Below are 72089 nucleotides of genomic sequence, written 5' to 3' on the forward strand. Positions count from 1 at the left end.
AAACACTTCCCACATCTCAGGAATAAGATAGAGAAGAATAATCACAATAGAGACAAAAATCTCTTAAGTGCCAGGTGCCCAAGAAGAACATTTTCATACCTCCAAATATATGTGTATATAATTATGTAATTACACAAGAAAATTCATCAGACAAGGTTACATGGCACTTGCTGTAGAAATCCAATAAAGGCCATCTTCATATTGCTGAAGCAGAGGGTAGGATTTGCTTGGGTCAACAAGCTAGGAAACTCAGCGCCAAAGAGACACAAGATGAGGCCCTTGTCTAAAACAGCATCCCTGTGAAGCTATTGGAAGAAAATCATATTGGAAGGCTGAGGTAGCTGGAATCTACTGAAGTGGATGAAGAGATACAGCTGCGCTTCCTGAGAAAAACACAGTTTCCATGTACAGTCTGCTTCCATATTCCCTTCCAAGTCTTAAGCTACTTGATGATCTCAACATTTTGGGCAAATATTCTCCCTCTGTAATTCCAACTGTCTCTACACATCTTCACAGGCACACTTAGAAGAGTCCATTAGAAATCTAAGTATGTCTCAATCCAATCAAGTGAACAGTAAAATTAAAATAATAATTAAAATGAATTATCACATATCCAAAGGTTGAAAGTAGAGTTGTTGTAAGGTCTTCTATCAGGACACTGAACACATTTGTTCTCTCATTAGGAGTCTACCCATGTCAAATGAGCTGCACCTACCATAACCACGTTAACAAACTTGTGAGGGTGAAAGCTAACGGCTTAACTACTCTTTAAAGACTCAAGTTTAGAATAGTTTTCTAAGGATAAAGTCACCAGTGTGGGACAAGTGCAAACCATGGTAGGAGTACAAACCTACTAAGACCTTGGTTTCCAAGTTCCAGTTTCCTACGGTACAAAATACATTTTGCTTCTTTAAACTGTTAAGTTGTAGATAGTCTGTTGTCCTGGGAAGTTGACACAGAGACATGCCAGGATAACACTTAATGGAAAATTCCAGAGTTTTTCTGCTTCCTCATGCACTCATCTCTTAGAGGGAGGAAATTCTAAATTGAGGAACAGTATAACAGCATGGCTGGCCTCACCTCTTCCTTTTCCTCTTGAATTTGCGAGCCACAGCAGTCCAGCCTTTTGATGTCTCCACCAATGATATGTGTTATAAAATAGAACCATGTATGTGTATTGTTTTCTAATAGAGCCTATGACTGACCATGGGACTCTGCTAATTTACTAAATATAATATTAACTGGCCTATCACTGTCTTGTACACTACCTCCTATTTTAGATTTCCCAGTGATAAATTACTGCTTTCTTGTGTTTCTGGCTCACCCTGTTCACTGCAGACCTAAATTTTCTTTTAGTTAATTATAATTACAAACAGTCTAACTGATTTTTCTAACAGGCTCCTCACTAGTATAGACCTGTGTGATATGATTGAGTAGAAAGAAGAATATAAATTTATATACACAGAATCACATTTCAGTCTCATAGTATTCTAAAGAAGAAAAACTGTTTTAAGAATAAAAGTGGAAACTTAGAGCCAAAACACCTTGCGCTTTAAAAAACTTGGACAGAAAAATTATTTTTAACCTAGAATTGAAAAAACAGCCAAGGCATCCATTAACTGAATCTTTAAGAACATCTCATTTTTAGCAGAATGTTGAAGTTCAGTTTATTTTTGGCTAAGAGAATGTCTGGTTTCTGGGTCTGGCACTGTGGCGCATCGCTTACAATCTTCTCCAGTTATAGGGGCAGTGAGGAGGTGGAGAGGTGTTACAAAGTTATTGGTACAGAGGGAGGAGAAAGGTAAAAACTGTAAATTACAAGGCATAATCAGAAGAGTTTTAAACAGGAAAGTTGATGTAGGGCCAAAGTTGAAATGCTTGAAACATTAAATGTAGACCTTAATAATTGCAATCAAATCATGTGTCTATGTGAGTATGATGGTGCAAGGGAAAGAAAGAGAAAGGGGGAAGAGGAGAGAGAGAGAGAGAGAGAGAGAGAGAGAGAGAGAGAGAGAGAGAGATCAGAATTTAAAATGTAAATATGACTTCAGAAGAAATAAAGAAGGAAAGAAACTATGCTTGTTAAGAACTTTTGTATATTTGTTAATTTTTTAAAAAATTATATAAAAATCTGCAATGGGTTAAAATAGATGAAATGTGATTTAAAAGTAAAAAATGAACTTCTATAAAAATAACCCATTTATATATATATATATATTAATTAAACAAACCATAGACTATCTATTAGATATATGTATTCATTAAATAAACTTATAGACGTTCTATTAGTTTATATCTATTCATAGACTAAATAGATAAGTAGACTACTAGATATCAGGTTTCATTTTTCACAATCTACTGAGGAGCCTTCAACAGGCATGAAATCTAGATGGGAGGCTTAGGCTTCAATCACATGTATGTATAAAAGAAAAAAAGGAAAACCAAAGGTGAACCAAAGCACGAGGCAACAGTACCGAAGGATGAAGGATTAGAAGAAGAGTCTGTGCGGCCAGAGTTGCTGGTAAGAATGATCTCCTACTGATGAATTTTCACTTCTTCAAATGATGTGCCCAGAAGCATAATGCCTAGCAGATTTATTGTCTGTACACAAATATCATTTCATGGACACGGTCATCCATGTAAATATCTTCAAAGCTTACTTGCCAATTTTATTCATCATTAATGTCTGATTCTTACTCTACCAGAAAGTCCCAAAAACAGATGCACGAACTGGGCATGGTGGCCCATGCTTTTAATCCTAGTACTTGCAAGGCAGAAGCAGACGGATCTCTGAGCTTGAGGCCAGCCTGGTCTATAGAGTGAGTTCTAGTATAACGAGAACTACACAGAGAAACCCTATGTAGAAAAACCAGCCAACCAACCAAACAGAATTATGCACAAAAATAGGTAGGTAACATGGTCAAAGTTTTATTTAAATAAAGATTAACTTAAGAGACAGAAAAAGAAGTGGATGTGAGCAGAGGCATCTGATACTAAGGATGTTTGGAAAACCCGTATGGGTACCTGCTATTTTATATGAATCTAATTATATATGTATATATTTTTTCATATAAAAGAATGTAAATGGAGTAATCCTACACAGCAATATTAATGTTCCTCACAGAAACTATAAGCTTCCAAACAAAAATCTGAGCACCACTTGTGGGACAGATTTCTTTTGCCACTGATCAGTCTCCTGGAGACTCACTGACCCAAACTATACAGGCAGGCTACTGCCACGATCTTGGTTCCCCACCAAAACTTTACTACTGTGTTGCTGATGGTACTGAAGACCCAGTCTCAGGGTTTGGAGACATAAATCTTATACGGACCAGAAGGACTCCTCCTTCCTCTATTGCATTCGTTGAGCTCACAAGTCACCAACAGTCTTACTCGACCTTAAATCCAATAAGCAGGGATATGCCTGTGGGTACAATGGCGTGTGACCGTACTGGAGGAACCAACCACTTCTTGGTTGAATAGAAGGCCCACTTCACAGGAGAAAGCAAATTTATTAAATATACAATATAGGAATGACTTATTTTTGATGATTGAGGATTATAAATCCCTATGACTACAATGATTTACTCAGAATGATAGAAACGTGTTAAAGGTGTATGACTAATCACTGAAGTATTTATTAACTTTGTTAAGCTTTGGTTATTTGGAAAAACTAAATAATATAAAAATATGATAATCTTTAAAATGTAAATTATAAAAGAAATTGAGGCTCCTAGACTCTCTTTGGGCTGTATTTACGGCTTGAAGTTTAACTTTGATGCTACAGAATTTTTAATTCAAAAAAACCTTAAGTCTCAAATTTAACATGGATAAAATTATGGCTATAATTATGAATCTTAATAAAATTTGATAACTTATAAACTGATAAGATAATTAAGATTTATAAGCTAATAGTAAATCACCTTGTAAATGACGAAATTCTTTAAGGTGCTCAGACGTGCTGAGTAAAAATTCATTCCTAAGGACAAGCTTAGAGAAAAGGGCCAATTTATGTCACCCCAAGTGACACAAAACTTGAGATAAACTTGAAGTAAAGTAAATAAATTTGAAATTTGTTTAATGCAAAATAATATTCAAATCAAGTATATTTAGAGAACTAGTTATGAAATTTCAAATACTTGAGTAAAATGGGTTTAATTAGCAATACACTTCCAAGGCAGGGTGTCCTAAGGCCAAGTATTTTTCTTGGGTGGAGCATAATCCCACAGAAGTAAGTGTGTCTCTTAGTCATATTTATTATCATGTTCTGGATCTTTGCTGACTTATCAGTCATGGTCCCTCTTTTGATACCCTGACTGCTGCCCCATCTGCACAGACAATTTGTTATCTGTGTATGGTTAAAGATCAAGTTAAAACTCTCAAGGTGCTAAGTGACCAGAACAGACCTAGAGCTCCTACCTCCAAAACCCACCAGCAGAAAACATCTTTGAAAGAAACTATATCCTCCCCCATCTTCTACAGCCTCTGAAAGTTTGGAATGGTAGGTTCCTGCTAAAAGTCCATACTCCCTAGACCCCTGGCTACACAGGATGAGTTTGAATATAAGATATGTGATGCTGTAACGTCCACCCATATAAAGGGTAGTGGGCATCTATTCCAACAGGCATTCACAATTCATGTACAAAAAATAAAGTGAAGTCTCTCCTGTCTAAGAAACTCAGTTTTTCTGCCTTCTGCCGCTTTTAAACCACATCATAAACTTAACAATAACTATAAGAGAATGTTTATATTTCATATATATATACACTATAGAGGAAAATGAAAATTATCAAGATTTAGAAAAATAAAATATGAAATTTTAAAAAAATGAAGAAATAAATCATAATTATAAAAGTAGAATTTGCAAGGTTTGTAGGATTACATCCCTAAAGCTTTGGACACTTTCTCTTCCTGAGGTTCAGCAACATATTGAAGTCCAGGAATCAAAAACCTCACTTTGGTTTGCCTAATTAATATGAGTAATTAAAATTAAACACCTCATACTAACATGGGTTTTCCCCTTGTATCTTTAAAAATCACCATCTGTTCTTTCTATCCAGAGGCAGTATTTGTTCCCCTCTTGAACAAATACCCCTCCTCCCTCTCTCTTGTACCTATCCCCTTTTCCCTAGTCCTCAATCTCCTGTCTTTGTCTCTTATTCTCTGCCTGCTGTCCCTCTGTGGCAAATCTTGTCTGTGCTGAGAACCTGGTCTTGGGGATCCTCAGCCAACACTTTTCTATCCATCTGTGGGTGTCTGTGCATGGGTATGTGCATCCCCGTGAGTGCAATATGTGTGTGTGTGTGTGTGTGTGTGTGTGTGTGTGTGTGTGTGTGTGTGTGTGTAATATATCATCGGGTAATGCAAAATTGCAAAATTTTGTCTTTGAGACTCGGGTTACCATTCTTTTATTTATTTTTCTGTGTATGAATCACTCATATTACCGAAGTGTTTATTATATTCAACTGAAAAATACATCTTTCTTTTTACTTATTTATTTTATTAGATATTTTATGTATTTACATATCAAATGTTATCCTCTTTTTCCCTCTCCCATGCCCCTTCCTCAAATTCTATGAAGATGCTCCCATCCCACCCACTCCCCTTCACAGGACCAAAGGCCTCTCCTCCCTACAAGGCCATCCTCTGCTATATATGCAGCTGGAACCATGGGTCCCTCCATGGGTACTCTTTGGTTGGTGGTTTATTCCCTGGGAGTTCTCTGGGAGTGGTCTGGTTGAAAAAAACTGTCAAGTGGTTGCTGAGGACTAAATCTGAATCCCATGAAAGAACTGCAAGTGCTCTTAATCCCTGTGTCACCTCTCCAGCCCCAAATTTAAAACATTTATGGTTCAAACATTTACATTAAGTATCTAAGTAGAACTTTTTTCTTTTCCTTTATTGGGTATTTTCTTTATTTTCATTTCAAATGTTATCCCCTTTCCTGGTTTTCCCTTTGCAAACTCCCTATCCAACCCCACCTCCCAGTGCTTCTATGAGGGTGCTCCCCCACTCATCCACTCATTCCCTCCTGCCTACCCTCCCTGGCATTCTCCTACACTGGGGCCTCCAGCTTTCACAGGACCAAGGACTTCTGCTCTTGATATCTGACAAGGACATCCTCTGCTACAGATGCAGCTGGAGCAATGGGTTGCTCCATGTGTGTCCTTTGGTTGGTGGTTTAGTGCCTGGGAGCTCTGGGAGCTCTGGTGGGTGGATAATGTTGTTCTTCCTATGGGGTTTCAAACCCCTTCCGTTCCTCAGTCATTTCTCTAACTCCTCTATTGGGAACTCCATTCTCAGTCCAATGGTTGGCCATGAGCATCCTCTTCTGTATTTGTTTGCTTTTAGATCCTCTCAGGAGACAGTTATATCAGGTTCCTGCCAGCATGCACTTTGTGGCATCCGCAATAGTATCTGGGTTTGGTGACTGTATATGGGATGGATTTCCAGATGGGGAAGTCTCTGGATGACCTTTTCTTCAGCCTCTGCTCTAGACTTTGTCTCTGTATTTCCTCCTTTGAGTATTTTGTTCCTCCTTCTAAGAAGGACTGAAGCATCCACATTTTGGTCTTCTTTCTTCTTGAGCTTGATGTGGACTGTCAATTGAATCTTGGGTATTCAGAGCTTTTGGGCTAATATCCATTTCTCAGTGAGTGTATACCATGTGTGTTCTTTTGTGACTGGGTTACCTCACTCAGGGTAATATTTTCTAGTTCCATCCATTTGCTTAAGAATTTTATGAAGTCATTGTTCTTAATAGCTGAGTAATATTTCATTGTGTAGATGTACCACATTTTCTGTATCCATCCTTCTGTTGAGGGACATCAGTGTTCTTTCCAGCTTCTGGCTATTATAAATAAGGCTGCTACAAACATAGTGGAGCATGTGTTACTGTTATATGTTGGAGCATATTTTGGGTATATGACCAGAAGTGGTGTAGCTGGGTCCTCAGGTAGTACTATGTTCAATTTTCTGAGGAACCTCCAGACTGATTTCTAGAGTGGTTATACCAGCTTGCAATCCCACCAACAATGGAGGAGTGTTCCTCTTTCTCTGCATCCTCTCAAGAATCTGCAGTCACCTGAGTTTTTTATCTTAGCCATTCTGACTGCTGTGAGGTGAAATCTCAGAATTGTTTTGATTTGCATTTCCCTGATGAATAAGGATGGTCAACATTTCTTTAAATGCTTCTCGACCATTCAATATTCCTCAGTTGAGAAGTCTTTATTTATCTCTGTACCCCATTTTTTAATAGGGATATTTGATTCTCTGGAGTCTAACTTCTTGTGTTCTTTATATATATATATTTAATATTTTAAGTTTTTTTGAATAATATTCCACTCCATTTATATGCCAAGTTTTTTTAACTAATTCCTTCATTTGTTAATGGAATTAACAAATTCATTTGAGTCCATTTCCTTACTTCTGTAAATGATAAAGTAAAAAGAGGCTGCACAAAGTTAGTTCTGTGGTCACATACGAAGTACTGTGGGAAATAAAGAACAACAGCAAACCCAAAGAAATGAAAAACTACAATTTATTTCAGGATCAAAGTTTCACTATGTCAAGATTCACATCAGATCAGCTCCATTTAAAAGATCATTTTTTGTTTTTTTGTTTTTTTGTGGACCAGTCCTCTTTTTTTTTTTTTTATTGTTAAATGGACCAGTCCTCTTTTGACACCAATTCACACTCAGAAAAAAAGAAAATGTTACTAAGATTCTTAGAACCTACATGACATATAATTTCTCTTTTGCAATTTCAGAAATATGCTTATGTTTAGAACAGAAGATCACCCTCATGAAACACCAGCAATCCTCATTAAGGCTGTCTGTGAATCAATAAAGGGATGTTTGTAAGCTGTATGAACCTGGGTCACAAGGACAAAGACCAGGTTTTCTATCATTTACTACACATACACACACACACACACACACACACACACACACACACACACACACACACATACAAATATGTGGTGGTGGTGGTGGTGGTGGTTAAGAGTATAGGCTATGAACTGAAAAACAGACTATGAGTCAGGAAAGATGGTGATGGGGAAAGGGGAGATGAAGAAAAGATCACATGACAGGAAGCAGAAAGGAGACCAATGGGTGTGGGCAGACAAAGGTAGGAGCATAAGAGAAAAACAACATGAAACACTATAAGTTAGCCTGACAGTTAGCATGCTACTTTAACACTTGTAACCTAGCAAATGTCTCAGAGATTTTTGTACAGGTCCAGGCTTTCCCATGATCCTTTGCCAGAAGCAAGAGGTTCTTTCTTGGCCCCGAATTCTATGATAATTCAGTCACTTTGGTTCTAATTAATTAGAGGCAGAACTCTTCCTTTCCTGATTAAGTTCCCTTTAAACACAAAGGATATCTTAACCATATCCAGCACTGTTGAGTCTGATCAAGTATTATGTAGACATGTATGGAAACAGGAACAAGTGGATAAAAGAGTCTTTTTTTCATCACAAAATGTTTTTGAAAACTGTTGTCTCTTTGGAATCACAGCCAATTTAGAAGTGACAGTTTTCAAGTTTGTTGTTCATACTTTTCCTGAAGCTGCCTAGGTTAATCAGACACTCATGTGAAGCAGTTTTCAACTAGTCAGTCAAGACACCTTTAGGGACATTGAAGGACCCTTTCACAGGGTCTGCCAAAGATCATTAGAAAACAGATATTAACATTACAATATACAACAATAGCAAAATTGCAATTATGAAGTAGCAACAAAAATAATTTTACAGTCGGGGGGGGGGTCACCACAACATGAACAACTCTTATCAAAGAGTCACAGCATTAGGAAGGTTGAGAACCACTGCTCAGGTGAAATTAGTAAGAGCACAGATGGAATTAAGTATCCCTTGGGGCAGTTACCTTTTAAATGTTGACCCTGGCAAGGGAAGGGGAAAATAGATGATGCTGGGAAGGTCAGACGTGCATTGTTTGCACTTTACAGGCCTCTGTCTTCCTGTCCTTCTTCAGAAAGAATGTCATAATTAGGTCCCATGAAAGAAACAGGAGAGTAAAACGGGAGTTCGGAAATTGTAACCACATCTGCCCGTGACTCTGGATTATTTGGTGTTTGTTCCTCTGGGCAGGAGTTCTTCCGTTTTATCTCATAATTCTGTCTAAGACATCAGATTCTGCTGCACTGAACTCTGGAAATGGTCCAGGATGAGCTCTGGAGATGGTCCAGGATGAGCTCTGGAGATGGTCCAGGATGATTAGGGGTCAATCTATTGTTCTTGCCACTTGAGACCAGTAACATATTTACTGGATTAAGATCTAGTATACTGGAGCAAAAACATCAATTTTATAAACTAACTCGTGGTAGAATAATCCAAACTGGAGTCAAGTCCACACAAGTAGTCCTCCCATGTGTTGCAGGATATTTGCTAACACTGTGAATCCCAAGGTCATGTTGTTTATGGAAAAACCCCATTTCAAGTTGTGGTGTGGCTTAGCCTCAGTACACACTTTTAACCCAAGGATTAAATAAAGTTGACCATAGGTCAAGAATCGGAGCAAGCAACCAGTTGACAGGGAATGAACATGTGAATAAAACTATATAGAGTAAGAGGCAGTTAAGAGGGTGGATTCAGAGATGTACAGGAAGTACTTGAGTTTGAGCAGTTTTTGAGATGGCAGAGAGAAGAGCTTCCTTTTCAGATGTCAGCAAAGAAAGAAGGTCTGCTGGCTTCTTTCTCTGCTTCTCTGGGCTAGCAGGCGCTCGCCCCATGATCTAGCTCCTGAGTCTGTGTTGGTAAAGTCATGCTTGGTGTTCTAAGGCATAGGAAAGCGCCTGTCTCGTCTACTGGCTTGTCAGCTTCCTTGGGTGAAAGAGCAGACTTGTTTCCACATGTAAGTGCACATTTGAGACTTTTGCTTATTAGGTGCATAAAAGATTTATTATGTTCTAATTACAAATACAGAATTTGTATGGAAATGATTGGATGAAAGCACACATCTCTCGGAATAGTTGGCCCTTTGGTTGGTACTATGCTCAAAAATGAAAAGATTCCTCTTCTTGGAGGCATTTAGAGCAAGGTAAGCCCAAATTTGAATTCTGTACTTTTCTCCCTGGGTCTTCCGTGTATCCCTAATAAAGGCTTTTCTCTTTGTATATTAAACAAGACAGAAAACATGGAATAAGATGGAGTGAGGAACTCATTTTCCAGAAATCCTCAATAGAATTTTACAAGGGAAGGAATTACTATACTGACAGCAAGGGACTCAGAGCAGCACACAAAAACAGAAACAGATGGCATCACGCTATACTCACATGCTGCTTCCAAAATGTAAGTTGGATATTTGCTGTGTTCAAGGTTACTCCAAACATGTTTACTATTGAGTGGCTGCTTTCAGAAAGTGGTTACTAATCCCCTACACACACACACACACACACACACACACACACACACACGCACACACGCACACACACACACGCACACACACACACACACAGACACACACACAGAGACAGACACACAGGCAGATAGACAGACAGACACACACATACATACATACATACATACATACATACATACACACACAGATACACACACAGACACACACACAGACAGACAGACACACACACATATATACATACATACATACATACACACACAGATACACACACAGACACACACACAGAGACAGACACACAGACAGATAGACAGACAGACACACACATACATACATACATACATACATACACACACAGATACACACACAGACACACACACAGAGACAGACACACAGACAGATAGACAGACACACACATACATACATACATACATACACACAGATACACACACAGACACACACAGAGACAGACACACAGACAGATAGACAGACACACACACATACATACATACATACATACATACATACATACACACACAGATACACACACAGACAGACACACAGACAGACACACAGACAGACAGACACACACACATATATACATACATACATACATACACACACAGATACACACACAGACACACACACAGAGACAGACACACAGACAGATAGACAGACAGACACACACATATATACATACATACATACATACACACACAGATACACACACAGACACACACAGACACACACACATACATATATGCATACATACATACATACACACAGAGATACACACACAGACACACACACAGACAGACAGACAGAAACACATATATACATACATACATACATACATACACACACAGATACACACACAGACACACACACAGAGACAGACAGACACACACACATACATACATACACACACAGACAGACACACACACAGACACACAGACAGACAGACACACACACAGACACACACACACACACACACACAAACAAGCACATGATTCTAGGCCAGCAGCATGTATATAATTTAATATTAAAGATATATATTTTACTTAGGTTGTAACAACTGATTCCAGGGAAAATCCGAGGCAGCATAAGGTCATTTACACTATTTTAATAGAGGCAGGTCAAGTCTAATGGACAGAGTTCTTTGTAGGGAAACAGGTTGGGTGGATAGTTTAAATTGTCTCAAGGAATAGTATTAACTTTGTCAAAAGGTCTGACAAAAGTTCAGTTTCTTACAACAAGGGGCATTTTCAGAAAATGTTATTGTCACAAGCCCCTCCATCTGTGTCCAACCCAGTGATGTCTGGAGGAGTCCTACACTAAGGGATGGTTATGTTCAGTTGCAACCAATCAGCTCTTCTTACATGAGATTTGACTGTCACACTGTAAGCCTTCTATCTTTTAGCTTTGAACCCTTTTCCTGATGGTGTGTAACCACTGTTACTGGCTGTGTTTGGAGCATGGGGTTCCCAGCGGCTAGGCTGTTCTGGTGTGTTTTGGAATTGTTTGTACATGGGTTTTAGGTCACAGAAGCAGAACTGTGGATCTGGAAAGGTTTGCTTGCAAACTATGGTGTGACCCCAGTATTAGCCAGGCCTTCTGATATTGCTTGTTTGCTTGTTTTTGTTTTTATCTTCTAGACATGAACAAGCTGCCTCCTACTAATGCTGCCATAGGCAGGAGCTACTCTGATTGTCTGCAAGGCTGCCATGACTCCTACCTAGAAACTATGAGCAAACATGTATTCTTCTTTAACTTGTATCCTTAGGTATTTTTGTCCCAGATGTGAGACAAGGAAGTAAGATAACCAGCTACAATGAATTTAGCCCTTTTAAATAACAGCCAGGGGGATGACAAGATGGCACAGTACGTGAAAGTGCTTGGAATGCACATAGCAGAAGGAGAGAGCTGATTCCCAAAAGCTGGTCTCTCAGTCCCACATGCATGTTGTGTACACGTGAGCCTGCACACATGTGAGCTTACACACAAATCATACATGCATACAATACTAACAAGTAAAACAGTACAAAATTATTGTCTCAGTTCCTTGGGATTATAAGTTGATTTTGACACCACTCACTTCTCTGTTCAGATCCCAAGTGGCTAAAATCAACACAGAACATGTGGGCTGCTTTTCACATCAGACTCAGTGCTCTCTCGTCTCACACCAGTCTCTTGACACCAAGGAGGACTCTGCTCTGTACTTGCCTTCTGATTAATGGCTATTATATTTAAAAAGGACACATGAAATGTATTAAAATATTATAATATAATAAAATATTAAGTATACTTATAATTAAGAAATATATATTATATTATAACATAATATATTTATTCTATTCTATTTATATAATTAATACATAAATATACTTTGGTATACTTAATAATTATACTTAATAAGTATAATAAGTGGGTCACTATAGCAATGTCTGCACAACATCAGAAAAAAAGAGTTCTAAACTAAAGATAGAAGATGGCAGCTGTGACCATAAAACTTCACATTAGAAGATGTGGCATAGTACATTTAGTTTCTAGAGGCTGCCTGACTTTCCTCAACATATCAGTTATTCATCATTCAAGCTCAGCAGAAGAATGCCTCATCTCTTTAGCTCTGAATTTGAATTTGGTACTTCTGATCCTTGGCTCAAATGTAAAGCTTTTCTGTTTATTAGGGGACTCCCACCCAGCCAGTGCATCTTTCTTAGTTGAGGTTCCTATCGTTGTGATATAACACCATTACCAAAAGCAACTTGGAAAGAAAAGGGTTTATTTCACCTCATAGATTATACTCTGCCACTGAGCAGACCACGGCAGGAATTCAAGGCATTGAGACTGGAGGCAGACACTGAAGCAGAGGCCGGGGAGGAGTGCTGCTTACTCTCTTGCTCCCTCTGGCTTGCTCAGGTGGTCTTCTTATATAGCTCCAGATGTCTTGATCAGAGATGGTGCCTCTCACAGTGAGCTGGCCCCTGCTAAATCAGTCATCAATGAGGGAATTGCCTGACAAGCTTGCTTGCAGGCTAGTCTTATGTAGGTGTTTTCTCAATCTCCCAGATAAATATAGATTTGTGTCAAGCTGACAAAAACCAGTCAGCATACCATCTTTCAGTTGCCTAACTGATTGGGAAACGTGATTACATTTAAAGTCCCTTTGGTGAAATAAAAGGAGAGGATAGAGGCCATAACACTTGAGCACTTCTTGGTTTCTGCCTATTTGTCTTTTCAAAAAGGTTATCGAAGTCTGGGTAGCATTGGAGGACATCTTAACAAACTACCTACTACAGATGTATAACCCAAATCTTTGACTTATGACCTAGTATCACATCTATGCAAACAAATATGATACATGTAGACATATGTAATGAATATAGTTCTAGATAGAGCCTTCTGAATTGATCAAAATACACCCCAAAATGAAAGAAATGCAATAGGAACAAGAGAACACTGTAAAATTATCACCGTGACCCTTCATGGGCAAGTCTGGGTCTCAGTATAACAAGTGAGCCCTCTGGCTGTACTCTCTTCTCCCTAGCCTCACATGTGCTAGGCACTAAAAATATGACACATACTGACTGTCTTCCTGTATCTCTGAAGAAGCAAAATGGCTCCCCAAAAGAGAGAACAAGCTTTGCTCTTTCTCCGGTCTGTACAAGTCTGACTGAATGTGTCCCTCAGTTGTCTTGTGATCATAAATTCTGATTGTAGGTCCCTATATTATATCACAGTGAAATCCAACATTATTTGCAGTGTAACTGAGTTTGTTTGTTTTCAGATTACTTACTCTTTATTTGTATTATATGTTTGTTGAGACAGGGTTGCATATAGTCCAGGCTAGTACAGAACTCCTTATGCAGCATAAGTGGTACTGGAACTGCTGATTCTCTCTCTGCCTTAGATTCCAAGATATTCGGCTTGCAGGAGTACACTGGAAGACAGGGTTTGTTCAACCTTTCAGCATTTATGAAACACTTTCTAAATTGTCTCCAGGCACAGAGTTGCTTTTATTCATAAAACTGTCAATGCAGCCCCCACGACATTATATTTGCAAACAAGAATGAAGGCACCACCTTGCCCTGAGAAACTTAAGCATCAATGTGGTAAATTAAAATACCAGTGGCAACAGGTATGCTTCAGCTGGGTGCTGTTACAGCTTTAAGGAAGGGATATGGAAGTCCCCATGCTTAGCTACATAGGCTCTTCTGAGTGCAGTGGGCTGTTTCCAGCAAACCATTTCAATAATGCAAAAGTACAAACCACTTTGAAATCACACTGTAAACAGCGTCTTCAATCTCGTATTGCAATTATACATTGAATGCAGAATCAACTCAAAATAAGGAAATCCTAAAGATGGTTGGCAAGAAAAAAAGAAAAGGCTGGATTTTCTACATGAGGGTACAATTCCCCAACAGCTGCTTATCCTGCCCTGTGGCTCCTTAGCGAAGTTCTTGCTGCACAGACAAATTCTCCAGACATCCACTGTGACAGAACCTCACCAGTGCTTAAGTTCAATGTGTGCATGTGTGGTGTGTGTACGTGTCTGTGTGTCTGTGTGTCTGTGTATGTTTGTGCCTGTATATCTGTGTGTATTTGTGTGTGTGTCTTTGTGTTCATTTGTGTGTCTGTATGTGCATATCTATGTTTGTGTCTATGTGTGTTTGTATATGTGTGTGCTTTATGTATGTGTGTTCCTATATTTCTGTGTGTGTTTGTGTGTGTGTTTGTATGTGTATTTGGGTACCCTTGTATGTTGTCTCTGTGTGTATATGCGTATGTATATGTATATGTCTGTGTTTGAAAGGTTATGTAAAGGTATGATACGCATTTGGGTGTTTTATCATTCTTAGAATCCGGTATGATACAGGGTGTGTTCTGGAACCTATCAGAGAGGCACAATGTGATACAATTCCAGGATTGGAATATGTAAGTCTTGTTTCAAGTTAAAGAAGCCAATGAGCAAAGGAATTACTAGCATCCTAGGCCTTTGCCTTCTTGTCTCTACAATCAGACAATATGACTACCTACTTCTTAAGATTTTTATAAATATGAAAATATTTGTAATGTAGGAAATAATATATTGAAATAATGTAGGAAAGTCCCTACATTGGGCCTTGGAAGGATAATCACCAGATAAATATTCTTTGCTCTACATCAGCTTCCTAGACTGAAAGCATGATGAACTCAGCTCATTTCCCCAGGGAAACAGCAATTAGTAAGGGATATTTTTAAAAGCTAAAATATTTTTAAGCCGTCCTAAAGATGTGCCAAAAATGAAGAAATATTTCTTAAAGAAACTCAACTATTTCCAGAAATAGGATGGAGATAGGATAGATTTCCATCATTTGAACCACAGCAAGCTCCCTCCTTTACCTCCTCTACAATTTAACCCACGTTGCACTACCAGAGCAGAGTGGCTAAAGAGCAAAGGGACCTTTGTCACTTCAGATCAGCGACAAGGCTATGGTGCCTCCAGGAAAAGTCAAACCAACAGTCTGTCTCAAGTTCTGTCTTAGTTGTATACTTCAGACTCTAAATAAATGGTGAGAAAATACCAGATGGTCAGAGATTCCCTTCTGCCATGCAGCCCCCACTTACATAAGGAGTCTTTTCTTGAGCTGGAGACTGCTGGTGAGAACACTGGGCCTGACTGGCTTTTTAAGGTGCCTTTACAGACTGTAGTTCTATACCATAGACCATCAGCCAAGAGGCCTCTAGACCACTTCCCTAACCAACTGCTTAAGTGAAAGACAGAGCCCAGGAGTCTCTTAAAGAGGAAACAGAGAAAGGTAAAGAGATCTGTTGTGCTGTCCCTCCTTGGGGAACTAAATCAATTTTGTGCACACAGCTAGAGGATAAAATGAAAACCTTACCGAGTGAGGGTCTCAAGTGACTGGACAGATAAAATTAGAGTGTAAAAGGACCTTGGTCAAGTTTATGTTCAAGATACTTTCCAAGGTTGATATTTTATAATATTGGAGAAAAAATTAAGCTGAAAGGTCCTGGAAAAATACACATAGAAGAGATAATGAAGACTTAAAAGCTTGATATCAGAAAATATACTAAAGGATACAGAAGCCTCTCAGCAACGAGCCACACTAACATTGAGGGCTGCACTAGGAGGCAGGGACACACTAGTACAGAACTGAAATGAAATGAATCCCTCCCTCGATCTCTGTCTGGAAGGAGGGCTAAACTTCTGCTGAAGGAAAAGTGCAATTAGCACTCTCAAGATTTACATACAATAGTTAAAATTCACTAAACATAAGAAAGAAAAATAGTTGTTTTCAAATAGCATGGGAGACACAGGGGCTTAAATCAAATGTCTTGGGGTGTGGGTGATATTCCATAGACATGGGAATAACAGAGTAGACAGAAGCTTCATTAAAGAGCCAGTTGTGAATTATAAGAGACTCCAAGCCAGGACATTGGAAACTTTTCAACCTAAAGAGGACAAATTCATCTAAGGACCAGTCCTTTCAGGAGAGACAGCCAATAACATTACACCATCTTCCTCTTCTGCAAAGCTCATTCTCTTCTGAAAATCTTCAGTCCAAATGTGTTTTCAGAGCTATCTCTCCTGTCTCTTGGGTTTTCCACCATGGAAAAATTCCTATTTTCCATGGTGGTGGATCCATAGACAAGCTACATTCCCAGCATACCTTACAGTCACAGGAAAACCAATCCTGTACCCACCTTAATGGGTCTTACTAATATGGCCCTGACAATCATGGTGTCATTTTACCATAGCATAGTCAGTCTTACATTATTTTCTCGAGCAGATCTACACTGACAAATTTCTCCCAGAGACCTCTTTTTTTGACAGTTGTGAATATTTTAATAAGTAGAGATGGGACAAAAGAGTTTTGCCTGAATCACTTGATTCATGGATGCCCAGACTGAGATGGCCTATGTAGCAGTAGACGTACTGTATAACAGCTGAATCTGATTCCCCAAACCAGTGTTAAAAGCACATTCAGGTAAAGATGCCACATGCTTATCATCTGGACAGTGGGAGACCCTGTCTCAGAAAAAGAGTGTGGACTGCACCTGAGGAGACAGTAGGTAAGGTTGAGCTCTGGATTCACTCCTGTGTGAGCACACACAGACACACAGACACACAGACACACACACACACACACACACAGAGAGAGAGAGAGAGAGAGAGAGAGAGAGAGAGAGAGAGAGAGAGGCAGAGACAGAGACAGAGACAGAGCATGCTTGCACACCTTCACGCACAAACACCTTTCAGACGTACACACACAGCACAGAACAAGTCTCCCTTATCACATAGAACCATAGTGACTTCAGGTTCAGATTGTTGATTTTGAAATATTTGTTCATCTAATTAGACATCTTGAAGATGAGACTAGATTAAACATGAAACATTTCTGTTTTATACACACATCACACACATTGGTTACAACCATCTTATATGATATTTTTAGAGCAAGTGACATGATGTCAGGTGTGAAAGTCTCCACATGGTACTCAAAACTATTTGGATTCTGTAACATACTGGACAAGGGACTTTTCTGAACAAAGTTGTATCTATTTTGTTCAGGAAACATTTGCTGTATTTATACCCACAGAAGCATAAGCAGATTCTATGACCTTCTAGAGCACTACATACTATTTTTCATTAGTGGAAGAAGAAAATCAACAGAATATATTAAAAGATAAAATGTTCACTAAAATACTTAGGGTTTTATGGTACATTATTTGCACTATTAAACTGCTGACGGTTTTATAAAAATGCTGGGTAAAGGTCCACTCACCCAGAAAGGACTGACTCCTATTCTCTAAGACTCTTGGTACCCAGGGTCCTTATTCTGCACACCCTTGGGCAAGTCATGTGAGCTTAGTGCCTTGGTCTCTGATGTGCAAACACTAGAACTGTCCGTATATTTAGTTTCTTTGAGCTTCTTATGTAAATTCTGGTTAGTAAAGGTGGATAAAATACTGCTTCTTAAGATTATTACAAGAACCAAATGAGAATATATTTATGAAAATACTTGGAGATTTTTCAAATTTAATATTTATAAAGCTCTGACTATGAGCCAGAAACTGTCATAGGATTTCTCCTGTGTTCACTTTCTTAATCCTCACAATCCTGAAAACAATCTGAGCAGCCTTGATCTGTGTTACCAGTGAGATACACAGAGCCTTGATTCAAATGCCCGAGGTCTTCATGTAACATTCCAGAATAGAATAGACTGAGCCTTCTTTTTTTTTTTTTTTTGTATTGGATATTTTTTATTTACCTTTCAAATGTTATTCCCTTTCCCCGCTTCCCGTCCATAAGCCCCCTATTCCATTCCCCTTCCCCTTCTTCTATAAGGTTATTTCCCCTCTCCAACCACTCCCTTTCCCACCTCCCTGCCCTGAAACATTCCACTACACGGGGGCGGGGGTCTAGCTTTGGCAGGACCAAGGGCTTCTCCTCCCATTGGTGCCCAAGAAGGCCATCCTCTGCTACATATGCAGTGGGAGCTATGTGTCTGTCCACGTGTAGTCTTTGGATAGTGGTTTAGTCCCTAGGAGCTCTGGTTGATTGGTATTATTGTTCTTATGGGGTTGTAAGCCCCTTCAGCTCCTTCAATCTTTTCTCTAATTCCTCCAACGGGGACCTCATTCTCAGTTCAATGGTTTGCTCTGTATTTGTCATGCTCTGATTGAGTCTTTCAGGAGGCCACTCTATCAGGCTCCTGTCAGCATGCACTTCTTGGCTTCATCAATATTTTCTAGTTTTGGTACTTCTTAAAGAGCTGGTTATGAAGAATAAAAGACACCAACCCTCCTTTATGGGAGGCCCCAGATAGAGCTTTTCAGATCCGCACTCTGAGCTGTGATTTGGACTACCATCTGCTTACTCTCTCTGTCTCAGTAGTCCCTGTAAATAACTGTCTGGTTTCATTTGGTTTCATTACCTGAAACTGGCTGGCTGCACACCAGGTCCAGTTCTTAGAGGAAGGACACCACCACAAGTAAGGAATCGTGCTTTGTAAGTGCATGCTAAATGGATCCATTAATCTAAACCAAAGATATAAGAATTTGACAAGCTCAAAGATGTGTGTGAGGATGGGAGAAAGGCACAGTCACAGCCTCTTTTATTGTTTTCTCCATTCGATGATGTTTTGCCGACTCTGGCTGTCAGGAGGCATCCCTCCATATGTGCCACCTGTAAATCAAGATGCAGCGGCCAGGGTAGCCCCATACTTATACTTCTTTCTACCCCTAAATCTACACCTCACCCTTTCCTAGGATTACATACCAAAAGAAAACATTGCCCCTCAAGTCTTCCACTTCTCTTTTTGTGGAGATCCAAGGCTAAAAGAATATTTTTCCAGCTTTGATGCAACAGAAGATAGGAATGACATCGCTCACCCTCCCCTTTATACAGTACTGAGCTCTTGCATAACTCACAATATTTTTTCCCTCAGTATCATTCTGGTCCAGTGAACAAAAACCATTTTAACAAAGTATTGTCAACTCTAACTTAATGTAATTTTCTCTTCAAGAAACGTCCTCTGTACTGAAATGAATTCTTAGTCTTCAGTATTCTTTTTGATGAGTTAACAAATGAAATTTCTTGGGCTGTTATCATCTAAATCAAGACTCAGAATGTATAAAACTTTGGAATATCCCCCTGACCCTGGCAAATCAATGTTTCCTCCTCTTAGGGGCTATCACCCTTCTGATTTCTGTCATCATAGATAACTTTTTCCAGATCATTGATTTTATATAAATAGAATAATTGTGGTTTGTATCTAGCCTCTTATCTCAGAATAATTGGAGTTTTAGGAGTAAATTCCTTGGTAATGGTGGTACTATTGTTTGCACAGATTATAATGTTTTGTTTATCCGAGAAACATTCTGTGTTCATAAGCATTTTATTAACTGAGAATATGAGCAGATTGAACATGAAGCCTGTTAATGGAATTAACAATGACAGCTAATAATAACAATAACAATAGTAATAATTATTATAATAATGATAAAATAATGAAATATAGTTTACAGATAAGTTTCTTACTATTAAGTATGTGTTTGCAAAAAGCAGAGTCTTAACTATTGATTTTTCCAAGGTTGTTTCCTCAATGATTGGAGACTGCAATGAACCACCCTCTCTGAGGCAGTTTGGCTAAAGAGCTACAGCTGTCTTTCTAAACCCAGAGCTGCACATCCTAAAAATTTAACCACACTCTCTTTTTTAGTAATTTATTTTGGAGATGATGATCTTCATTTAAATGTCTGTACAGACCAATAAAAAATTCTGTAGAGCAGATAGGATATGTGCACACACACTGTCTAACAGGAATTCACGCATCCAAGAGGCCTATATAGAGAATTATCAGTCTAATTTAAATAACAATTTCCTCATGATATAGATGAGATGGATGATATCATGAACTCGAGAGATGAAAATAAAATCTGAAATGAAATCAGTTAGTAAACCTGATTTTTATCATAGGCACACAGAAAATGGCAAAGGTTCAATCCACATAAGGCTAAATGATAGAATGATAGAATGTTGCCTCTGTGCATTCCGTGTGTGTGTGTGTGTGTGTGTGTGTGTGTGTGTGTGTGATATTGAAAACAAAGAGAAACGTGAGCATGGGTGATCATATTGAGAGGCATAGGCAACCCAGCCTGTGAGAAGCTGTACCTTGCTACCGGAATTTCCAGACACTAGCTTGCTCTCATTGGAAGAAAATGTTTTAAATCCAGGATCTTAGTCTAGATAAGCCTTCAGAATCCGATAACAGTGTGATGACATCATGTATTAGATGGATGCAGCATAAATATCTTGGGTTAGAGAATGACCTAGATGATCATCTATCTACTGAGTCCAGGTCCGGACATGAGGAAAGCCTTGATCAGGTAAATACACGATATGATTAAGGTGTATCGATGAGCTGGCAGAGGGAGGGAGAGGAAGAATGGCTACATACATTGGAAGAGTGGGTATGATGTAAGATAGTCCAGTTGAACTGTGGAGTAGAGGGAGGAGGAAGGTGCCCTGGAGATGACAAAAATTAGGGATCATCAAGTTCAAAGAGAATGGAGTAACTTAGAGAAGTAAAAGAAATCAGGGAGCTGATGTCGGAAAGTCAGCCACAGACTTTTGAAGGCCTCAAGGAGATATACATGTTTGAGGAAGAAAAAAATGCAAGTTAGGGTCTGGCAAGAATTATCTAGGGAGAGAGTTTCAATAGAGGATCATGCTGCTTTGCGAGGATTGTCATAATTACTGATTGATCTGAGAAGCAGCAAGGTGGTAAATAAATTAATTTTCCATATTTCAGATCTTGGGTACCTCTATCCAAGAGTCAAATCAGCCTTTTATTGTTGTGGTATGTTATATAGGATGTGGTTTCTGTGCAATAACCTACATTCTCATTGCTGTGTGCTAACGTTATTAGCAAATATTGTTGTTCTGTTTAATAAGGATTGTATCTAAAGGTGTTCTTTGTATTTCAACACAGATAAAATAAGCTTGTTCATGTTAATACCTATTTTCCTGACAGTAAATTCTTTCTAATGCATTAATTATGGCTCCAGATAGACCGATGATTATTTCATGTATGCTAATTAGGGGTCACCTTATTCAGTCAGCTATACACATAAGCAAACGAGTAGCATGAATTCCCTGTGGAGAGGATAAAAAGACAATGATTTCCTCTCCACTACAGCTTGGATAGTTTGCCCAACAATCAGGGAGTAATTAGGGAAGGAAATGAAGAGCCAACAGAGCTGCAGGGGCAGCCTCCTGGCACGCAAGCCTCCTCGCTAAGATTCAATTGAAATGGACATCTTCATCCCTGACCGTAAGTAGAGAAATATGTTAGCTATGATGATCTGCTTTCCGAGGTATGCGAGTCATACAGTCAAAGGTGTCACACTCACATGGTAATGAATTGAACACCATTTTCCGACTTGAGGTCCAGATTCCCAGGAGTGCTAAGGATGAAACTAAGTTGTTTCTAATCACTGATTTTTAATTACAGACTTATCCTCACAACACCAGACTGATGGGTATTGATTTGGGAAATTACCATTTACAGTAGGAGACTTACTTCAAATTTTGGTTCATGGTTCAGTGCTTTAAATAAAGGATGGACGTGCCGGAAGGCTCAGCAGTTAGAACACTAGCTGTTCCCACAGTTCTTGCAGTAAACCTAGGTTTACTCAATAAACCTCGACTACTCAATGGCTCACAACCATCTGTAACTCCAGTTTCAGGGGATCTGTTCCCCTCTGGGAGCACTGCACACACATGGTGGACAGGCATACAGGCAAGAAATGAGAGAAATGTTAAAATAGCAGGCAGAAATGATGTTCAGAAACAGTCACCTGAGTGCATGATATATCAAAACTCTGGATTGATATTCTCCTGTACCAATGTATGTTTATATTCCAAAAACATTCCCAAGAGTTGGCATGGGGAAGAAACAGAGGGAGCTTTTAAAAGATGTTCATTTGTTTCTGATAACATTGAAAAACCAAGCTATATGTTTCTCTCTGACAGGAATCAGACTATGCTCTGAGTTCCTCCAGCCCAGCTTTTAGGCTTGCTTTCTTGGTTCATTTTCTTACATGGCAGCAGTGGTTACTCTGGAACAGAACACATACATATGAGTTAGATTCCATAACTAACAAGGATGCATGGTAGTTACTTCAACACTCTTAGAGGTCCTCTAGGTCACATTAGGCATTTAGGAAAAGAGCATTTTTAATTAACTGAGAAGCCTTCAAACACCAATCAAACGTTAAAAGACCCCAGCTTCTATCTAAGATCAGTTTAGCTTCTGGGCTTTCATAACAACTGACCACAAGAGCCTTTGGGCAAAACCAGAAAGCAATTCTATTAGTCTTAATGAAGTAATAATGATTTGAACTCATAAAACAACTGCCTGAAATAAGGGCAAAGGTCACATCTCTTTGGAATTAGCATCAGTCAGCTTAGATGGGTAATCAATAACTGTCCACTTATATTGTTCATTTAGTTGAAAGACCAGAAATAAATCTTTGGTCTGTTTAACACATTCCAAGGAATTAGAGGGGTGTGTGTGTGTGTGTGTGTGTGTGTGTGTGTGTGTGTGTATGTGTGAGTGTGTGTATGTGTGTATGTGTGAGTGTGTGTATGTGTGTGTATAGGTGTGTATCTGTGAATGTTCGTGTGTCTTTATTGTCATACTTTGAGTCAAGGTTCTTCAGTCAAGGTTCTTCTTTAATCTATCCTGAAAAAGTGATGAAAGAGATTTATGAAAAAAAATCATAAGAATGTTCAAAGAGGAGATGGAGGGATGGCTCAGTGGTCAAAAGCAGTGTCTGCTCTTCCATAGAGTCCAAGCTCAATTCATTTGTAACTTCATTTCTGGGGACCTGACAGCCTCTTCTGGTCTCTGTAGGATTCACACACACACATAGTCCATAGACATACATGCGGACCAAAAGGCCTATAGAGTGCTAAGTTTCTAAAAACATAATATTCAAAGATAAACCCTGGCAATCTCTTTTGAAGGCTTGAAGAATACTATTTTTATTTACATATATTTGTAGTTTAAGGGTCATAATTTCATAGTAAAATATATTTTAAAAACAGATTATGTCAAAGGCATCCATCTATTTCTGAATATTCAGACACAGGTCAAACATGCAACATTTAATTAAATGATGTTTAAGTATAAAGACTATCATGTCCCCTGAGTGGGGTGTTCAGTTTTTATGACTATGAGGGTGACCAGATAGAAGGACACAGCTGCTGTAAGTTCACTTCACAGCACTAAGTCCTGGTCTTCATATGTGTGTTCCTCAGAAAAATATCTGTAAACTGAAATTCTTGTGTACCCATAGAAGACCCACAAATGTATGAGTTGTTTTTAAGTAGATAAAAGAAAAAAACCAATTGATTCCTTTTGTGTACCAGGTATCAGTGAAACAACTTGCTAGAACCAATGTCTGGAAGGCCAGAAGATGACCCAGCTGTAGCATCTTGCTTTACACGGAGAAGATGAACCTCCCCATGAGAACCAGCTACTCACAGGCAAAGCAGGCTTTAAGGGGCATTTGAAACTGTCCACTTCTGTGTTTGTTCCATCACATATAGAAATATCCATTTATGACACCCCAAGAGACGAGTGAAGCAGTTAAACCTGCAATTACTTATCACAACACTTTTGCCAGTTTTGAAACAGTTGCCATCTTGTGTCCACATTTCTACTTTAAGATTATCAAAAGGAACGTATTATCCAGGAAAAATATTACCTATTGCAATAGAAGTAGCTGCTGTAAAAGATTTATCTCTGATCATCCACCAGTACTCGTATTTGATTGGGCAAGACACAGTCAGGCCATGAGGTGTTTCCTCAGAATTCATAATAAAAATAAAAATTATTATTACAAAATAATATACTTATAAAATAAATAATTTTCAATACATTATTAAGATAAATGTAGAAAAGGTGCCAAATACTGAAGGAGGCTCCACTTTCACCTAGAAACAGGGAGGAGGCTTTTCATGCATCAAAGAGCAAGTGGCAAGCATTGACCTTACAGTCAGACAGTGAATGTGTGGCCACTGGGCTCTCACTCCAGGTGTGAATCTTGGCTTCCGACTTGCTCTCTGGATGACTGCAAAGCAGAGATAATTGCTCTGTTCTGAGGTTTCCAGCTCGAGTATCAGGACTATTAGAGAATTGGTGAGAGCGCCATGGGCTATGAATGGATACACAAACATCCCACAATAAGCACTCAATAAACAGATCCTGCTATGGCAAATACCATTAACTTCCTCACTTCTGCACTTTTCCAGCTTATAGAAATCTCGTCCTAGCAACAGAAAACCAGGATGGGCATCTCCTGGTTGCCTGGATCGCATCTCCAAATGGCAATCATGGATTAGCTCACAGAAATACATCATTTGGTTCAAGTTGTCAAAACTGAAGTGTTTTTCATTTTCGAGTAAGATTTACATCTTTAAATTACATGTTCCCAGACACTTCGCTCTAAGTCAACAAACTTAAGGTATCATGGTAAGATATAATTTAGGTTACAAATATAGAAATCCTTGGCTAAAATGCCAATGCAGGGGCTAAAACCATAGGTTTGCTTTGGCCTGAAATACAACTTCAAATGAAGTGAGACATTTTGCCTTAAATGAAATTGAGTTCAAATTGGTCAGCAATTTAATTGTAGTGTTGCATTGACTCACAGACTTAAAAAAAATCATTTGTAAATCTGCACTATGCTTTTCACTTCATTTTACAGAGACACCAAAAGATAGGCGGACAGCTGACCAATTGTTTCCTGACTAGACATGGAGTCTTGGAAAATGTTCTAGAAATGGAGGTATAGATGTGCTTTGCACATTTACCAGCATGATATAAAAATTGCTAGTTGAAGTAGAGACTGAGTGTTTCCTACAAATCCATTTTTTAATTGATTGAGCATACCTAGCACTCCATAACAAGACCACAACAAGGTGGGATATGACGCCCTTCCTTAAAAAGAGAACATTTTCTGTAAGAATGACCTTAAAAGGGAATGTTTTCTGGGTATTTATCAAGCATCAAGAATTATGATAAGTCCTTCAACTGTGTCATCTCAGTTTAATTTCACAAACACCCTGTAGCTAGGCATAAAGTCAAACCAATAAAGCTTTGAAGGGTTAGAACCTTCCCCGAGGTGACATGACAGATGGGGAAGGTTACTCACAGCTGTGCTCTCTACAGTCGGGTCCCTGGTTCTTCTTGGGCATGTGCTGTGAGCATCCCCACCATCTCTGACTGGATATAAAACCCTTAATTTTAGCATAGAGGGCTGGGTTTCAATTCTGACAGTTGCTAAGCCTGCTATTCCCTGGTTCCCGCTCTTGGATCAGGGCCTGTTTTCCTAGAAGCAGTTCAGGGCACTGCATGCCCCACCTCTATTTATGATTCTTGTCAACTGCGTTCACTATGCAGACCCAAAGGAGTTTCCCAGTCCTTAACTGGAATAGCCACTGCGCCTCACCTTTTACCCTCTGGGGTTCCTCAAAACCTCACTTTTCTCCTGATGCAGCGTCTCTTTGAACAGCACTCCCTTGCTTTCCTTCCCTTGTTCCAGTTGTCTGGCAAAACCTAACTGACTAGTGTAACTAATCGTCAATAACATCATGGCAGAATCCAGGCATTTGCACCTGCTGAAAAGAAAACACCGAAGCCCTGATAGGCCCGGATAGGCCCTGATAGGCCCTGATAGGCTTCTGCTTCATGCACTCTCACCCAGGTGAGCCCTCCCTGCTACACAGGAGCCAGACCTGAGTCTCAGACCCACCAATTTCAAGCATTCTAGTCTCAGGACATTTATGTGTTCATAAAATTATTGAAATTAGATTTTTTTGTTTATATGGGCTAGATATGGCAGGATCTCTAATATTGGAAATTAAAGCTGAGAAAAATATTTACTAATCCATTTACAAACAAGGGAAACAATCTGAGTGTAGGCTAAAAGGAGTGTTTTAGGAATTGCATGAGTACTGTTCAAAACAGAAGTCACCAGCCTGCTGATCATCATGATCTGAAATCCACAGGCCTTCGAGGTCTGTCTGTATAAAGCTGGGGTCTCACATCAGTTTCTGTTCTAATGCTTCTGAAATAGGATATTCAAGTCATCTATAAACAAATCTGACAAACTGTGTTCTAAAATATCTGGGCTACTCACAACTTTGGTCAGAAAGGCTCTTTCTTTTTTTAAAGTGGGTGACAGTCAATAGAGGAATGAGATGAGAGAGTGGCCATCTCTTAGTGGAACATCTGTATCAATCTGGTCATCGCATAGGCTCTATAGCACTGCAGAAGAATAGACTGGGAGAATGTAAGAGTTAGGAGTCTGGTGCTGTGAAACGCTGTCTTCTGAACTTCTTCTGGACTTGACATTGTTGGGTAATAACCTTAGGTCATGAGCAATTTTATCAGGCTGCATGAGACCAGAAACACTAGCCATAAAGAATTGTTTGCCCCCAGGCTGACTGTTCTGCTCCACCTGCTAAAACAATATGCCTATGTATCTAAAACCACCCATCTTTCTTCCAGACGAACCATGAAAGGTGGCTGTAACTTCCGGGTAGTGTGTGTGTGTGTGTGTGTGTGTGTGTGTGTGTGTGTGTGTGTGTGTGTATTTGTACCTACCTCCAGCTCCTCTACGTGTGCTCAACCTTCATCCTACAGAAAAGTTGGGGTTCCTCCCTGTTTTAGCCTGTTAAGATTGAATTTGTCTACATTTCTGGGTCATTTTATTACAGGGCTGGCTATTGCATTCACAAGCTCCTATCAGCTATGAGTATGCGCACAGGGTCAAACCAATAACAATCATAGCATAGATTGGTGTGGTGCTTATGAACTGTTTGGGGAGGACTAGGAGTAGACTTGTTGGAGTATGTATATCCTGTTGGAGGAAGTGCACTGCAAGGGGTGAACTTTGAGGTTTGAAAAGCCCAAGCCAGGCCCAGAGTATCTTCCTCTGCCTGCTACTTGTGGATCAGGATATAAAGCACTCCATTACTCCTCCAGCACCATGCCTGCTTACTTCTTGCCATGATTATAATGAACTAACCTTCTCAAACTGTAAGCAAGCCTGAGTTAAATGCTTTCTTTTGTAAAAGTCACCTTGGTCAGCATGTCTCTTCAAATTAATAGAACAATAACTAAGATAATAGGATAGGTGATTTTTCTGGTTCCACTCTTTACTGAGACTAATTATTCATGGATCGTAGCTGAGGGAGGAAAAACCTTTTGGGGGGAAGTGAGGGAGGAAATAGGCAGTGTTTGGCTTCCTCTGATGATGTATGTGCCCTGTTCCTATGCAGATACAGGTCTGGGTAGCAATAACTAGTTTAATGAGTTATCTAAAAAGAGAGAGAGATGAAGTTGGGAGAAAGGATGTGGAAAAAGATTGAGGGTAATCAGTGGATAGAATAGGAGGTATTATGATCATATTCCTTTCTATAAATGTATGAATTTCTAAAAAGAAAAAAGAAAACTTAAAAGCAGAAGCAATTTATAAACATTTCTCTGTGTTTAACTATGGAGACCCACTGGAATTTGGAGAGGCCTTGGAACCTCTGAGTTACAATGTTAGACCTTCTACCTGCTCCAGTCGTTCTCTGCCTCAATGTGGTAATACTCTGTAGCATTCAGGTTTCTCTAAAAGTCTGGTTGGGGATTTAGCTCAGCGGTAGAGCGCTTGCCTAGCAAGCACAAGGCCCTGGGTTCGGTCCCCAGCTCCGAAAAAAAAAAAAGAAAAGAAAAAAAAGGTCTGGTACCAACTTTCTTCTCTGCTAAAGTAAAACCTTCCATAAACCCAAATGCTTTTATTATTTTGTTGCTTATTGTCAGGACTGTGACATTTCTTTGGAAAGTAAAACCACTAGAAATAAGTTTCTATGTGTTCTCAGTACTTAGCCACCAGCCTTTCTGGTTGGACCCAACCAACTTCCCATTTTCTTCTGCACATTGCCCTGCCTACATGATAAGGCCAATATCTGAGGAACTTTTTTCCCAGGTTCCTTCTCAAAGGTATTGTCTCAGTGTATACACCAAATCTTTCCTCTCTGCTACATCATTTCCAACAGTACTCTAAAGGGCCCCACAGTAGAGAGCCTCAACATCTCTCCCTCTCTAGCTATAGACCACTTTCTCTGTTCCATATTCACCAAAGCTTCCCAAATTGCTGCCCTCATTCTTTCTTAACTGTGAACACAGAGGGCAGGTAGAATACAGGGTTCTTAGGAAGACAAGAGACAGGGTGAGAGCAAAGTCTCAAGAAGAATCCAATCCTTCCGGGAAATGAACTTCATGAATATGAAATGCATATGATGTTTTCTGTTGGTCCTTCTGAATTTAGGGACTTCACTCCTGCCAGATTCCAAAGGGTCTGTGAAATCAACTGCACAGTGATTTCCCAAGGTAATGCTAGGAGCTTACATGTATTTTCAACACCTGGCTTGATTTTGTTCCCTAGTGTAGAAGAGTCTTATTTTGTTTTGTTGAAAATATGCAGATGTTGAATTTCAATAGTCATTTTTCCTCCTTAAGTGTTACAGTATTCATTATATTACTTGGTTTAGGAATCAGGCAAGACTCGGAAGTTGTACTCTTCCTGAAAAGTACAGAATTGATTTTGAAGCATAAATCACATATATCTGTTTATCTTTTGATTTGTAGGCAGCACCACGAGTGAAAAGGAATGAGAAGGAAAATGCACTCCTAATCTCAGTCCTTTCTTCGCACTAGCAAGAATATTTACTTTCTGATTCTTTCTCCCTAGCCGGAAAGTAAGGCAACACCCCTGTTCAGAATTATTCTGAGGATAACGCGATCCTTCGATTCTGCCACCATCCATCAGCTTGTTATTGAGTGCCAAGCCTGTGTGTGTAGTCAATCTTTAGGCTGGGATTCAGCCTCTATTATGTTTCTAAGATATCAATTGTGAGTTCAAGTATGATAAAAACAGATTATCTGGATGCTGGCTTGTTTATGCCCCAATACCATCATTCTGCCCTTAATTTCTTCCATGTATAAACTTATTTCCAAATATCCCCACAAACATAAAATCTCAGACTCTTAGGTTTTCAGTAGCATACTGGAAATTGGTTTTAGAAAGTAATTTCATTTATTGTTCATATACATTCATTCAATTATGCCACCACACATGGCATATATATATATACACATATATATATATGCATACACATTCTATTATAGTATTTTATGCTGCCACATTTGGTGAAAAGAAAACTGAAGAGAAATATTTCATCTCAGAGACATTTATAAAATTGTCTTGTCTTTTTGTTTCGAACTAATGAAAGCAAAGCGGATATATATATATATATATACATATATGTGTGTGCATGTATATATATATATATATTTCTATATATGTATATATAGATAGAAGAGAGATAATTTATATACATATATGTGTGTGTATATATATATATATATATATACATTTATTTTTTTGTTTTAGATAGTATGGCCATTTTTTATTAGATATATTTCTTTACTTACATTTCAAATGTTATTCCATTTCCCTGTTTCCTGCCCATAAGTTCCCCATCCCTTCCCTCGCCACCATATGGGTATTCCCCCATCCATACCCCTTAGTGCTCCCTCTAAAGTCCCCTGCACTGGGGGTCCAACCTTGGCAGGACCAAGGGCTTCCCCTTCCACTGGTGCCCCAGGAAGGCTATATATATATATATATATAGATATAGATATAGATATAGATATAGATATAGATATAGATATAGATATAGATATAGATAGATAGATAGATAGAAGAGAGATATAATTTAACTATGAATAAAGATAATACCAGCTGTGCTCCCTTTGACAGCACATATACTAAGAAAATACCAGTTATAAAATTCTACTTAATATATGACAGTTTTAATTGCTTAATGACACCATTCCAAGGCTTTTTCTCAGATACACAATGCTTTGCTTTATAGAGGTAGCAGACCCTTGCCAAACTAAAGATAACTGACTTTTTAGTGTATTCTTTTATCACCTAGAAATAGTCCACTTAATGTATTTAACTCAGAATTGCTTGAAACTATGATTGCTATCCTTATTTTTATCCTAAATGCATTTTTTACGTGGAGCCATTTTTCTGACAGTGGTAATGAAGTTGATTATTATTATTATTATTTTTTGGTTCTTTTTTTCAGAGCTGGGGACCGAACCCAGGGCCTTGCGCTTCCTAGGCAAGTGCTCTACCACTGAGCTAAATCCCCAACCGAAGTTGATTATTTTAATGCTTCTCTTAATATCTGAATATGTACTGATCTTAAAACATTAACTGAAAGGAGGTAACTGACGCTGTAAGGAGCTCATGAAAAGGGGTTAAGCAGGTGCGCTGAAGATACAGTGGGAAAAAACCGAAGTGGGTGTGACCTCAGAACCGCACCCATCCCCACTGCACGGAAGGCATCTCAGATCTGAGCAGGAGAACATCCTGGTAGACAGAGATAGTGAGGTTGTCTCGCATTCTGTGAGCATAGCATAGTGACGTTTTATACGGAGTGTTAAGGAGGTCCTCGGGCAAAGCTAATTAAAAGCGAATGGGTTGTGCTTCCGCTTTACTAGATCAGAGAGGTCAGGCAAACAGGAGACAATTAGAGATCTTGTAGTTTCTGGAAAGTCAGACATCAATAAAATAATTTACAAATTAAAAAATATGTTTTACTGTTTGCTTCTTGTTATCAATAAAGAAATCCCAGGTGCAAGGGCAGGAATGCAGTCCAATTACACAGTATGTGGTGAGTATGAAAGAACCTGGGGTCAGTTTCCAGTAGGTTCAAACTGAGAGACCTGGATTTTAATAATACTGGGAGCTTCCAAGCCATAAAAACAAAAGAACGAAAAAAAAAAACAAGCAAACAGAAAACAAAGAAGAATGGTCAATATCATTTGGGAAATAATTTCAAAGTTAACTTTTCAAACAGTAATTATGTATGTGAATAACACAATATCACAAAAACACAAAGAAATTTAGTTCTAAATATCATATAGTCCTTCTCCAAGAAAGTTTCCAAGAGAGATAGGGAAAGACAGAGACTAAGAGATAAAACGTAGGGTTTCATTTCTTTTGCCATTTTTTTCCTCTTTAGGGAGACATGTATGGGTAAAGGACTTCCTATCAAAAATGATTTGACAGATGAAATCCAGACATGTGGTTACTTCTTACTTTAAGAGAAAGTCAGCTGCTGCTGCAGCCTGTACTGAAGGCCGTGATTGCACTAATTGTACTAGACTCGGGGGAAGAGCATTCAGTTTGGAATATTGTAGAGATGACAGTGAGGCCTTTTCACTGTGGTTCTTACAGGGGTTGCAGAGAGGGATGTGATTTGAATGAAACAACTAAGAGAGACAAGAGAACAGTGTGGCCCAAACATAAGCAGAAGTTATCGTCTACGGTACTCAGAGGCAGGGGAGTAGTCATGATACAGAAGACATCTTCATCAGCAGTGCTGGACAGATACCTAATCAAATGCTCTGTGACCAGGGCCTGGGCAGGAAACAGGAAAAGGTATTTTCCTTTTGCAACACACAGTAGGATAATTGCTGAAGTCAGGCTTCCAAGCTCTGCAGAAATGTATGTTGCACAATGACTTGTATGGCCTTGAAAGTATCGAGTCTGCAAACCCCATTTGTCTTGATAGATGTGGGATTGGTTAGAAATGGGGACTAGGAGACACTCAGTTCGTAGACTGCCTCTTTTCAGTCAGGTAACAATTTCAGAAACGATTGGTATATTCTGGTATTTGTAATATAAACCATTACTTTGGATAAGGATATGTGGATATGTACATAGTGACACAGACATGTGTATATGTCTGTGTGTGTATATATGTATATATATATATATAAATTAATTAATACTTCTACCATACAAGTCATAAAGTCAATGAGGAAAAAAGACAAAGAAGAAACAAAAGGTAGAGAGATATCTTCTGTTCACAGACTATAAGAGTCAGTATTGCCAAATATATACACTATCTCAAACAATCTTCACTGAAATCAAAAACAAAATCCTGAAATTCCTCTGAAACCGCTAGAGTCCCTAGAGCCAAAAACAATCCTGAGGCGAAGCGGAGGGGTGGAGGTCGGACCAGAGCCGTGATCATATTTGACGTGGCTCAGTCACAGAATGCTTTGTGTGTACAAGGCCGAGGGCTTAACCTCCAGCATTTTGAGCAAATAATATTACAAAGCTCTAATAACCCCAAAAGTTGCATAAAATCTGACCAGCAAATAAATGTATCAGACCAGGAAGGTTGGAAGGAAAGTCATGTGCCCACAGACAAGCTATTTTCAACAAAGCCCACATTGGAAAAGAAACAGTTTCTTTGGTAAGAATCGTGTGAAAAATGGAACAGTTGTGTACACAGAGAAGGGACTAAGTGCAACTTTTATCTATGAAAACCAGTGTGACACGGACTTAAAAGCTAAGTTTAAAAATTCGAAAACCTTAAGAACAGTTCAGAAAATGGGTAAAATATTTCTATACACTGCTATAGGGAAAGGTATAAGAACTCAAAAATCACAGGTGAAGTTAACCAAAATAGGCAAACTATGCTACTGTAAAAATATTTGTAACAATGGGATGCTACTCTTAACGATAATATTGTAAGAAGATATGTAATAGTAAAATGATACTCTGCAAAAAAAAACTATAGAAAAGGAGAAAATATTTGAAAATATTAAGTTGACAAGGAAATAAGTTCTCATATCCATAAGCAAGTAAAAATGGATAGAAGTCTGATTAAGATATGGGTGCTGTATGTAAGTCCATTTATTTCCTCAGAGATACAAATGATTAATTGTGGGACCATGCAAGGCACCCTGGTTCATGTCTGAGCTAAGGCTTGAAAGCCTGGTGACCCTAAGGGACAGTAAGCATTTCACCTGACTCATGGGGAATCAGGCCCCTGCCACTGGCCACAGCCCTCCATAGATTTGTGGCCAGCAGTCAAGTAAGGGCAATGCCCCAAGCCCTTCCACAGGTAGAGGATGAAACCACAGGTCACATAGGCTCAATACAGATCTCCATTACAATGAGGTACCTGACCTTTCCTTCCCAGACACTCCTCCCTGCAAAAAGTGTTTAATCTCAGGCCCACCCGAGAAGTGGGGTACGGTTTTACTCATCCACCTTCCACCGTGATAATAAACGTCTTAAAACAATGGACTGCCTCTTTTCATCAGGATCCACCTTGGGGAGACACAGAGAAGGCCTTCCCCTAATCTCTTGCAGAAGGCCTCCCTGAGTTCCCAGCTGAGACCTCAACCAAGCCAAACCAAGCTGGCCACTGTCAATCCTAAGACTCCAGCTGAAGCTCCCTCTTTCCCCCAAGGTCCTGGACTAGATCCAGCATGTGGGGGATGGGCAGTTCACACTCCATTCTCAACTCTTCCAAGGCTTCCCAGCAGTGCCTGGATGGGCAAGAGCCTGAGAACCCGGCTGCAGTGTAAGCTCAGTCAGCTTCCTGGGTACTGACTCCCTAGAGGCTGGGCAGGACCCCACTAACTCTACAGTTAATAACATACAAGCTACTCCAAATCCTTATTTACAGAGCAACACAAAATCAAGACAAAAATGAGATATCATCGCATCCAATGAGAATCATTATTAAAAACAGCAGCAGCAGCAACAACATTCAGTTTGTCAACCATGTAATGTGGAGGAACACATATATCAGTAGTGAAAATGTGAACCAGTGCTGCTATTGTGAAGGATAGTATTGAGCTACCTCAAAGCGCTGTCAGTGAAACCATTCCACAATCCATTTTTCTCACTCCAGGCATGCACCAAGAGCAAGGGAAAGCAGTCTGTTAAAGAGCTTCCTGTATGCAGGAATTCGATCAGCACTCCTAACAGCAGCCTGGGACATGGAACTTCATGGGTGCACACAGATAGAAAAGATGGATAAAGAGAACAAGATCGTGGTGCAGATAGACACACTGGAAACGAATGAAGTCCATTGGAGCAACACAGGTAAGGAAGAGGTCATCTGACGTGAAGTAACACAGCTACAGAACAATAACATCGCACGCTCTCTGGCTTCTGCAGACGGTGAAAGAACAATTCCTACCACAGAAGCCGGAAGTGGAACAATGTTCAAAAGAAGCCTGAAGGGTAGAAAGGAGGGAGGAGGGCGTTCCAGCCAAGAATATCAATAACGAGCGAACTAGGAGGCTTCAGTTCAACTGCACACTGTGGAACACTGTGTTGCGGTAGTTACAAGAACTCATTGCATGCTTTAGAGAGGGAAAAACTGACATTAAAACAAATGATGCCCACAGAGGCAAAGATGACGATTTTCCTCACTTTAAAGACCCAGGTTGAACTGTTTTTATTTTTTAAATTATCACACTGTATTAAGAAATATGTACAGTATTTATGTGGCAGTTACTTTTATGAAGAGACATTTCAGCAGAAAAATAAATCAGGAACCAATACCTAGGAGTAAAAATAAATATAAGACTTCCAGAAATCTCAACACAGAAAAGAAGTGACCACAGTGATGTGCCTTCTTAAACACGTTTAAATGACACAGACATTCTGATCCCCTCTCCTCATACCGAAGTCACAGTGATGGTTTTGTCAGTACGAATCCTGGGGCACTGAAACTAGGTTGAACTGCGGGCTTGCCCAGCTCTGAAGCAAGCGCTGCCTCTCCTCTGGCTCCGCAACAGAAGCCTCGATGGATGGCTCGCTGGAGCCCAGGTGTTCACACAGCGCTCTCCTACCGCCATTTCTCTCAGCTTTCCACTCAACATTTAAAGTGTAGGTCTGAGTGTTTAAACATATGAAACCGATTTAAATCCTGAAGGGAAGTTGAGAAGTAAAGTTTCTTAGTGAATATTTTGCATTGCATGGTCTCTTAAAAACTAAGATTTCGCATGTAAAATTAATAGAAAAAAATGAACTAGTTCTACTTCTGGAGAAGCCAGGCATAATGAGGACATAAGCCCGAAGCATGGAAAGCAAACAATTTAATCAAAACTCAAGGATTTCCCAAGGGTGAGTGACTTAAAGCAGAGAACAGAAGATGTATTCCTATTTCTCTTAACATTTGAGCAAAGAATCTTTCTTTTATTTCCCCCCTAATTCTCTATTCACTCTAATCAGCAGAATCTTACTGCCTCTTGTTTTTAATGATTTTTCCATTTCTTGGAAGGTCTTCCAAGGCACTGTCCCTTTTCTCTCTCCCTAGAACACACCCTCCACCACCAGAGGTGAAAGCAGAGCAGGTGTGTCAGTGAGTCCCAGACACCACTTCCAAGGCGATTTTTAAACCAATAAATAATGTCCTTCATTGCAGCAAAATACGCCTGCATGTCAGTCCATCCGAACACACAGTTTACTTGTCTGTGCAAATGCTTCCCATAAGATAATAAGATTGCTTGTGTGAGCAAACAGCTTGTTTGTAAGACAGTTTGCTTCTAAGACTTCTGCCAAGATAGTCACCATGCTGACTCCAATCCTAAGCAACCATAGTCAGGTTATTTCTACTATCCCACATCATCACCTACCTCGAAAGACGTGGCTCAAACCGCTGAATGTTCAATTCCAAGATTTACACATGTACTTGCTTGGTTTTCCTTTTGAGAGAGCACCCACACTTTGACAAAGAACTATATACACGCAAAAGGTTCTATGAAGTTGCTTATTTATTTGAGGAAATTATGGGGCTATTTCTTTATTTTACACTCAACACTATTCTAATATAGCGAGTTCTGTCATAAGCAAGAAATAGGAGTGGAAGATATATACCCCGCTGGAAAGTGAAAGACCAGTGTGTGCTTGAAGCCCTGGGTTTGATCCCCAGCATAAAACGATTAAACAAGAGAGCAAGCGAACTGACCCAAACAGTATAAGACCCTCTGAAAAATTATTTAAAATTGTAAAGAATAATTTTGCTTGTAAAACTGAATGTCCAAAGTCAGATATGGAATCAAAACCTAGTGAAGTACTTCTTACTTAAGAGTGTGTCCTCTTCAACTGTGTGTGTGTTTACATGTGATTGTGTGAGCACAGGTGCCCACAGAGGTCGGATGCCCTAGGTCCCCATGGAGCCAGAGTTGGAAGTGGCCATGAGCCACCAAATGTGAGGGCTGTCAACTGACCTCTAGTCCTCTGTCACCAGCCTGTTCTCTCTATCACTGAGCTATTCCTCTTGACTCATGAAAACCTTTGAAGTGTTTCCAGCAATAGCTTTATTTTTGATGCTTTCACACATGTACATCAGTTTTCATATTTACCCCCATTCCTTCCCCTTTTCCCCTTCACTCTCCAGAGAGCCTCCCTCTCCTTTATGTCATATTTTGATTTGAGATCTGGATGCTATGGAATCATATTCTTTCTGTTCTATGTCAGTCTTATTATACATCCTACAGTGAACAGCAATTTTATTCATTGTATAGACCACATAATGTCCATCCATTCTTCTGTTGATGGGTATGTAAGCTGATTCCATGACTGGGTTGTCGTGACGTGTGAACGAGTGAAAACAAGGGATCGCTCTGTTATGCTGATGTGCATTCCTCTGGGTCTATACACAGGAGCAGTACAGCTAGGTTATAACCCAGAGATGTTTTCCCAAACTGTATCCCCAGATGACTTCAGCCCAGGCTACTTTCCCAGAGTGCACTGTGGTGATTACACATTGTTTTCATCCTCATTGTGTCTGAGTTCTCCAGAAGTAGATCTTGGGGGGAAAGGGCTCAGCTCTGAGTATAGGAAATGTCACTAGAAAGTAAAGAGGCAAGGAGGGGGAGATGAAGAAAACAGTAAGGGCACTATTACGGTAACCTGCTGAGTTCCTTTTCTGCGGCCCTGATAAAACACCATGCCATACATAGAAAGCAGAGTTCGTTTGGGTTTGCAATTTCAGAGGGAAGATTCCATCACAATGGGGAACATGGTTGCCAAAGGCAGGTGGCAGGATCAGAAAGCTGAGAGCTCACACCTTCAAACACAAGCACGATGTGGAAAGAGTGAATGGAAGTAGGTCAAGGCTTTTCATCTCGAATGCCTTTTGCTAGTGGCATTCATCCTCCATCAGTGATGTCCCTCCTAAAGCTCTTCAGGCAGCACCATCAACTTGTACTCAAGTGTTCAGATGCCAAGCCTTTGGGAGACATTACTAATTCAATCTGCCACAGCAGCCAACCGGGATAAACTGGTTCCCTTATTGATAGGGACTCTGGGCAACAGTGTGACTCATAGAACTGAAACTCTCATCACTGAACAAGGAAACTGGATCCCCTCATTAGCAATGGCCCCTTTACCTTTTGCCATTCACTCAGTTCTGTATGCTAATAAGACATTTCCCCTTATACAGTTGTTGTGTTTTTACATTTTTACATTTTTACTGCAGAGTACTTAAGGATAATAAAGATGCATTTTAAAAAATTACTTTGCATGACTCAGTTTAATTTCTAGTAACATTTTACATCTTTGGTATTGAGGTGAGGGATTCCACTCAGAGACACTTAGCTAAGAAATAGTGTTTCCCTGAAACATAGAGAACCCAAAATCTGGCCTTTTAGGCATGGAAACCCCTGAGAATTTAAACATGGTTCCTTCAGGGAATGTGTATGTGTTGGGTTCTCTGCTACACTTTGTTTGTGTTCTGCTTTCTTTTATTTTGCTAAGAAATCTTGATTTTTTTTCAAGTGATCATAAACCATACAAAATTTTAACTGAGAGTTTCTTCCTTCAAGCTTCTAAAATGATTTAAGCTTTGCATTGAGGATCAACTAAAAAATTTAGAGGCAAGTCATTTATAAAAACGCGATAACATCAGAATGAATCTGTGAGTAAATGTGGTTTTACCACTCATGAGTCCCAGGTGGTAAAAAGTATATTTATTCATTTCAGAACCTGCGAAGGGTCAGTCCAAAGGCTGATATTAATGCTTGTCAAAATCACTGCTAAAACTTATAATGTAAAGCCCTCAAGATGAACCATTGTTGAACAAAAGTAAAGTCAGATGCTTTTAGACTACCAATTAATTCTGTTTTGAGAGTAATCTAAATTCTAATCCTGAATAAGACTCTAAATATGCTTATGATTGTGGGCAAGCTACTCACCTCACTGTCCCTCCGTTTACTTCACATGACACTTCGTTATTGTATGTTATGAAAATTGATGATGAAGGGGAAAGAAAGGCTGACCACAAAATTTGAAATATTTAAGGCAAACCACCCTTTGGTCTTTTATTTCATAAAAATATGAACAAAGAAGAATTATAGATCTATGTACAGAAGAATGAAAATTGACTTTCATAACTTACTGCATGCAAAATCAACTTTTAAAAGATGAGGATTTGAATGTAAGACTTGAAACCATATAATTATAGAAGACAATGGGAACAAATACTTTAGAATGTTAGCCTGGGTGATTAGTTTCTGGATCTGACCCCAAATGTACAGGCAAGAACAATAAAAATGTGATGCATGGAACAATGTAAAACTAATCCTTCTGCACAGCAAAGGAAACAACCAACATAGCATAGACAAGCACCCAGAGGGGTTGCAGTGATGGTGCGCTGATTAAGGACCTGTTGCTCTTTCAGATGACCTGATTTAGTTCCAACATCCAAGGCAGGGGCTCACAAATGCCTATAACTCCAGACTCTGAGACTCTGACACCCATATCAGATCTCTGTAAGGACCTACACCCATATTCGTCAGCACATACCCACACAGAGACACACATATACTTGTAATTAAAATAAAACCAAATAAGAGGAAATTAATAGTAAGTGTATTAAAAACACATTCATTGTCATTAACCATTAGGGAAATGTAAATCCAAGCACAGTGTGATGGCAACTTATCCTAATGATTATTATCAAAATATAGAAAAATGACAAGAGCTTATGAGGATTATAGAATGGAAAGCCATTGCACAGTATTGGTAAAAATGAAAATGATTCTTAGAGAAACTAAACTATGTCCTCCTTCCAGCATATTTTGTACACATAATGTAGGGTTAACCAGGCCCCCAAAATTCAAGAATCTTGTCAGTGACAGCAGTATAACTGACCAGGAGGATGCTGTGTTAAGTGAAATAAAGGATGCCTGATGAGGCAGACCATGTCTGAGAGAAGTCATGAGTAGGATTCACAGTGTGAAATATTCAACAAATATTGAGAGTAGATTTTTAACTATTAGGCACCAAGATTAAGAAGAACGGAAGAAAAGCAAAGAGGTAGATCATTGGGCATACTAGTATTTAATATGAGGAAGAAGTTCTGTTCTTCTAAAAGAATAGAGTAAATGTGTAATATATAGATATCCATATAAAGATGTGATATTATAATATAATCAATAAGGATTATATAGGTACCTACATCCACACATATACACATACATATGAAGATGTATTATGAATGTAGTTAGCAATGATGCATTGTATATTCTATATATTATCTCCTGAATGTGTACTATATAATATATAAATATATATTAGAAATAGGAATTGGAATATTCTAATCACAAGCAACAAATGTTAAGGTGATAGATGTTGTTTTTCCTCAGTTAATTGCCACACAATGTATGGGTTAAAGCGAGACATTATACTTCCTAAAAATGTGCGCGCACACACACACACACACACACACACACACACACACAGACACAAAGTGGGAAGGCTTAGGGTTTGTGCTGTCCCTCTCTAATGTCTCCTGTTGATGACTTTAATTCATCCACAAATCTGTTTTCAGGCTTCTTATTGGTGAAACAGTTAAGAATTCTGAAACCTTGCAGATGGCATGACCTGGGTCTGAGTCAGGGGCAGAAAACACAGGCTCTCTTGCTTTCTGTACAGATCACCCATGTGCCTCTGCTTCTTACTCAACTTCTCTGTGTCTAAGGAGCCGTACTGTAAACACAGGAGACAACACTCAATCAAACAGTTTAAGTACTCAGGGAAGATGCTGTGAGTGAAGATATTAATGTTTATAGATTTTCAGTAGACACAAATATGCAAATTGAAATGAATTGAAATAAAATTCTTTGTATATTTTGGATATAAGCCCTCTATCTGTTGTAGGATTGGTAAAGATATTTTCCCAATCTGTTGGTTGCTGTTTTGTCCTAACCACAGTGTCCTTTGCCTTACAGAAGCTTTGCAGTTTTATGAGATCCCATTTGTCAATTCTTGATCTTAGAGCATAGGCCATTGGTGTTTTGTTCAGGAAATTTTCTCCAGTGCCCATGTGTTCGAGATGCTTCCCCACCTTTTCTTCTATTAGTTTGAGTGTATCTGGTTTGATGTGGAGGTCCTTGATCCACTTGGACTTAAGCTTTATACAGGGTGATAAGCACGGATCGATCTGCATTTTTCTACATGTTGACCTCCAGTTGAACCAGCACCATTTGCTGAAAATGCTATCTTTTTTCCATTGGATGGTTTTGGCTCCTTTGTCAAAAATCAAGTGACCATAGGTGTGTGGGTTCATTTCTTGGTCTTCAATTCTATTCCACTGGTCTATCTGTCTGTCTTTGTACCAATACCATGAAGTTTTTATCACTATTGCTCTGCAATACTGCTTGAGTTCAGGGATAGTGATTACCCCTGAAGTCCTTTTATTGTTGAGAAGAGTTTTAGCTATCCTGGGTTTTTTGTTATTCCAGATGAATTTTCAAATTGTTCTGTCTAACTCTCTGAAGAATTGGATTGGTATTTTGATGGGGATTGCATTGAATCTGTATATTGCTTTTGGTAAAATGGCCATTTTTACTATATTAATCCTGCCAATCCATGAGCATGGGAGATCTTTCCATCTTCTGAAGTCTTCTTCAATTTCTTTCTTCAGAGGCTTGAAGTTCTTATCATACAGATCTTTTGCTTGCTTGGTTAAAGTCACACCAAGGTATTTTATATTATTTGGGACTATTATGAAGGGTGTCGTTTCCCTAGTTTCTTTCTTGGCTTGTTTCTCTTTTGTGTAGAGGAAAAGAGATTTATTTGAGTTAATTTTATACCGAGCCACTTTGCTGAAGTTGTTTATCAGCTTTAGTAGTTCTCTGGTGGAACTTTTGGGATCACTTAAATACACTATCATATCATCTGCAAATAGTGATATTTTGACTACAAGCCAGGGTAAGGCTTACCTCTGAAACAACTATAGCATGAACATTTCTATGATAATCAGAGGGAACCCAACCAGAAATAATCTCCCTGAAACATCTTTTGTGAAGTTTATGCATGCTCAGTGCATGAAAGGACAGCAATAGAAAATGGCAAGAAATGGGTCATGTCAGCACCCTTATTTTGTAATATGTACAATGTGTTTCCATAAGTACCACTTTCTTTAGATAAAAATTGTCTTCTATCATTCTACAACCTTCATGAACATCAGATATAGCCATTTACAAAGAACCATCTATGACTGAGAACACACTAAGACCTCCATAACATTAATGAAACATTCCATTTAAAAATCACAGAATGCCAAAGCTTTGGTGTTGATATGCCTTTCACTACATCAGGAAATATATTCAGAGCATTGTCCTAAGCTAAAAGCTAGAAGCTTTAGGTAGATGGCATTCAGAGCTATGTCCACAGCTTTCTGGAAGTTGTCACTTCATCGTGTAATATCAAAACTCTTCACTTTCCTTTACATCATTTGTGAATGTAGCTCTTACTATCCTGTACTAACTGTCACCTCATAAGCTCACTGCCTCAGTCTGCTAACCTAGGCCCAGTCCTTGACTCTTCTAGCCTCTGTACAATCTAATCTAGACCTAGAATGTTTTGAGCCTCTGAGACTTACTGCGAATAAGCTTACCCTTTCTTGATCTTCATGATCTCTGACTGGATGATTCAAGTCAACTGTTCCTGCTCAAAGCGCCTCTCCAAGCTGACCGATTCACTGTGGCTTCTCTCATCTTCTCCTGAATTCCTTTGTGTCCCCTCCTACTACCTTAGGCAATACATTCTAATCTTCTGGCTCCTTATCATTCTCGGGCTCAGTCTGTCTTCACCTGTGTCCAGCTTGTCCTATCTCTGCAGCCAGTCTCTGTACGACTGTCCTGGTCAATAGTGCCATCTCCCTTTTACAGTTTCTTCTCATTTTGTTCTGTCCTCTTAAGGAGCTGCCCTTTCCTCTCTCTGCTTGTGAGAACTGTGCATATCTTATTCTGTCAGATCTTTCTCTTATTCATCACTTTGCCTGCCAATCAATTAGACATCACTTTTGAACAGGGGTGCTCCTTTCTACAAACTAACTTTGTCTGTTGTTAGGGATTACAGGTGTGTACTAAGGGCTGAGCCACACCACAACAAGAAACCTATTTTTCAGGAAATAACGCAATCTCAGGTTTTATAATATGATCAAATATCCTGCAACAATTGATAGGTTATTTCTCCTCCACCACCAATGAGCCAATTCCAGCCAGGTTAGATTATATTAAAGGCAGGTTTATTGGGAAGCTACTCTCTGGCAAGCAAGTTCACTGGCCCCAAGGAGGTGAGGGCAGAGAAGGAGACAGAGAGAGAGAGAGAGAGAGAGAGAGAGAGAGAGAGAGAGAGAGAGAGAGAGAAGGCATGCATACAGAGAGAGAAGAGGAAAAGAGAGGGAGGAAGACCAAAATATATGGATTCCATAGAGAAGAGAGCCTCTTGTGAAAAAGCAATCCAGCCTCTGAGCTGGAAAGTTCAGGGTTGGGAGCAGGATATGCTAGGTAGGGACTGAGGGATGCTGGGAGAACCTGGAGGCCAGGCCTGTTTTGGTATGTAAAATGTGCACCTCAGTCCCCTATCCTGAATGTCTGAAGCCCAAAAAGAAAATTGTTTAACTAAATTCCACAATGATTTTTAAGATAAATACAGAAAAATTGATTTCTTTTCAATATTGAAAACGACTTTGCTTCTTCCAGCAATTCGTGATTTAGACACACAACTGAATGATCCTGTTGCTGTTGTTCTTAGACATTTTCCTTCTACATTATATTGGAGTGACAGAGCTTGAATATTCCTAAAAATATGTTGGAATGCAGTGTCAAATTTCTACTGTTTCTGCCTTTGAAGAAAAGGAAATTCAGATACTATCTAATAGAGATGTATTTCTTGGACTCTCACCCACTCTACCACACTGCAGTGCTATAGAATGTGTGTATCTTTAAGAACGTAAAAAAGCCATGTATGGTACTCTGGCCATGTAGGATTGATGTGGAACTGGGTGTGTGCTTATGGTTGGGTTTTTTTCATATAAGAAGAGGAAAAGGCTAAGGCAGTAGTGAAGTAGCAAATGGTTTTAAAAAAGTAAGAGATACCTCAGTTGCTAGAACTCTGTGGTCCAAAATACTAATGCACTGAGATGTCTAGGAATCTGCCAAAAATACTCAAGATGAGGAATTACAACTTACAACATTATCAAAGGTCCGAATCATCTCTGATCTGAAATTCCACAGACCAAAATACTGTGAAGTGTGATATTATGGAAGTTCTTAGAAAATGCAGCAAGTGGAAAAACTAATGCTTGCCATGTGATAGCCCTGTGAAATATGTTAAACACACATGCAGTAAAGTACTCTGTGAAATTTCTTTCATACAAGTGTGCAAGATGTAAAAACATATGAGGGAATTTCATGTCCATGTTTGGGTACTCCCATGGCATACAAGTTACATGCAAATCCCTAAACTCCCAAATCTGTAACACCTTTGTTCCCACACATTTAACAAAGAAGCCCTCAAGTTGTATCACATGTTCAGGTCCATCTATAAAGAAAACATACATTACCACATTCAGAAATGTCAATAATACTTAACCATAATCTAATCCCTCACAATTTTCTTGATTGTAAAATATCCCCTAAAAAGAACCTTTTGAATAGCATTTTCAGCAAATGGTGCTGGTTCAACTGGAGGTCAACATGTAGAAGAATGCAGATCGATCCATGCTTATCACCCTGTACAAAGCTTAAGTCCAAGTGGATCAAGGACCTCCACGTCAAACCAGACACACTCAAACTAATAGAAGAAAAACTAGGGAAGCATCTGGAACACATGGGCACTGGAAAAAATTTCCTGAACAAAACACCAATGGCTTATGCTCTAAGATCAAGAATCGACAAATGGGATCTCATAAAACTGCAAAGCTTCTGTAAGGCAAAGGACACTGTGGTTAGGACAAAACGGCAACCAACAGATTGGGAAAAGATCTTTACCAATCCTACAACAGATAGAGGCCTTATATCCAAAATATACAAAGAACTCAAGAAGTTAGACCGCAGGGAAACAAATAACCCTATTAAAAAATGGGGTTCAGAGCTAAACAAAGAATTCACAGCTGAGGAATGCCGAATGGCTGAGAAACACCTAAAGAAATGTTCAACATCTTTAGTCATAAGGGAAATGCAAATCAAAACAACCCTGAGATTTCACCTCACACCAGTGAGAATGGCTAAGATCAAAAACTCAGGTGACAGCAGATGCTGGCAAGGATGTGGAGAAAGAGGAACACTCCTCCATTGTTGGTGGGATTGCAGACTGGTAAAACCATTCTGGAAATCAGTCTGGAGGTTCCTCAGAAAATTGGACATTGAACTGCCTGAGGATCCAGCTATATCTCTCTTGGGCATATACCCAAAAGATGCCTCAACATATAAAAGAGACACGTGCTCCACTATGTTCATCGCAGCCTTATTTATAATAGCCAGAAAATGGAAAGAACCCAGATGCCCTTCAACAGAGGAATGGATACAGAAAATGTGGTACATCTACACAATGGAATATTACTCAGCTATCAAAAACAACGAGTTTATGAAATTCGTAGGCAAATGGTTGGAACTGGAAAATATCATCCTGAGTGAGCTAACCCAATCACAGAAAGACATACATGGTATGCACTCATTGATAAGTGGCTATTAGCCCAAATGCTTGAATTACCCTAGATCCCTAGAACAAACGAAACTCAAGACGGATGATTAAAATGTGAATGCTTCACTCCTTCTTTAAATGAGGAAAAAGAATACCCTTGGCTGGGAAGGGAGAGGCAAAGATTAAAACAGAGACTGAAGGAACACCCATTCAGAGCCTGCCCCACAGGTGGCCCATACATATACAGCCACCCAATTGGACAAGATGGATGAAGCAAATCAGTGCAGACCGTCAGGAGCCGGATGTAGATCGCTCCTGAAAGACACAGCCAGAATACAGCAAATACAGAGGCGAATGCCGGCAGCAAACCACTGAACTGAGAATAGGTCCCCCGTTGAAGAAATCAGAGAAAGAACTGGAAGAGCTTGAAGGGGCTCGAGACCCCAAAAGTACAACAATGTCAAGCAACCAGAGCTTCCAGGGACTAAGCCACTACCTAAATACTATACATGGACTGACCCTGGACTCTGACCCCATAGGTAGCAATGAATATCCTAGTAAGAGCACCAGTGGAAGGGGAAGCCCTGGGTCCTGCTAAGACTGAACCCCCAGTGAACTAGACTATGGGGGGAGGGCGGCAATGGGGGGAAGGTTGGGAGGGGGACACCCATAAGGAAGGGGAGGGGGGAGGGGGATGTTTGCCCGGAAACCGGGAAAGGGAATAACACTTGAAATGTATATAAGAAATACTCAAGTTAATAAAAAAATAATAAAAAAAATAAAAAAATAAAAAAAAAGAACCTTTTGAGCCTTGGATCAAAGCCAGTTTTGGAGGTTTGCACAGGTCACCCATTGTTATCAATGTATCACGCAGGCAGGTGGCTAAACCACAGTCTGGCTTTTCCATTTATCTGACAGTACTCCATCACAGCAGAAGTCTGAGGTGGCTTAGAAGTGCCTGTATCCAAGCAGCAAGTGAAAGCTACAGGTGTCTACCAAACTTGTATTCTCTGGTATAGTGAAAAAAGGCTGATCGAAGGTGCATGTCAGGGGAGATAATAAAATTGATGAGGCTAGGGTCGACTCTGCATGCTGCATAGTGGGTGAGCATGGTATCCATTTGACCTCCTGTCAGCATTAAGAGAGCCTTTCCAGGGCCAGAGGGATGGCTCAATGGTTAAGAGTGCTTGCTGTTCTTGCAGAGGACCTGGGGATCCCTAACAAAGTAGTTTCACGACAATCTGTAACTCCAGTTTCAGTGGTCTGACATCCTCTTCTGAACTTCTTGGCACTGCCAGGCAAGCATGCAGTGCACGTATAGAGACTGAGAGACCTTGGACCATTCAACCCCAAACAAGATGTCCCTATCAAATCCCTACCTTCAGGACCCAGGGAACCTGTAGAAGAGGAAACAGAAAGAGTGTAAGTGCCCTATGGTGTGATGGACACCAAATAAACAAGGTCCACGTGATCAACATGATAAAATCTGATAGGAACTCACAGAAGCTGACACATGGACAAGACCTGCATGTGTCTGCACTAGGTCCTCTGTGTATATATCGTGGCCTCCAGCATAGTGTTTTCATGGAACTCCTGCATGTGCAAACAAGTGTGTCTCTGATTCTTGTGTCTTCTCTTGGGTTTGTTCTGTTCTGTCTGTTTGTTTTTTTCCAATTCTGGTGTGTTAGTTTTTGTTTTGCCTTGTTACATTTTATTTTACTCTATCTTACTTTATCCCTGTCTCTTAGAAGCCATTCTGTTTTTTAATGAGAGACAAAAAAGGAGTATATTCAGATGGGAGAGAGCTTGGGAAGGAACCAGGAGGAGTCGAAAGAGGGAAAATCATTATCAGGGTATTTCATGTGAGGAAAAAAATTTTAAATAAAAGGGAAAAATGGGAAAGAATCGGGCATAATAAGTATACCTGGGACGGCCACTTTTCAGTGGCTTGTGACCAAAAATGTTAGAGGAAATTTTACCAAGTTAATTAGATTTCAAACAACCATTCCAGAAGATAATTGATCAGAACATACCAAAAGCTTCAATTTCAAGATGCTTCTTCTTGGCACTTTCAATTTGAAGAACATCTCAGGAAGTAGTTAAAGAACGCTTGTTCATGACAGCATGAAGAATAAGTAAGAGGGGAAAATTCATTTCATTCTTGTAAAAGGAATTGGTTGCATAAATTGCCATATGTCAATGAAGGAAACGCTATTGTGAGTGTTAGACATCTTACGCGCATATGATGAGCACTCTCCTCTTCTACATTAACTCAGATGAATTTATGCCCAGAGTTTGGCTATAAAAAGGAAGGAGCTGGAGAGTTCGTTTGGTGAATAAAAGTGCCTGCAGCAGCAGGTATGGAAGATCTGAAACTGAGTTCAACACCCAACACCCACGTAAAAAGCCAGATATGATTGCATGTTCTTGTGACCCTACCATTTGTTAGAGTTAAATATTGATGGGTTGCTACCTACAAATCAGGCTTCTCCTCCATGAGAGGCCCCTGCTGAGGAATAAAGAAGAGCGTGATAGAATAGGATGCTGACATCTTCCACAGACACAGACACAGACACAGACACACACACATACACATACACACAAACATACACACACATACTAACACACACATACACACGCATACACAGACATACTAACAAACATATATACACACATACACACACATACACACAGACACACATACTAACACACACAGACACATACACACATACACACATACTAACACACACAGACATGCACACATACACACATACTAACACACACAGACATGCACACATACACACATACACACACATACACACATACTAACACACACAGACACACACATACACACACATACACACACATACACACATACTAACACACACAGACACACACATACACACACATACACACACATACACACATACTAACACACACAGACATGTACACATACACACACACAGACACACACACATACTAACACACACAGACACACACACATACTAACACACACAGACACACACACACACACACACACAGAGAGAGAGAGAGAGAGAGAGAGAGAGAGACTGTACTGCTAAAGTTGCTGCAGCACGTAAAGGTGCTTACTGTTAAGTCTGATGACCTGAGTTTGATCCCCAACATCGACATGATGGAAGGAGGAAACTGACTGCCGAATTGTTCTCTCATGTCCACACGTGTATCCACACATGTATACAAACATATACAAACAAAATAAATGTAATGCCTTTCAAAAATTTCAAAACCAGTTAATACCGAATCATCAAACATACACAGCATAAACATTTTAACCAACAAAGTCAGAACACATAAACTGCCTGCAGCCTTACTGTGTAAGTATGTGTGGTTCTATATAAATAATACATTTTATGTTTTTAAACACCCATTTCTTCAATAGCATACAATTCCTATTCAACATTAAATGAGAGAAGCTAGAGTTTAATATTTGACTTATTTCCTTAGAAATTCACATTACTCTCAAGATATTTTTATGACAGATAAAATATTCAATAACCGTTTAAAAAACCGAAAACAGTACTACTTTTAACCAAAGGGTACACATTTCAACGTGGTTTGTAGTCTAGTGGCTGGCTATAGAGGGAAGGTTGTGAGTTACATTCGTGGTTTATTATCAATAGAAACCAGTGCTAAGTTGTTAGAAGGACATCAACCAACGGACAATTTCCAGAATGACAAGGGAAGTACCCTCCGGATCTCTATAGTGAAACAGCTACAGCTCGTGTGTGTGTGTGTGTGTGTGTGTGTGTGTGTGTGTGTGTGTGTACCTGCCCAATTAATCTTCAGCAATTTTCTAAGGGAAAATGAACAAAAATATTTATATTTATCGATGAGAACCCACCAAATAACAAGAGAAAGGCAAGGCTGTATTTTTTTAATTATAACTCCTCCCATCACATACTCACATCACTCCAGCAGGATGGACATTTCACCCTTGAGAAATGCAACTCAGGCCTGCCATCCTCCTCCCCATGGTTCCATGTGTGAGATATAGAATTTCCTGGGAAAGCCGGTCTTCATATTGCACACCCCTCTCCAAGATCCATGTTGCACAAGGTGAAATAGATGGATCCTGCCCTTGCCATACAGCCCCCATCTACACAAAGCAGAGAGGTGTGCCATAAAGGCCCAGGAAAATGAAGCCCTAACTTCATCGATACTAGGTCATTTCTAATAGGGAGGTTTTACAGAGAAGAAATGCAGAGAATGCAAACTATCACTCTGTAAGTTCCCTTTTTTATACTTAAATATACACACACACCAAGCAGCAAGCTTGACTTGTAGAAAGTTTGAGTTTCTAAAATTCATTATCTAAAATGTCTATATTAGAAAACAGCAGAAACTCAAGGCTTAAACAAGCAAGAGAAACTAGCTGTCAGAAGTCCGGATATCAACTTAGCAGAGAACACTTTCATTCAACTGTATATTCAAAAAATAAACAAATTAAAAATTGATAGAAATTTGATGTTTTTCTAGGAGGTTCATGAGTTAAAAGCACAACTATTTTCAACTATAATGGGATGAATACCATAAAGTGACTAAATGGAGATTCCATATCTTATTTAATATATCTTAATTCAAATACAATTAAATCATTCTTCACCCCCTCAATCCCTTTTATACTCCAATCTCCCACTCAAATGGATGGGCTCATTTTTTATTATTATTGTTATATTGCGTTTCTGTGCATAAATACTGTTGAGTCCCTTTTTATTGTTTGTGAATCCGTAGTTTAAAAGTAAAATTAGTAAAGTGAAAAATTCACCTGTGGGACTCAATGTTAGATTTCACATACCAGAAGAAAAAAATAGTAAATTTGAAGAAAGTTCAGTAGAAGTTGTATTATTCACAGAACACAGAGGTCAAAACAGGCAGTAAGAAAAGGAAATATAACCTTGAAGAAACACAAGGCAACCCTGGGCCCACAGAAATGTCCATAGATAAGTACTACTAAAGACCATTGAATAAGAAAAATGAAGTTTAAAAATCACAAGTTCTTTAAGAATGCCTATATCTTTTCTGAAAACAGTTTTAAATTAAAAATTGATGCAATGAAGAATTCAAAATGCATTACATACATCAAAGATAACAATAGTAGCACCAAAGAAGGTAAAGGATAGAGTGGTATAGAAACAATATTCCCATTTCAATTGCAATGCCATCACAACAAACTTGAGGAAGACAGGACATGATGTGTTATATATGATAAACCTTAGAAATTCCAAAATAATTTTATTATAGCAGTGAAAAGAAACATCACAAAAAACTCTCAAGCCACAAAATACTCAGTTATGTTGAAAGAAAGCAATAAAAGAGAAATGAAGGGGTTAAAGTGGTATAATAAACACAAACTATAATTATAAAGAACACAAGTTTTAAGTTATCAGAAAGTATAATGTGTGTGTTTGTGTATAAATAAACATGTATTTATAATAAAGTTATGCCTCTTAGAATGATAATGCCCTCCACTCCTGCCAGAAGCATAGACTATCTAACAAAAACCCAAGTGCCAGACATAAGGGAGATTCCCTTTCCTGTCCAAGAGATTCTCAGGACATTATAAGCTATTGCTATTGGCCTTGGATGTCTTTCAGAAGCTGAAGGTAAGACTGTCACACTGAGGCCATAAAACGCTTCAGACACAGACTGTGGAGGAACTGAGCTGGAAGGCTTGTCCTTATAGACTAACTCTCAACAACATGACTTCTTTAACAAGACCAGAACTATGAGATTACAAGTTGTCATGCCATCATGGTTGGGGGAAATCTCATGAAGACCAATCCCTACATGAAGAGCTTCAGGTCACTAATGACTGCTTAGAGAAGCACAGTCAGTCTTCTTCAAGGACAAACCCTTTGATAGGTTATCTGATCTCAATTACTCAGCCCTAGACACATATGTATATAAACAACACTAAATGGTCTCAGCAGGTTTTATTAATATCTATATAGAGATACATATTTATGAATGTGTGTATTGTAACAATAACAATGAAAGAAGAGGTCATGAATTTAATGTATATGTTGATTAAAAATTCTAAAAGTTATAGTGTTACAATTAATTTTAATATTAAACACACATCTATAATATATTTAAATGTGCTTATAAAATATTTTAGAGTTAGGTATATATAATTTAGTATTACATATATTATTTTAGTGTAATAATCTTATCAAGTGAAGCATTTTCTTAAGTTTCTTTACTAATCAGTGTTTTATAAATATTTAAAGTGATAAAATATTTGATAGTCAAATAACTTTAGTTATTTGAACAATAATAGTTCAGGTAACTTTCAATCATTGTTTAGCCTTCCTCTAGATAATGATAGGAACACCCAGTTGCAATAAGGGCAGGAACTTGAGGCAGGAACCTGGAGACCGGAACGAGAGCAGAGACCATTGGGGAATGCTGCTTACTGGCTTGCTTTCTGAGTTTGGTCATCCAACTTCCTAATATAGCCAGGCCTACCTGCCTCGATATGTTACCACCCACAGTGGGCTTGGCCCTCCCACACAACTCCAGTCAATAATCCAAATGTCCCACAGGTAAGTCTACAGGCCAATCTGATGAAAACAATTTCTCTTTTTAGGTTCTGTCTTCCCAAGTGTGTCTAACGCTTGTGCAGGGTTGTAGGAACCTCCCCATTATATTCCAATGAACTTTGCAGGGCATTTCCCCATCATTACTCAGGTGCATTGCAGATATAGCTCATAGCCCTTGGAAAGGTGGACGTTTTCACCTGTGCCGTTGTGAGGTTCCTGTCTATCTTTCACTCCTGTTTCAACAGCTGACTCATAACTCTTCCATGGACAGTGCTATTTCTAATGAAGCTTTCAGTTCAGAACAGGAAGCCTCCACAGAAGCCCTTTCCAAGACCCCTCCAACTAAATTGTTGAGGAAGCTCTGATGACTTAGTAAAATTAATGATCCAAAAATAAAAGTTAAAACCTCTATATTCCTCTCTGGAAATAAAAGCAGAACGCGAATCCCTGGGAGAAAGCATACCAAGAACCACAGTCACGAGCCAGTGGTCCTAGTGGTTCTCAGAGGAGCCAATAAATCCACATTATTCCTAATGTGTGGGGTTCATTAAAAATGGCAATTATATTGGTAAAACTACCAGGGTAGGCAACAGGGTGTGAAGCATGATGGAAAGGTGGAGATTGAAGATGTTAGGCAATGGTTTAAGTCTTTTCAGCTAAGATGTGATCTGGGCTAAGGGTAGAAGCACAGGCTGTATAGTTAAACATGCCTGGGTTTATAGCTGGATAGTGTTTGATTTTGGAAATGGTAGTAGACAAAAATCCAGATTCACTGGAACAATTAGGATGTCTCTTGAGCCAAGAGATAGATAAAAGATTTCTATTTTCCATTTCACAGTTGAATGGAACAGTGAACTCACATAATTTAAAATGATTTGCTTTCAAGAGGCTCCTTCCTCTGAATTATATGCATATTAATTAGTTCAGCATCTAGTTCCTCAGTTCCCACCTCAGGCCTAGGGCTCCAGGGAGGTGTGTGTGTGCAAATAGCAGAACGAGGGAGAGTACGGGGAAGCTATGTATATGCCAGGCACTAACACTACGGGGGTGGAGTTGTAGAATGCAGTTCAATGGTGCATATGAAGACACACAGGCACAGGCAGGCAAGCTCATGGGCACTTCTATTCAATAAACTGTAAGGGCTTCTATCACCCTCAGTTAGGTTTTGGGAATACAAAAGTCCAACTTAGCTATTAAATCCATACTTGTTAAACATATTTAATAGTTGTAATAGGTATTTTAGGCATAATTATTACACTAGGAATTTTAGATATAATCATTGCAGTTTTTTTAACTCCAAGTTTGTATTCCATGTGAATAGTTTTTTTTTTAACCAATTAAAATGAAAACCATTTTCAAATTAGCTGCCAAGGAAAGTCTGAGTACAATCTGTAAACTGGAGAGAGAGAGCTAAAATCAATTCAGAAAGTATAGATTATTTTTAAATGAAGTTCAAACGTATACTATGGAAATGAGAGCAACACTGTAGATGTGATGTTGATTTCACAGTTGAATTCACACCAAAGAACACCGAATTCGAGCTGGGCTTGCTAGCAGGTCCCTGTGATATAGCAATAAGAAAGCAGAGGTAGGAGGATCAGCAGTTCAGGACTATCCTTAACTACATAGCAAACTCAAGGCCAACCTGTGCTGTTTGAGGCACTTTATCCCTATCCCCCCAAAAGAGGGGCAAAAACTAAAGGAATGAGAACAAAAAAAGTCCTATGAAATTCAACAGCTTTCCCATGGCAGAAATCTACTATTTAGATTAATTCTAAAACAATTATGAACACCCTTAAATAAAATTTTAGCAATTTTATTTATAAAGCAAAAAAATGCATGAAATAGGATGCAAAGATAAAATATGTTAACCAAGGCACAATTTACAACAATTTTCTGCAGAAAAGAAATCAAATGGTCAGACATCCCGAGGCCCCAAGACAGACTGCCACCTCTGCACACCTCAGCCCACATCCCTGGTCCAAGGAGAAACTGCACATTACCGCTGCACAGAGGGATATAGGAACAGACAGCGGCCCGTACCCATGGTTCTGGTCTGCGCCCAGGTCCGAACTGATCCTGCCAAACAGCTCCCTGCACCCAAATCCTGTGGGGGAGAGAGCTGGAACCTCAGAAGTGTGGATACTCCTGAGAAGTCAGAAGAGACTACCCTCTGCCCACAGTCCAGACCCAAGAGGGAATCACATAGTGCCAACTGTGCCCGCTGGGTGCAGGGGCCTACAAGAGCAATCAGGGGCAGGACCCTTTGATTCCTGCCGACACCTAAAGCTGGAAGAAGTCTCCAGGAGCACCGACACAGCTGAGAGCAGAGCACCTGTTCTCAGGAAAGGCTGAAAGGAAAACAGTTCTAAAGGAGTGCTGAGACAGAGGCCTACAGCAGGGCCAAGTCACTCCCAGAAACAGCAAGATAAGCAAACACCAGAGACAGCCCAATGGCTAAAGGCAAGCGCAGGAACCTAAGCAACAGAAAGCTAGACTACTTGGCATCATCAGAGCTCAGTACTCCTACCAAAGAAAATGCTGGATATCCAAACACACCAGAAAAGCAAGATTTAGATTCGAAATGACATTTTTGATAATGATGGAGGACTTTAAGAAAGACATAAAGAACTCCCTTAGAGAAATGTAGGAAAGCACAAATAAACAAGTAGAAGCCCTTAGAGAGGAAACACAAAAATGCCTGAAAGAATTACAGGAAAACACAAACAGGTGAAGGAATTGAAAAATGGAAAAAGAAACAATTAAGAAAGCCAAAGGGAAACAACCCTGAATATAGAAAAACAAAGGAAGAGACAAGGAGCCATAGACATAAGCATTACCAACAGAATACAAGAGATAGAAGAGAGAATCTCAGGGGCAGAAGATACCATAAAAAACATCGACACAAAGGTCAAAGATAATGTAAAATGCAAAATGCTCCCAGCCCAAAACATCCAGGAAATCCAGGACACACTGAGAAGATCAAACCTAAGGATAATAGGTATAGAAGAGAGTGAAGACTCCCAACTTAAGGGGCCAGTAAATATCTTCAACAAAATCATAGAAGAAAACTTCCCTGACCTAAAGAAAGAGATGCCCATAAACATACAAGAAGCCTACAGAACTCCAAATAGACTGGACCAGAAGAGAAATTTCTCCCATCACATAATAGTTAAAACACCAAATGCACAAAACAAAGAAAGAATATTAAAAGCAGTAAGGGAAAAAGGTCAAGTGACATATAAAGTCAGACCTATCAGAATTACACCAGACTTCTCACCAGAGACTATGAAAGCCAGCAGATCCTGGACTGATGTCATACAGACACTAAGAGAACACAAATGCCAGCCCAAGTTATTGCATCCAGAAAAACTTTCAATTAACATAGATGGAGAAACAAATATATTCCATGACAAAAACAAATTTATACAGTATCTTTCTATGAATCCAGCCCTGCAAAGGATAATAGGTGGAAAACTCCAACACAAGGAGAGAAACTACACCATACAGAAAGCAAGAATATAATTTCCTTGCAATGAAACCAAAAGAGAGACAAACAAACATAATTCCACCTCTAAAATGATCATCTATCATGATCAAGTACGCTTGATCCCATGGATGCAGGGATGGTTTAATATACCAAAATCCATTAATGTAATCCACTATATAAACAAACTCAAAGATAAGAACCACATGGTCATTTCATTAGATGCTGAGAAAGCATTTGACAAAATTCAACACCCCTTCATGATAAAGTCCTGGAAAGATCCGGAATTCAAGGTCCATATCTAAACATAGTAAAAGCCATATACAGCAAACCAGTAGCTAACATCAAACTAAATGGAGAGAAACTTGAAACAATCCCACTAAAATCAGGGACTAGACATGGCTGCCCACTCTCTCCCTACTTATTCAATATAGTACTCGAAGTCCTAGCCAGAGCAATCAGACAGTGAAAGGAGGTCAAAGGGATACAAATTGGAAAGGAAGAAATCAAAATATCACCATTTGCAGATGATATGATAGTGTACTTAAGCGACCCAACAGATCCTCCAGAGAACTACTTAACCTGACAAACAACTTCAGCAAAGTGTCGGGGTATAAAATTAACTCAAACAAATCAGTAGCCTTCCTCCACTCAAAGGGTAAACAGGCTGAGAAAGAAATTAAGGAAATGACACCCTTCACAACAGTCCCAAATAACATAAAATATCTCGGTGTGACTTTAACCAAGTAAGTGAAAAATCTGTATAACAAGAACTTCATATCTCTGAAGAAAGAAATTGAGGAAGATCTCAGAAGATGGAAAGATCTTCCATGCTCATGGATTGGCAGGATTAATATAGTAAAGATGGCCATTTTGCCAAAAGCAATCTACAGATTCAATGCAATCCCCATCAAAATTCCTACTCAGTTCTTTATAGAGATAGAACGAGCAATTTGCAAATTCATTTGGAATAACAAAAAACCCAGGATAGCGAAAACTATACTCAACAATAAAAGAACTTCTGGGGGAATCACCATCTCTGTCTTCAAGCAGTATTACAGAGCAATAGTGATAAAAACTGTATGGTATTAGTTCAGAGACAGGCAGGTAGATCAGTGGAACAGAATTGAAGACCCAGAAATGAACCCACACACCTATGGTTACTTGATCTTTGACAAAGGAGCTAAAACCATCCAATGGAAGAAAGATAGCATTTTCAACAAATGGTGCTGGTTGAGCTGGAGGTCAGCATGGAGAAGAATGCAAATTGATCCTTTCTTATCGCCATGTACAAAGCTTGAGTCCAAGTGGATCAAGGACCTCCACATCAAACCAGATTCTCTCAAACTAATAGAAGACAAAGTGGGGAAGAGTATCGAACACATGGGCACTGGGGAAAATTTCCTGAAAAAAAAAAAAACCAATGGCTTATGCTCTAAGATCTAGAATCGACAAATGGGACCTCACAAAACTGCAAAGCTTCTGTAAGACATTAGGACAAAATGGCAACCAACAGATTGAGAAGAGATTTTTACCAGTCCTACATCTGATAGAGGGTTGATATCCAAAATATACAAAGAACTCAAGAAGTTAGACTGCAGAGAGCCAAATCACCCTATTAAAAATGGGGTACAGATCTAAACAAAACATTCTCAGCTGAGGATTATCAAACGGCCAAAAAGCACCTAAAGAAATGTTCATCCTTAGTCATCAGGGAAATGCAAATCAAAACAACCCTGAGATTCCACCTCACACCAGTCAGAATGGCTAAGAAAAAAAAGACTCAGGTGACAGCAGATGCTGGCAAGGATGTGGAGAAAGAGGAGCACCATTTTTGGTGGGATTGCAAACTGGTACAACCATTCTGGAAATCAGTCTGGAGATTCCTCAGAAAATTGGACATTGCACTACCTGAGGACCCAGCTATACCTCTCCTGGGCATATACCCAAAAGATGCTCCAACATACAACAAAGACACATGCTCCACTATGTTCATAGCAGCCTTATTTATAATAGCCAGAAGCTGGAAAGAACCCAGATATCCTTCAACAGAGGAATGGATTAAAAAACTGTGGTACATCTACACAATGGAGTACTACTCAGCTATCAAAAACAATGACTTCATGAAATTCATAGGCAAATGAAATGGACTAGAAAATATCATCCTGAGTGAGGTTACTCAATCACAGAAAAACACTCTTGGTATGCACTCGTTGATAAGTGGATATTAGCCAAAAAACTCAAATTACTCAAGATGCAATCTACAGACAACAGGAAGCTCAAAAAGAAGGATGACCAAAATGCAGATGCTCCCACTCCTTCTTAAAAGGGGAAAAATATTCACAGGAGGAGATATGGAAACAACGTTTAGAGCAGCGACTCAAGGAATGGCCATTCAGAGCCTGACACACATGTGCCCATATCTATACAGCCACCAAAACTAAATAAGATCGATGAAGCTAAAAAATGCATGCGGAAAGGGACTGGATATAGATCTCACCTGAGAGACACATCCAGAGCATGTTCAATACAGAGGTCAATGCTAGCAGTAAACCACTGAACTGAGAATAGGACCCCCTTGGGGGGAATTAGAGGAAGTATTGAAAGAGTTGAAGGAGCTTGCAACCCCATAAAAACAACAATGCCAACCAACCAGAGCTTCCATGGACAAAACCACTACGGAAAGACTATACATGGACTGACCCTGGGCTCCAACTGCATATGTAGCAGAGTATAGCCTTTTTGGGGCACCAGTGGAAGGGAAAGCCCTTGGTCTTGCTCCAGTGCAGTGGAATATGGGGGTGAGGGCAATAAGAGGGATGTATAGGGGGAACACCCATATGGGAGAGGGGGAGGGGAGGGAATGAGGGCTTATGGACAGGAAACTGGGAAGGAGAATAACATTTGAAATGTAAGTAAAGAAGTATATAATAAAATTTTTTAAAAAAGAAATCAAATGGTAGAGGATAGGATAGATAAGATCTAAATGGGATGGTCAATAACACAGACTTACTGCTATGTCTGCACCCGGCCCTTCGTGATAACAGGACCTCAGCCTATCTCTGAGGCACTTTAAACTCCCATGTAGGTCTTAATGAGAGTCTGAACAGTTCTGATAAAAGTAGAAAAGAGTGCTGATCACAACAAAATAAAACTGGAAACTAAGAACAATGCAAAAATAAAAACAGTTCTTCAAACTGAGAATTAAAACGATAATAACAGAAACATACAGATGAAAGATTAAGTAAAAATTAAAAACATGCACATTTCTGAATTTTAGTAATAAGAAAATAAGGCGCATAAAAACCGATGACATGGGATCATCTGATCAGGAAATAAAAGCATAAATCAGCATAAAATGAAGTAAATTCAAATTTATGTAAAAGTAACACCAGTGAACTAAACACCCTGATAGCATGCTAACAACAACAGACCTGGTTTAAAACATAGAAATTAAATTAAGTATCAAGCAAAAGTTCTTGAGGTAAAGCAGAGAAAAACAATAAATAGAATGTAATGAGCTTAAATTAACCAAGTACAGAGCTAGTCATTGACCCAAGGAAGAAATGAGGGAGGTAAAGATATATAAAATAAAAGAGGAAGGACAAGGAAATTAACCTTGAAAGAATGACACTTCTAAGTTAGGAAAAGTGACTGATTTTTCAGTGTTCACCATCAACATTAACAGAGGAAATAGGATGCTATTGAGAAACAATGAAAACACTCATCACTCCAGCCCCAGCCTAACTCCAGAGTCTAGGAAGTAGAGAGAAATGTCAAATCTCTTCTCTCTTCTCTCTTCTCTCCTTCCCTCCTCTCTCCTTCTTGTCTCCTGCCTCCCTCTCTCCCTCCCACTTCTCTCTGTGGGTATAGGGTTTTGAGACAACGTCCCATATCCCAGGCTGGCCTCTAGTTTGCTAAGTAGCTATAGATGACCTTAATAAAGAGACTTTTTATTTTCCACAGTGCTGGAATTACGGGTGTGCAGCTCCAAGCCACGTTTGAGCATATGAAGCACTCTACCAAGTGATGTTCATCCCAGCCCCCCTTTTATCTAGTAAAATGGAGCCTGATAAAAATTGCAGGAAGGTGAGTATATGTAGCAGGAAATATAAAAATGAAGCACCATCCCACACGGATATTCTCTGTCTCCTGAGGGGCTCTGGCAGAGTCTGACAAATACAGAGGCGATGCTTGCAGCCAACCATTGAACTAAGAGCAGGGTCCCCAGTGGAGGAGAGAGAAAGGACTGAAGGAGTTGAAAGCGTTTTCATCCTCATAAGAAGACCAACAATTCTGCACTAAACCCGTCTGGACCTGGGCTCTTTTTGGTTGGGAGACCTTTAATGACTGCGTCTATTTCCTTAGGAGTTATGGGGTTGTTTAACTGGTTTATCTGTTCCTGATTTAACTTCGGTACCTGGTATCTGTCTAGGAAATTGTCCATTTCCTGAAGATTTTCAAGTTTTGTTGAATATAGGTTTTTATAGTAAGATCTGATGATTTTTTGAATTTCCTCTGAATCTGTAGTTATGTCTCCCTTTTCATTTCTGATTTTGTTAATTTGGACGCACTCTCTGTGTCCTCTCGTTAGTCTGGCTAAGGGTTTATCTATCTTGTTGATTTTCTCAAAGAACCAACTTTTGGTTCTGTTGATTCTTTCTATGGTCCTTTTTGTTTCTACTTGGTTGATTTCAGCTCTGAGTTCGATTATTTCCTGCCTTCTACTCCTCCTCGGTGTATTTGCTTCTTTTTGTTCTAGAGCTTTTAGGTGTGCTGTCAAGCTGCTGACATATGCTCTTTCCTGTTTCTTTCTGCAGGCACTCAGCGCTATGAGTTTTCCTCTTAGCACAGCTTTCATTGTGTCCCATAAGTTTGGGTATGTTGTACCTTCATTTTCATTAAATTCTAAAAAGTTTTTAATTTATTTCTTTATTTCTTCCTTGACCAGGTTATCATTGAGTAGAGTATTGTTCAATTTCCACGTATATGTGGGCATTCTTCCTTGATTGTTATTGAAGACCAGTTTTAGGGCGTGGTGGTCCGATAGCATGCATGGGATTATTTCTATCTTTCTGTACCTGTTGAGGCCGGTTTTTTGACCAATTATATGGTCAATTTTGGAGAAAGTACCATGAGGAGCTGAGAAGAAGGTATATCCTTTTGCTTTAGGATAGAATGTTCTATAAATATCCGTTAAGTCCATTTGGCTCATGACTTCTCTTAGTCTGTCTACATCTCTGTTTAATTTCTGTTTCCATGATCTGTCCATTGATGAGAGTGGGGTGTTGAAATCTCCCACTATTATTGTGTGAGGTGCAATGTGTGTTTTGAGCTTTAGTAAGGTTTCTTTTACATATGTAGGTGCCCTTGTATTTGGGGCATAGATATTTAGGATTGAGAGTTCATCTTGGTGGATTTTTCCTTTAATGAATATGAAGTGTCCTTCTTTATGTTTTTTGATGACTTTTAGTTGAAAATTGATTTTATTTGATATTACATTGGCTACTCCAGCTTGCTTCTTCTGACCATTTACTTGGAAAATTGTTTTCCAGCCTTTCACTCTGAGGTAATGTCTGTCTTTGTCTCTGAGGTGTGTTTCCTGTAGGCAGCAGAATGCAGGGTCCTCGTTGTGTATCCAGTTTGTTAATCTATGTCTTTTTATTGGGCAGTTGAGGCCATTGATGTTGAGAGATATTAAGGAATAGTGATTATTGCTTCCCGTTATATTCATATTTGGATGTGAGGTTATGTTTGTGTGCTTTCATTCTCTTTGTTTTGTTGCCAAGACGATTAGTTTCTTGCTCCTTCTAGGGTATACCTTGCCTCCTTATGTTGGGCTTTACCACTTATTATCCTATGTAGTGCTGGATTTGTAGAAAGATATTGTGTAAACTTGGTTTTGTCATGGAATATCTTGGTTTCTCCATCTATGTTAATTGAGAGTTTTGCAGGATACAGTAACCTGGGCTGGCATTTGTGTTCTCTTAGGGTCTGTATGACATCAGTCCAGGATCTTCTGGCCTTCATAGAAGACCTCATACCAATATTATCCAAACTATTCCACAAAATTGAAACAGATGGATCACTACCGAATACCTTCTACGAAGCCACAATTACTCTTATACCTAAACTACACAAAGACACAACAAAGAAAGAGAACTTCAGACCAATTTCCCTTATGAATATCGAAACAAAAATACTCAACAAAATTCTGGCAAACCGAATCCAAGAGCACATCAAAACAATCATCCACCATGGCCAAGTAGGCTTCATCCCAGGCATGCAGGGATGGTTTAATATACGGAAAACCATCAACGTGATCCATTATATAAACAAACTGAAAGAACAAAACCACATGATCATTTCATTAGACGCTGAGAAAGCATTTGACAAAATTCAACACCCCTTCATGATTAAAGTCCTGGAAAGAATAGGAATTCAAGGCCCATACCTGAACATAGTGAAAGCCATATACAGGAAACCAGTTGCTAACATTAAACTAAATGGAGAGAAACTAGAAGCAATCCCACTAAAATCAGGGACTAGACAAGGCTGCCCACTCTCTCCCTACTTATTCAATATAGTTGTTGAAGTTCTAGCCAGAGCAATCAGACAACAAAAGGAGGTCAAGGGGATACAGATCGGAAAAGAAGAAGTCAAAATATCACTATTTGCAGATGATATGATAGTATATTTAAGTGATCCCAAAAGTTCCACCAGAGAACTACTAAAGCTGATAAACAACTTCAGCAAAGTGGCTGGGTATAAAATTAACTCAAATAAATCAGTTGCCTTCCTCTATAAAAAAGAGAAACAAGCCGAGAAAGAAATTAGGGAAACGACACCCTTCATAATAGACCCAAATAATATAAAGTACCTCGGTGTGACTTTAACAAAGCAAGTAAAAGATCTGTACAATAAGAACTTCAAGACACTGAAGAAGGAAATTGAAGAAGACCTCAGAAGATGGAAAGATCTCCCATGCTCATGGATTGGCAGGATTAATATAGTAAAAATGGCCATTTTACCAAAAGCAATCTACAGATTCAATGCAATCCCCATCAAAATACCAATCCAATTCTTCAAAGAGTTAGACAGAACAATTTGCAAAATCATCTGGAATAACAAAAAAACCCAGGATAGCTAAAGCTATCCTCAACAATAAAAGGTCTTCAGGGGGAATCACTATCCCTGAACTCAAGCAGTATTACAGAGCAATAGTGATAAAAACTGCATGGTATTGGTACAGAGACAGACAGATAGACCAATGGAATAGAATTGAAGACCCAGAAATGAACCCACACACCTATGGTCACTTGATTTTTGACAAAGGAGCCAAAACCATCCAATGGAAAAAAGATAGCATTTTCAGCAAATGGTGCTGGTTCATCTGGAGGGCAACATGTAGAAGAATGCAGATCGATCCATCCTTATCACCCTGTACAAAGCTTAAGTCCAAGTGGATCAAGGGCCTCCACATCAAACCAGACACACTCAAACTAATAGAAGAAAAAACTAGGGAAGCATCTGGAACACATGGGCACTGGAAAAAATTTCCTGAACAAAACACCAATGGCTTATGCTCTAAGATCAAGAATCGACAAATGGGATCTCATAAAACTGCAAAGCTTCTGTAAGGCAAAGGACACTGTGGTTAGGACAAAACGGCAACCAACAGATCGGGAAAAGATCTTTACCAATCCTACAACAGATAGAGGCCTTATATCCAAAATATACAAAGAACTCAAGAAGTTAGACCGCAGGGAAACAAATAACCCTATTAAAAATGGGGTTCAGAGCTAAACAAAGAATTCACAGGTGAGGAATGCCAAATGGCTGAGAAACACCTAAAGAAATGTTCAACATCTTTAGTCATAAGGGAAATGCAAATCAAAACAACCCTGAGATTTCACCTCACACCAGTGAGAATGGCTAAGATCAAAAACTCAGGTGACAGCAGATGCTGGCGAGGATGTGGAGAAAGAGGAACACTCCTCCATTGTTGGTGGGATTGCAGACTGGTAAAACCATTCTGGAAATCAGTCTGGAGGTTCCTCAGAAAATTGGACATTGAACTGCCTGAGGATCCAGCTATACCTCTCTTGGGCATATACCCAAAAGATGCCTCAACATATAAAAGAGACACGTGCTCCACTATGTTCATCGCAGCCTTATTTATAATAGCCAGAAACTGGAAAGAACCGAGATGCCCTTCAACAGAGGAATGGATACAGAAAATGTGGTACATCTACACAATGGAATATTACTCAGCTATCAAAAACAACGAGTTTATGAAATTCGTAGGCAAATGGTTGGAACTGGAAAATATCATCCTGAGTGAGCTAACCCAATCACAGAAAGACATACATGGTATGCACTCATTGATAAGTGGCTATTAGCCCAAATGCTTGAATTACCCTAGATGCCTAGAACAAATGAAACTCAAGACGGATGATCAAAATGTGAATGCTTCACTCCTTCTTTAAAAGGGGAACAAGAATACCCTTGGCAGGGAAGAGAGAGGCAAAGATTAAAACAGAGACTGAAGGAACACCCATCCAGAGCCTGCCCCACATGTGGCCCATACATATACAGCCACCCAATTAGACAAGATGGATGAAGCAAAGAAGTGCAGACCGTCAGGAGCCGGATGTAGATCGTTCCTGAGAGACACAGCCAGAATACAGCAAATACAGAGGCGAATGCCAGCAGCAAACCACTGAACTGAGAATAGGACCCCCGTTGAAGGAATCAGAGAAAGAACTGGAAGAGATTGAAGGGGCTCGAGACCCCATATGTACAACAATGCCAAGCAACAAGAGCTTCCAGGGACTAAGCCACTACCTAAAGACTATACATGGACTGACCCTGGACTCTGACCTCATAGGAAGCATTGAATATCCTAGTAAGAGCACCAGTGGAAGGGGAAGCCCTGGGTCCTGCTAAGACTGAACCCCCAGTGAACTAGACTGGTGGGGGGGGGCGGCAATGGGGGGAGGGTTGGGAGGGGAACACTCATAAGGAAGGGGAGGGGGGAGGGTGATGTTTGCCCGGATACCGGGAAAGGGAATAACACTCGAAATGTATATAAGAAATACTCAAGTTAATAAAAAAAAATAAAAGACCAACAATATCAATCAACCAGACCCTGTCCCCCCAGAGCTATGAGGGACTAAACCACCATCCAAAGAGTACCCATGGATGGACCTATGGCTCCAGCTGCATATGTAGCAGAGGCCTTGGTCCTGTTAAGGCTCATGCCCCAGCATAGGGGAATGACAGGGCGAGGGGGGGTAGGAGGGAGTGGGTGGATGAGCGCCCCTCATAGAAGGAGGGGAAGGGGGATGAGATAGAGGGTTTCTGGAGTGGAAACCAGGAAAGGGGATAACATTTGAAATGTAAATTTAAAAAAAATAAAGGAAAAAAAAAGAAACAACAGGTAACTTAATCGCTGGGCACAACTACTAATATCCTAATTAGTAAGCCATGCTAAATTAAATCTTTCTTTGGTAGATCCGCCATCTAGACAGGAGGGATGGGGTAGGGGTGTCTCTAGTTTTTTACTTCCTCAACTCCCAGCTCTCTCTTAGTCCCAAAAGCCCCAAGTCTCTTTTTTTCCTCCTCTCTTCCCCTCTCCTACCTGGAAGTCTTGCCTACTCCTCGCCCAGTGATTGGTCCCCTGAAATCTTTATTCATTAGGGGAAGGTCCTCGCCACAAGTATAGGCTGATATCAATTTTATAACAACACAGGGTGAAAGCAGTGTATCAGGAACCAGTATACAAAGAAGCAAATAATTCGCCCTGATCAAGAGAGACGACAGGATGTGATATGCGTTTACTGTTAGGAAACCTATTAAGGAAATGCACTGCAGAAAGAAAGCTAAGCTGAAAAGGATGTGATTGACTTCACAGAAGTCCTTTTGAGGAACACATCCTAGCTGTAATTTAAATGCATACAGCATACTGGACTTCCCTGTTTTAAGGCTACTGATATTGGTTGATGTAAAATGGGAAGGCAGTGGGGAATGTTTCTGTCAGACAATAATAGCACGAGCTAGTTGATTATAGTGACACCAGTCCTATTTGTCTGCACACAAAACACGGGGGAGGCCAGGATAGATTCCATACCTCAGTACTTTCCTTAAGTCTTGGCTGAAGTATGAGGGAATTTATATTCCAAAGAAAGAAAAGGAAAGAAAACAACAACAACAACAGCAACAACAGCAACAAAACCAGAGTCCCTTGGGAAATTGCTCCAGGAAAGCCATAACCTATCTTTAAGCAATAGGTTGCGGCCAACTACTGCAAATACCTCAGAAAGTTACTCAGATATTTTGAATTACTTAATACATTTTTTCATCCACATAACTACTGTGTGAGGTTTAGTCAGACAATCCAATGCAAGGTACCATTCATAATTTTCCTGAAAACTGTCACACGTGTTAAATTTTAAAAAGCAACTCTCCATTCATGTTTTAACAGGGTAAAGATAGATCCAACTACATCTTACCCATTTGCAATTTTAATTACACAGTACATGACAGAAAGTTAATCTAATGATGATTATCCATTAAGTAAATAGCGATGGCAATTAGAAGGTCAGGGATTCTCTTCAGGAGTGACAATCAAGGAAAAGAACACTCCCTTATAACTATAGTAGCACAACTGCCATGAGAGTCTAAGGGAGTTTTAGATTTTGCTAGTGAATACTTATTTGGTCTAGCTTATGTTTCCGCCAGAGGTTTCTAAGCATAAGCTGTGAACTGAGCAGAAATGGAGGTTTGGATGCAAAATATCTCTCACAGGCTCAGGAATTTGCACATGTGGGCCTCCTCTGGTGGCGCTGTTTGGAAGGTTACTGAATGTTTAGGAGGTGTCTTGCTGGAAGAAGTGTGTCATTGCAGGTGGGCTTTGAGGGATTATAGTCTGGTCCCACTTCCTACTTTGTCTCAGCTTCCTAGGTGAGGACACAATGTGGTCTGTCAGCTTTCTGCTCCTGCTGGCCATGCTATGAACTCCTGTGTCTCTTGAACTAAATAAATGCTGTCATCTTAAGTTGGTTTTGGTTGTGGTATTTAATTGTAGCAGTAAGAAAGTAACTTGTACAACAGGTCAATGGATCTGGAAGAAGTGTGACAGAGTGAGCATGGTCAAGAGGGCAAGCCAACCTGAAAACCTCTGGCTTCTATTTGCTTGCCTTCGAGTTATAAAAGCCCAATTGTGTCAGATATAATTTCCTTGCCATTTTGATTATCATTACCGTATCATGAGGAATTACTATTTGGATCATGTCTCTAACCTCTTGTTCATCTACACTCACATGCCTTCCCACACACAGAAAATAGCTCTGGATATTAAAGAATCTCTCCTCTCCTCTCCTCTCCTCTCCTCACCTCTCCTCTCCTCGCCTCTACTCCCCTCCCCCTCCCCCTCCCCCTCCTCCTCCTCCTCCTTCTTCTTCCTCCCTCTCTCTCTCTCTCTCTCTCTCTCTCTCTCTCTCTCTCTCTCTCTCTCTCTCTCTCTCTCTCTGAATTTTTCTTTCTTTACTCAGAAGGGACAAAGTCTTGATTCTCACCTGACACTCTCTGTTGCAAGTTCACCTTTTTTATTCTTTACTTCGGTTCTTTCTAGAAGGCTCTAGTATGAAGTATACACTTTTAAATACTACATTCAAACTCCTTGTGCTTCTTTAATCTCTGAAGCTCTTCCTTACAATAGATACACCACGACATTATCTCGATTATATCTTTCTAGAAATGATTAGCAACCTAGAATGTGTCAGATCAGATTTTCATTAAAAAATGTGAAAAATTAGATTCAGATATTTTCCAAGTCTTATTTTTTCTATAAAACATTTTCATGAAAATTATGAAGGAAATGGATAATATTTTCAATTATAATTCTATGAAGATGAATGTTTCCAATGTGTTTCTTACACTGATCTTTGATTAAAAATCAGAACGAATTAAGTAATTCTTCAGTGACACAACAGGGACCAATGTAATAAAGTTCAATTATATAGCTTTCTGAGTATCTGATCACATCAAGGAATAACTCTTTGAAGAAGACTCCCTCAAAAGGCAGTTTTGGAAGCCTGCAAGGCTTACTAATCAGGAAAGTTGCTAAGGGGATGTCAAAGGGCTGAAGGTCCTGCTGGGTGGTACATGTCTCAAAAGCAACTCTGTCCCCATGTAAGTCAAACACCTCTCCTTCCATTTATATAGCTGACTTTTGCACAAGAAGTTTTTTTTTTTCCAAAGGGGTAATGTTACTATAGTTCCAAGTCAGAAAACTACCAGTCTGAAGGAATGTCTAGTTATTGTCTGAACTCCAGTATCTGTTAAACCTCTTTAGAATCAGCTACACACATTCTCTGTGCAGAGTATATAAAGGCTGACACATACACACACTCACCTCTATACCTGATTTCTGAGCCCTGCACCTGATCTTTTCTTCAGGGCTGATCCTACCCTGTAACTGAATGTCTTGACGTGATGCGAAGGTCTCATTCTGTCTTAAATCACCCCTTGCACTTTATATTCTTCACTCTGTTCCTAGAGGCAACCTCAGGCTTGACTTCTCTCCTCTCTGCCTCTGCTCTTCTCTAAGCCACAGGGCTCTGGGTCACCTCTAGACACTTCTATTGTTTCATTTCAGCAGTATAGCACTTATACCCCTGACTCCAAGACTTAGCCTTTCATCCAATGCCAGCCACATACTCAGGTAGCACTGGATACCTCACAGTTCAGAGTGTGGTATGCAATGTGAGTTCATGTTCAGCTCTCACTAGAAGCTGCTATGAACATGATTTATCCGTTCTTCTTTTTTTCTTTTCTAGTTCTTTTAGGAGATAATTTGTGACGCTTGTTAGACTATCAGACTAACTGTGGAACTTGAACAGATATGTACATCCCAGGCACATTGTGATCAACCCCATGAATTTCTTTATGAAGAATTACATGGATAGTGTATGCAAATGAATTTTAGAAGCCCAATTTACAAAGATGTTAGTTATGGTTATGTACTCAATAACAGACTTACATCTTAAATTATGTCTTTTAATATATGACTTTGTATTTTGTTTGTTTTCTTCCTCTGAAACGCAGATGAAAATTCAAAGTCTCCGCTTTTTTATGTGTCTTTTTGCATGTCGACATATGTTCTTGGAGGGAGAAACGTGTACAAGTGTAAGCGAATGCATGTTCATTCAGGTAGTGGTCAGTGTGTGACATCAGATTCTTTGTCTGTCTAACTCCACCTTATATACTGACACAAGGTGTCTATGATCAACCCACAGTTCTGATTGGGTTATTATGGGTAGGCAGATCTATTGATGCAGAGTTCCTCTGTCTTGCCTTCACCATAGAAATTACAGGAAAGTCACCAAGCCCACCTAGCATTTATATTGATGCTAGGAATGCAAACTTCAGTCCTTACATTTGTATAGCAGCCACTTCACCCCCTGAACCATCTCCCCAGTCTGTGACTCTTACCTTTAACATGTATCACATAACCTTTCTCCATATAAGACAGATTGGACTGTTCCAGGGATAAGGCCTCAGTGCAAGTGGTTAGCCTTAAAACCATGTGTAACAAAATGAACTCACTAGGTTGAACCCATCTACCATACACATATATTTTACATGTATGCATGTAAAAATAATAAAGAAAAACAACATACTACTCTGAAGGTGGAGGTTAGCTTGTCGTAAAACTTTGTTAGCCTCTTGTTAACTCGATAAACTGATAGTTGGAAGGGGCTGAAGGTAGGAAAGAAAGGGGAGAAAGTGAAATAATTATATTCCAATAAAAACTTTACAAACGGGGCTGGGGATTTAGCTCAGTGGTAGAGTGCTTACCTAGGAAGCGCAAGGCCCTGGGTTCGGTCCCCAGTTCCGAAAAAAAGAACCAAAAAAAAAAAAAAACTTTACAAACTAAAGATTAAACAGGTGAAAATAAAGCAAGAAAAATGGTATTTTAAATAAACATAAAACTTTGTAATACCTCTGTACAGTTCTCATTTTTTATTTGACTCTATGCTCACTGATGGTTTTCAATATAATGACAATTTTATGATTTCTATTTTAATTTTTTAATTTATAATTACTGCATGTGTATGATGTATGCCAGAGTATGTGTGGGAGGGCGGGGTGTCAGAGAATGAATTTGATGAGTTGGTTCTCTCTATATAATTTTATGGATTCCAGGCACCAAATTAAAATTTTCAGGCTTACATGGCAAGCGCTTTTTACTACTGGGTCATCTCACTGGGCATAATTTTTGTTTTCTACAGAGACAATATAAAAATTGTTTAAGGTTTTCTTAGACATGTTTGATCAAAAAAATCAATTATTTATGATTGCTTTCTCACATTCATGACTTTTTTCACCTTATGTTTCATAAATGATGGAAAATGATGTCAATTTGAGAATCTGTCAGGTTTTGTTAAGTTTATACCAACCATAGCCAGATGGACTGAGAACTGCATAATTTATTAGCTGAGTCCAAATGGATGTTTATATTTGCTGTAAAAAAAAAGAGGGAAATGAGTTAAATCCCTTCCTCGTACCTTCACTCCATCCCAAGCTAAAAAATAGGCTGGATGGGGTGGAAGAGTGGAACGAGCCTTAGTGCTTTAACATTGCTTATTCTGAGCAGCTTGTAAAAATCATGGAACCTTCATGTGTGAAGGTGTCAGGCAAATGTCTGAAGCAACACAGGAGCCCAACTCAGGAGCTCTGTAAGTTAGCTTGTTGGTAAACTTTATTAGCCTCCCATTAACTCAATACATTGATAAAATCTTAACTTGTGGGAAAAAGAAGCCTCAGTAGATATGAAGGCACCCTGGACCTCTGACCTTTGATACCCAGGCATAGGTCACCCACATTTGAATTGAGCACTGCTCATCAACATTGTTCTGCCTTATTGTACGTGTTTCATAATGTAGGAGCTATGTTAGAAGAGAACTCAACACATGGTTTATCAAATCCATCTACTTTATTTCATACCTAGAAATGATGCAAAACTATCAATCCAAGATGGATAGGATAGTTTATGTATCTCATGATCATCTCTTAAGCCTGTGAAATCCTCTGTACCTTTGCTGGCTTAATCTTATCCAGATTCTATTACATGTTGATTGCTTTTCCATTTAGGAAAATGTGTGTTACATAATTTTTTGGTGATTACTGCTTTCACAAACCTAATTTAAGTCTGTTTGATTTAACTCAGTATCTTCCACAATATAATATGTAACATTAATAAATCAATTTTCCTCCTCTTATTAAACCTTGTGTCCCGAGCTAAAGAACGAAATGAGTTACAGATATAGTCAATTGTCTATGTAATGGAAAGAACTCAAAAGAGCTGTCAATATCCTCACCCTTTGCATGCAACCGGGTATTAGCTCCTTCTTGAATGTAATATGATATTGGTCTCCCAGGGAGCTTAGCTGTGTAGCAGAGGTAAAACAACATGGCCATGTGTTTTAATCCTACGATTTCACCAATTTTAAAGCAACCAAAGAGCGCTTGCCTAGGAAGCACAAGGCCCTGGGTTCGGTCCCCAGCTCCGAAAAAAAGAACCAAAAAAAAAAAAAAAGCAACCAAAGAAAGATTACTTTGGATACATTTGGCATCAGGTGAGTAAGGGAAAAAATGGTCTAGAGATCAGAGATGGTCAATGACTCTTCTGCTTACCTTAAAAAACAAAAAACAAACAAACAAACAAAAATCCTACAGATGCATGGAGCAAACAAAGCCACAAGGGTAAGATGCCAGGCAACTCCAGATGCCAAAGACATCAGCCTTTGCTAAGGTACTAAATCCTGCCTGTCACAAGCAAACTCACAAAGGAGCTCTGAAAGCCTGATGATAGGGGAGTTCCAGGTACCAACTTGAGTTCATCCTGTAGAGTCCTTAAAGGATGTATGCACATCATACTGACCCACAGGGACTGTGAGATAATGCTTTGCCATGATTTGCTATATAACAGAAAACGATTCATATGGCCAGAATTAACCTAAAAGAAAAGAAAACAAATGCTAAAAATATTAAACCCACAATCTGTGAATAAAACATCTTTCAGGAGCTCAATGTCCTCTTGCCTGGCTAATGAAAAGATAAAATTATGCCTCTTCAGTCACATGCTTGGTATCATTGACTAGTAAATGTTTCTGGAAATATTTCAGTTGGGTTTATGGCATTAGTATTTATTTTACTAAAAGCAAGCATGCATATTGT

The sequence above is a fragment of the Rattus norvegicus genome, chromosome 1 (genome assembly GCF_021556685.1).
Source record: "Rattus norvegicus strain SHRSP/BbbUtx chromosome 1, alternate assembly SHRSP_T2T, whole genome shotgun sequence".
NCBI lineage: Eukaryota > Metazoa > Chordata > Mammalia > Rodentia > Muridae > Rattus > Rattus norvegicus.